Genomic DNA, 72,089 nt, shown 5'->3' with positions numbered 1-72,089 from the left:
TGCACCTCACTGGAGTTTAGAACTGGGTTCTTAGCGGCGGGCTTTTAATTTGAAAGTAGCGACCGTTAGTAGCTTCCCGCTACAACAACAAGCGGACAGTGAAGACAGCTACAGAGACCGAGGAGACGCTGCATCTCCTGGATCTCAGCAGCTGTCCAGTTAATCATCTTGACGTCAGCGGATGAAGTGATGGACTGACTGCTGTGATCAGCTGTTTCCTGGTTTTAAAACTCCCCGGCACATCGACGGTGGATAAAAGCGGAACCCTCCGAGGCGTCAAGTTGGCGGACCAAAACAGACCCCCAATCTGTCTAAATCTGGGGACCTAGCCACATAAACGACAGCCACGTTGGCGGGTTGCTGCTCAGTATAAAAACGACTAGAGATATTTGACCAATGTTCATCTTTACAACCTGCCGTCATCTCCATATTTAAATAGTTACCATCGTTTGTCCCTTCTCCCTCCCCGGTGCAGCACACTGCGAACACCTCTAAACTGGATCATTCATGCTTCTCCTGGGTCAGTGCTGGAAACAAACTGCTGAAATCAGCTGTTTCCTTCCCTTAAAAATATCCGTTTCCTAACCTCATTCACAACTCAAATGTCAAAATGTGCAAAGAAAGTTTAATATTCACAGCACAGATCTTCCTGTAACACTTCACAGTTCACCTCAACATCTTCTTATGAGACGCTGTTCTCTGATTAAAGACTCGGTTTAACAAGGTGAAAGTATTTAAGATGCTTTTTCAACCTTGATGTCTTCCCAGCTCTCGTCACTGTGAACCTCCTGCGTGTATTTAAAGTATTTAAAAAGCCTATTTGCCGTTCTGAAAATCACATTTTATATATTCCATACACAGCAGAGACTGTATGCCTCAACAACCAGCATAATACTCTGCTTTCATAACTCAACAATGGGGCTCTAAAGGACTAAATGCTATATCCATTCCATGATTTCACTCTCTAATTGAATTCTACACATATGCGGCAGCACAAAGCCCTTATGAGAAGCTGTAATCCAGGCTCCTTTCATTCACTTTGGAATAATTGTTTTCTATCTCGTAAATATCCATCAAGCTCAATCCTGTCAGGGGTAGGAAATGTTGCAACGGATGATTGAGCAACACTTTTTCTTCAAACCTCCGTTTTTGTTTTTTTTTGTTTTTTTTTCCCCCCCAGGAAAACGAAGAGCCGGAGTCTCGGGCCGATTGCTTTTTGAAAGTGTTTTTATTGTTTGTTTTTACAAGGTCCACTGAGATGAGGGGCCTTCCTCTTTCTCAGAGCGGACGTGACCTAAAAAGCAACATCGAGATGATACAAAATGTTGCAGACAAACATGCACTGACATAATCACAATCACAACCTGTTAAATCAGAGGTTTGTGTATCAGCAGAGCAGGAGTGTCCAACTCCCAAATCCCACCAGATCCGTGTTCGGTCCGTCTCTGATCCACCACGGCAGCGTTGTGTATCTATTCTGTTGCATCAGATTTAGCACAGAGCAGATCGAGCGAGACAGGAAGTTAAACACCGAAACAACAACCTAACATTTGTCTGTTTGTTGTTGTGTCGCCACTCCAGCTGTGCTGCGCTGTGAAGACTTCAAACCGGAACCAGACAAGGGAAACCACAGTTCAGTGGAAATGCACAAGCTAGCTAGATGAAGATTTTCACCACAGGAAGTGATGATGCTCAAACACAATTTGTCCACAGGGGTCGCCAGAATCAGCAAGACAGGAAAGTAGCTACTTCAAGAGAAATCTGAATCGAGGACACTGTCGCAACAGTGACTCCTGCTGTGCCTCGAGGACGAGCACAGGCTGCCGCAAGATTTGTTTTTTCATTTTTCATCAGCCTCAATTTCAGGATTCTTGTCACAGGGTCTCCAGCAACCTGAACTCAGATGACTTCTTCAGAATCATGGCTTTTGTTAGTATAATCAAGAGGGGTACCATAAATAACAATTAGGGCCATATTATAATAAAATTCATGATGTAAATGGGTACAGCTGCTCGCCGTGAATGAGCTGTCGCTAACGATATGATGGATTAGACATGAGGATGTCTGGAAAGCATTCAGGACCTCAGACAAAGAGGCAACAAACACTGCAGAAATGCAATCACGCGCTCCGCCTCTGACACTGAGTGAAAGCTATCAGCTCGACAAACAGGTCAGCGGTGGAATTTAAAAAAAAAAAAAACAGACATTCTGGAAAGACATCAGACAACACGAGAAAAAGAAAATTGGCTTCAAAGAGAAGATCTGCTCTCCAAACAGGTGGTGGTTTTGTGAATGAATTTCCCCCGAGTCAAACCGAGGAGCAAGTCCAACTTTGCATAAATGTCGAGCAGGTGGAGGAGTTTCAGGGAATCGACCACCTTGAGAAGGAGATCAAAAACAAACGGGAGTTCTCTCAAGGTAATGTGTGGCGGCGAAAAAAAAAAAAAAGACCCACTTCAGAACTACGTTAATATGCATGACTGTGTTCATCCTGAGGATACTTGTGCTGTAGTGGCAGACGATGGCGATGCGACAAGAGGAGCTCAAACCACCTCAGGATGAAACTATCAACCCAGACCTGATGACCGTGACGATGCATCCCATCTGCATCACAAGTGCAAACTGCTGAGGATCCAAACTAGACTGTGACAACGATGAAAGCGAAACAATACTTTTATGGCGGACTGCAAAGACGCCGTCCAGTCCGTTCTACGTCTACGTCTTCCTCATGAGGAAGACAATATTGATGTGAGCTGAAGTCTTCCTGCTGAACTTAAGCTTTAAGTTCATGGAAAAAAAAAAAGTCGTCTTGTACGAGGACGACATGTCGGTAACGAGCAGTGGTGGAAGTCCAAATTCAATTAACATGAGAGTGTGCTTAGCACGTGTGATCCACAGCCAATCTGATGAGATTTTAATTAGATGAATCGCGTTCTTGTTGTTCTGACATTCGAACAGTTGGCGTGAAATCCAAACGATCCTAATACAGCTGGCGAAATATCAGGTGGTATTAAAGAGTGATGAAACACTCAAACACGCCTCTGAAGTTCCATCGTTCACGTTTAACTCTCGTCCTGACGCTCGCTGACAGGAACTCGAAGGCTGATGTGCAAATCGTCTTTGCGATTTCCTTCACAACACACTGCATCCATTGAATAAGTGTTATCAGACGGAACATCTCGGCCTGTGGACAGCTCTCGGGGTTTCAAGTCGTGAGATGTTTTTTTCTCTCAGCAGGACTCGGTTGTTACTCTGCTGTTCTCTTTGTGGAGATAATAAAAGTTTGCCTCTGAAGCGTGTCTGAAAAGTAAAATCCAAAACGTCGAAGTCCCCGCAGAGAAGCTCGGAGCGATACCTTTCTCCAGAAAACACGCTTGTCAGTCGAACCATCTTTGATGCATATTGTTTTTTTTGTGGTGAAGAAGCTGTTTGAATTCCCTCATTGACTGATTATTGTCAGAAAATGTAGCACAGAATCTAGGCCAGATCTGCTCTTGTCAAACAAATCACTACAGGCATTTTCCCTGCTGCACATCAGCTGCCAAATCAAGAGATTCTCGGTTATAAACGCTGAAAGTTTCAGACCAAAGATTAACGGCTTTCGATTTGCCCGTCCGACCTCCTGCGCTCTCATTCTGCTGAACGCTTTCACCTCCAAACCTCATGTGGACGCGCTTCATTCACTCCCATCGCCGCGTCAAACGCACTTCAGACCCTCGTTCAGGGAAATAAAACGCGTATCATCCATCAAACCTTTTCATAAATCCCACTCCTGGTACATCATGTCTGACAGCCCCTCATAAAGTCAGATTGTTCCTGAGTAAGGTAGGCAATCACTCCATTTTACAAAACATTAAAACTCCAGTTAGTGCTTCTTCTTCTTCTTCTTCTTCTTCTTCTTCTTCTTCTTCTTCTTCTTCTTCTTTTTATTCTGCTGTAAAGTATTTAATGTAAATTTTAGGGGAAAAAACACATTAATTCAAATAATTATTACATTATTTCACTCTTATCAATGCCTTTACTGTAATTTATATCCATCTGGCATCTTAACTCAGAGCTCACACGTGTCCTTAGCGACCCTGTAACTCCCACACAGAGTTTAAAACCCTGCACCTCCCCTCCACTCAGTTAGAACTGAAGAAGCCTCTCGGATGAAACGTCGTCAAGAAAGTAAAACACGTCCAGTTGTCGACGATACAGCACGTTTATTTACAATAACCCGGAGAACGTTCATCATCTTTGGCGAATCCAAACTTTGGAGCAGAAGTGTTTACACGTTCCCAGATGGACGTTGCTCGTGTGGATTTCTACGTCCGTCTACATATTTTTGTGTATTTTTTTTTTGTTGTTCCAGGGCTGTTTGTCATCGTGCAGGTTTGTTAGTTCATGTAGGAGAAAATTCCTGCTGCCAGATTCTTGAAATCCTTCTCAGAACAGTGTCCATATCATAACAGTTACCTGTGTGAGTGATGTGGAGTGTCTACATACTTATGACCATACAGCAGCATTTAAAAATAGGTCTTTGAAAGTTCACTGCTCTCCTTCATCTTTTCAAACTTCATGATTGTTCATTTAATGACATTGAACATTTGCCAGGAAAAAAAAAGAAACTTTGCAGCACAGAGAAACTAATTTTCCACTTCAGTACTTTTTCTCAGGATTTTCACGTCTGCAGGAACCGACTGCAACCAAATGTTTACCGTCTGTAATGACTTGAATTGTGCACACGTACGTACTCGTGCCATTTATTAATATCCCGTGTTGATTGTTGACATAAAACTGAACTGTGATAGGATATCCTCGAGGGCGAACGTGTCCTTACTGTCTTTGGTTGGAGCTGGCAGAGGTGTTTGTGTTTGTGTCCTGCCAACAGTAAAGGAACAGTTATCCTATTATCCACACACACACACACACACACACACACTCTTTAAAGTGTCCGCCACTCGCACTTTACGGCACAGTCAAAAGCTCTGAGTTAAAGGAAACGACACCCTCGAGACTGAGCGGTAAATCTCCAAACAGAATGAAAGCGGTTTTGGTTTCTTTGTCTTTAAGTGTCCGTGATGGGATACAGAGACATACAGAACGAGCAGTAGAACAGTTAAAAGATATTTATTTACAACAAAAAGCTGGGACGCTGAGAGAGAGGAGGGCAGGTCGAGTCGTCTGGAGGCGAGAAGGTGAAACACAGGTGAGCTGGTGGAGCGACAGGTCGAGGGTTCTTCACACGAGGAGGAGGAAAAAAAAACTGAAGCCGAAGCAACACTAGAAATACTCGGAGGGCAAAAACTCAAGAGTTGAACACAGGTGTAGTCATCACGGGATGGAACAAGTTGGTCAGATGATGACATGCAGGTGATACACAGACACACATTAGGACGGAGCAGGTGAGGAGAAAACAACCAACACTCAGACTGATACAACTGACCTGTGTGCACCATCCTGCCTGAACAAACTGCCTTTCACTCTGCTGCACGGAGGTGAAGCCGACTGTTGAGGATTCACTTGTTGTGTCTCAATTCAGGGTCTGCATCCTCTGAAGGACTCGGCCTTTGTGGTCTTCGAGGGTGAGTCCTTCAGAGACCTTGTTAACCTCGTCAGACGTCAGCCTGTGGAGCATTTCCTCATTGCATCACCAGATGTTTCACCCTTACGTCACGATTTCTGATGCACAGGCCTGCGAAAGTGACGATCTACGCTACGCAATGTCGTCATTTTCTCTCTTTCTTTCTTTCTTTCTTCTTCTTCAGGTGTGCAAATAATCTTGGGATATGTGAGGCCATGAAGGATCGTAGTGGTGCATCCTCCAAAAGCAGGGTAAAGAAGGAGCATTTGGAGGAGCCCTAACTACTCTTAATCAAAAATGTGGTGGAACCAGCGCTGGTCACTTTATCATTGGGGATCCTCGATGGGTGCCAGTGCAGAAATGCATTTCAGACCTCAGAAATTTGGCATGACTGTAAACACGTTTTCTGTTCAATGTCGTCTGACAACATGTATGAAATTCATCTTGTTAAAGCATCACCCAGTGTGTTTAGGCTTAATTTATAATCCCGCATGTGTTGTAGTCAGTCTTCAGTGCGAGTGTGAAAAGGAAAATTAAAATCCAGCAAAAGTATTTTCTTATTAACTTCCTTAAACCTCCGTGTCAGTCAGACGTCTCTCTACCATCTTAATCTTGAACCCTTTCCTGCGGCTTTATCCGAAGAAATTCTGAGCGCCACAATCTTTCCCCAGAGACCGGCCAAACACTCTTCGCTCACTCTGAAGTTTTTGTTGATAAGATTGTTTGTGAGATGGAACTACTTGGGAAGTCGTCCTTGGAAGAGGACTTTCAGAACAAAAGACCTGACAGGTGACAGGACGAGCCATCTGCCTATCACAGGTGATCAGTAGCAGGAGAGCTGCCACCAGCGAGGCCAGTTAGCCAGACAAACGTCAGCGCTGCTTCTTTGCTTTGCTTTCAACTAAATATTAATATCAAGTTCAAGTTTTTTCAGGACCTCAATTTGAATCAACTCCTCCAGCGAGCTTACATAAAACTTCTTAAAAAGCTTCCTCTCGACAAGCTACACACAATCTTTTTCAAGGACCACCTGACAACCTTCTGAGAAAAAAATAAATAAAAACTGAAGAACCTCTCGCAAACATTAGGAGAACCACTCGACAGTCTCCCCTCAGAAGTTTTCAGGGCCGGCAGGAAACCTTGAATTCTCACCTGAACCTTCCAAGCACCTCTCCACACACACACACACACACACACAGCTTTTCCCATGGAGTGATTAGTAGCTGAAAGTCCCCCAGAGCCCGCCTTTGCTCGTTAACACCTCGTTTTCTCCTCGTTAAGACTGAGATCAAAGACAAGGGGTAATTAACGAGTTTCACACCACTATAGGCTACTGCACAGCCTCAGTCTCTGCTCTGCTGCTGCACACACACACACACACACACACACACACACACACACACACACACACACACAGAGGCAGTGAATCCAGGATGTATTGCAGACGTGCAGGAGTTCTGCAGCGTTGCTTTGTACGGACGTCTTTACGTTTTACGAATTCACATCATGCAGGTTTTTCTTATCTTCACTGCATTTATCTGCAAATATAAGGATTAAATTATATATAAGTGGTTGCTAACCGAGAGTCCAAAGGCTTCCAAAAATAAATCTCAGGGGTCCGAAGATAGAAAAAGCAAGAAATTATAAAGAAAAATGTTCCTTTTTTTCAAACTTCTTTAACTCCTTTGGACTTGAAACATCCACCGAAGCAGCCTCTGATTTTTATTTTACTTTTATTATTTTTGTATGCAGGTTTGAAAGCCTACTTATGATTTTATCCACTCGCTCGCTCTCCATACTTTCAAACCTCCCACACACACACACACACACACACACACACACACACACACACACACGCACACACACACATGCACACACACCCCTCTGTCATTAACTAGGCACTAGGCTGTCATGCATGTTAATTTCCCGTTGCACATTATTTTATTTCAACATGACCAAACAGCGTAGCAGCACGCAACAAGCTGTGTGTGTGTGTGTGTGTGTGTGTCAGTCGGTGAAAGAGAAGTTGATTTTAATGGACGGGCTCCAGACACACGACAGGATGGCAGGAGGAGATCGGTGATTTAATATGCATCACCTGCCAGGTTAAAGAGTGGATGTCCTCTGAACTCTGCTGATGAAAGCAAAGCTGAAGAACGTCTTATCAAACCGCTGCTGTCTGTCTTTAACCTGCAATCACATTTTTGAGTCTCTCGAAAACCTTACAGCCTTTTTCGAAAGGGTTATATCAACGTGCTCCCTATAATCCTCGCTGTCACGATGCTATACTCGACCTGCCACCTGTACAAATTGAAGGTTGAATTGCGGCAGTAAAGGATGCATGCAGCGCTGCGTGACGGTACACGTCATGATGATAATGTTGGTGTGTTTTCAAGGTGTTTTCCAGGTGTCCTCCTGTCAATCTAAACCCGCGGGCAGTTAATGATCATATGGATGCTGTTTTAATGTGTAGTGACTGAGATTCTGAGCCATCAAACATCCTGGAAAGTGACAAAGTTACGTTTTTTTAAACTGGAAGCTGTCTGACTCCCTCACTCGCAGGGACGGAGGCTGTTTTCCAGGGGAGAGTTCACTGAAGTCTTGGTCCAGAGGGCTGACAGTCACCGTAATTTATTTTCATCACAAACACTCGGTGAGTTAACGTTTTTTGCTGGTTACAGTCGCTGTTTTTCGGGCAGAAATGTGACGAAAAGTCGAGAGGACAGACAGGAGGACAGACAGGAGGATAGACAGGAGGATAGACAGGAGGACAGACACTTCTCCATGTATATCTGCAGTATTTTTTTCCTCATATGAGTTGCCAAAGACAGTAACAGTTACTAAGTTACTGTTGTTTGGTCATGTAACATTGCTTTGTGGGAAATTTCTCTTCATTAAGTTGAATAAGGGGCCTGTGTAGTTATCAGACTGTCCGATCGACACGCCCTCAATACGCACAGCCGGCTTATCCATTCACACTGGTTCGGTTTGCCAATAACGTGGCCCTGATACCTCCAGAGGCGGATCAGCGCCAGAGCAAATATTCACCCCTCGCCGCATCTGAAACTTCCACACAGAGGAAGCGCAGGATCCCTGAATGCAAACCGGCGTGTGAATGGAGCTACTGTCGTTTTCAAAGTCCTCTTACAAGCTGGACTTGAGATGGTTTGAGACCGGCATCGTTTCTGCTAAATCAGCAGGTAACAAACATGCTTTACTGGTGTTTTTATATTTTTAATTTTTTTGGCTTCGGACGGTAACAAGGCTGCTAGCGGTAGCCATGTTGCTAAAGCTTTTATTAACACCACAGGGAAACACAGTTGTCTATTTCCGCTTCAAGTTAAAGTGAAACTAATCATTACTTGGCAGAAGCCAGAACAGGTGAACAAATTAAAGGGTTGAGGCAGGAACACCAGGCACTAACAGGCAGGTAGGCTTGTTAATAGAAATGGCTTGACACAATGGCATGAAGCAACGCTGACAAATCTGGCAACCAAACCGGGGGAAATGAGGACGATGTACGCACTGAGGGCCTGAATGACCGGCTGAGAACAGGTGTGCAGGCAGGTTGCTGAACAGGTGCAAATGAAAACAATCAGAGGGAAGAGTGAGGACGTGAACCAAGACGAGGAAAGTACCGATATAATACCTGGAGAGTACGAGCAGCATGAAGCGGCCTGAGGTTTCATTAGTAACAGGACGGTGGTGGTAGAAATTCAGAGAGAGAGAAAGAACAAAGATTAGACCAAGATTATATTTAATGATGTGTTTATTGTTGATTAACACCTTTTGTTTACCTCACCCCTTCACTGATTTCAACAAGTTTGCTTTCTGTGTACTTCCATGATGAATTTAAACTGACAAATGCGGAGGATAAATTAACTTTAACAGGTTTTATGTAAAAAAACAAAACAAAAACAAAACCACCACATCTCCACCTCTCCCAACAACAAGCCGATGTCTTTAACAAGCTGTTCTCAGTTAATTAAAACACCAACTGTTGTTGATTTACTTGTTTTTTTTAATCCTCTTAATGTAAGCACTGGGCTGCCGGAGCATTATCTGGACTCTGTTCAGCGTTTAATTTACAAACACACACACACACACTTGCGCACACAGACACACACATAGACACACACTCGCTCTCTCTGTTGTGTTTGGTTTTCTATGGATGTTTGTTTCTCTTTTATATTTCAGTCGCTGAGCTTCTGAAGGCACGTTGGCAGTGTGCAACAGCTGAGCATGAATTTTATATGAATTTCTCAGTTTGCAAATATTTTAATTGAGAGGAAACAAACTGAAACTGTATTTAATTAATGGAAACATCTGAGAGGAAGGAGACAACTATCTGAATTAAAATAAATGTGTCCACTTTGTCAATAAGACAGAGTATGAGCTCAGGGTTTGGCTGTTGATAACCTCACCGCAGATACTGGTGGTTTAAGGACTACCAGACAAAGGTGTCTTTCAGGTGACTGTATTATCATGTTGTAATGTAGAATGATAATAAACTTATTTACCACTAAACCAAGTTTCCAACAATGATTCTTCAAGAGTGGTTTTCTAGAAAGAGAAAAGAGTTTAATAGTGAGACTGACTTCTACAACAAATACTAACCTCAACAAAACCCCATTAAATCCTACCAATGAAATCAGACTTGTACCACTGTAACTAAGTCTGTTGTAGTATTCTAGCAAATCATTTTTGAGTCACAATGATGTGTTGAAAAGACACTTTTCCCTCCAAACACCTCTGGAGGAATCCTTTTTGTGTTTTTGCACAGATACATGATTAAAGCGTTCCCTCCTCGCTGCTCAGTGGCACGTATACATCTATGAAAGGACACTGTGATGCAAATCTCACATGCATATGCAATGTAACATGCTAAATACCCCCCGCTGAATGCACACGCATCATTCCCTGCACGACACCAACGTGCCGCGCACCCCTGTGGAGCTGTGGGTAGGAAACACGAGAGGTGTTCATTAAGTGTGTGAGCGAGCCAAATCCTCGGCAGCGTGCCGTTAGGTAACTGCCCTGAAGCTACAGCGAGCTCAGTGAGACTTCAGCTGTGCACAGATCAGCATGTTGGGGGTTTAATATAGCAGCAGAGCTGGTGCCATGTACACACACATGTGTTGAGGGATCCTCAAAGATGCTCCAGGGGTTCGTGAGGAAGCTTTAGTAGTCACCGAAGAGGTGCCGCGCTCCTGAGGGGCTCCTGAAGAGGTTCTGAAGGTGTTTCGTCAAAAGAGATTATAAGGTCAGAACTGCTGACGTGTGGTTTTTTTTTAATGACTTCTACAGGTCATTGGCAAGGTGACAGGTGAAGAGTTTCCCTGATGAGTTTCTTGGATTTCAGAGGTTTTGATCACTGAAGAGGGACGGGACTTCTTAAGGAATTCGAGGTTTCTTGGAGATTTTCTTGGCGATCCAAATTTAAGCACCACCCAATTACAATCCGCCACAGTACGACAGTAGGTGCTACATCGTGTTCTTCTGACGCCTGTCAAGAGAGTAACTGAGTAACCCCAACCATGAATCGAGTTTTAATGTAAAAGTAGTCGTATCATGTCAGAAGACGTTCAGTGGGTTCATGGTGGACGGTAAAACAGACTAGGTTCTCCTCTGGGAGGCTTGTTGAGAAGTATCCGATATCCCTCAAGACAAGTAATCTTTAAAATGGTTTATAGTCGTCCCTTATGAAGGTTCCTTTAGTGTCTGAGAACGTCCGATACTTTCTTAATGAAACTGTAAGTATTGATTGTCCCAGAGGTTCTCCAGAGGGCTACAGGGGGCTAAATTCATGTTCCAGTCGTCTTTTAAAGGGTTTGTGTTACACAGATGCTCCAATAATTCTAGTCGTCCTTGTTCTCGTGGTGCTCTTGGGTCTGAAAGATGTTTCAGTGGTAAGCGAGTGTGTCTCAGGGGACTTTGAAAATAAGTGTGTGGGCTCTTGAGAAGACGCCAGTTCCTCTGCCAAGAGTTTGTGAAGGTTCTCTGATAAAAGAGTCTTTGGGGGAGATTGTATTTGGATTTGAAGGATCTCGGAGCGAGGGCTCCACTGAAGTGGATGAAACATGACTGGAGTGGTGAGAGAAAACCTGCAACACAAACACTGGAACTAAAAAACTAGGAAAACGTGGCCCCCCTTTTGTTTTCTTTGGGTCGGGTGATATTAGCTTCATTATTGACCCCTGGAAAATTCAATTTTTCAAGAAAAACAAACTGCTTTGAAATCATTTTTCGACATGAAATGATCATTTCCTATTTACCGTATTTTGTACTGATCTATATTAGACATAATGTATAGACTCAGGTACATATGTGCTACATAATGCAGGACATCTGTACTATATCTTCTCTTTCCCGGTTCACCTGTGTATTCCTGTTCCTGGATGCTGAGTCTGTATTTCACACTGTACCACTTTACTGTGTACCATTTCTCTTCCTCAGCACATATAACACGCTGAATGAAGAATGTGTTTTGGTGTTGGAGCTCATATGCATTATGAATGGAGCTCGCTGCTTCGATCTTCTCCTGGGAGGGACCAAACAAGCTGGAGCCTGTGATATGAACAGTGGTGGAACAGAAAGGAAGAGAAGGAGGAGGAGGGGAGGGAGGGATGGAGATGGAGAAAGTGTGAGAAGAAGAAGAGAAAATGAAGTTGGGCTTGGACATGGTGTTAAATGTTTAGCAGCAACCATCAAAAAGTCATCAAAACATTGAGGAAATATCAAGAAATCTCCTGATATAACAAATCTTTTCCCCACCACCAAGTCAAAATATGTTTTGACTTGTTTTACCAAATCCTAGTGGTAGTGTTGGATATTCCTGTCTGATATACAACTCCCCCCATCATAACCCACAAACCAGTTTCATTTTGAAAGAAACAAGACATCGAACCCAAAGATGAGACGAGTAAAGGACAGCGGGGTATGAAAGGTGGGAGGAATTCATTGATATTCAATGGAGGACAGATGCCGGCGAGAGAAAACGATGGAGGGAGGAGATTGGCGGAAAGGAGAGAGGGACAGAAAAATATGACCTGTGGTGAGAAAATTAAAAAGAGGGGTGTCAGAAGTGAAGACGGGAACATGGGAGAGCGTGTTACATGTTCATGACCTGATTTTCATATCGGGAGGTGGAGTGGGTGGTGGTGGAGTTAGGTGTTCATGCATGAATCTGTAAGAGCTGCAATCACACAGATGACTGAGGATAATGGTACTGTAGCACACACACACACACACACACACACACACACACACACTTGCTGCTGTAACGACACAAAGGATCGATAGCGAAGTCTGTTTCCTGTTCGCTGTTAAGTGCATTTCTGAGAGAAACTGACTGCGAGCAACAAGTTTCACAGCTGCACTCAGACGCTGTACGTGGTAAACACACTTGACAGAATGAACAAGGGAATAAAAGAGTTTTCAGAAAAACCAATAAAAGATGAAGAAAAATAAAAAAAGTAAAATGCATACCAACTGTGACGGATAAAAAAAAACTAAAAAAAGGGTACAGTGCAACTGCACATTCGACCGGGAACCTGGATTCCTGTCAGGAAGCCTAACAGACGGTTGTTTGTCAGTCGATTCCAAAAACAACTCAACGCAGTTTTCCGATCTTAAAGGTCCAGTGTGCATGATTTGGGGAGTTTAAGCTGCAGAAATTGAAAACCATGTTCACACTGATGTTTTATGGTTCATCTAGCGGTGCCAGTGTCGTACAGCTTGATCTGTAGTTTTCCCAGTAAACACTCCGCCTTCTTCGACTGTTGCAAATTCCCTCCAATTCTTTCTCCTTATTCTAAATCTTCAGGTTCTTCTCACTCTGTAGATTCACCTTGTGCACCATGTGGGACACACACTGGACCTGGTGACAAATTTAGTTGTCTTCCACCATTTGTGTTGTCATATTTAAAGTGAAACATCTATTTTCGTTCAATCATCGGTGTGACACACTGAACAAAGTAAAGACAAGACTTGTGTGTTTCTTTTAAGGACAGACACAAGAATCCCAACAAACACACACACACACACACACACACACACACACACACACACACACACACACTCCCTCTGTCTGTACTTGCTGATGTTTGCTGGGACTGAGCTGCTTCCTAATTATTCAATTAGAGCAAGAATTTCATCTCAGCGTCTGCAGCAGAGGAAAAACCTGCAGGAGCCTTTATTAGCCTTCAGAAAGTACAGAGGTGTGTGTGTGTGTGTGTGTGTGTGTGTGTGTGTGTGTGTGTGTGTGTGTGTGTGAGAGAGAGAGAGAGAGAGAGAGAGAGAGGATAGGGCCGATAGTGAAGTGATAAATTGTGTGTTAAAGAGAGCATGGTGAATGTATGTGTTTTCGTGTGATACTCTCTGTCTTCAGCGGTGTGTGTGGTAACTTAGGGTCATATGATCAACATGAATGTGTGGCTGAATGTGTGTGTGTGTGTGTGTGTGTGTGTGTCTCTGTGTGTGTGTGAGTCCACCTTCCCTCCGCTTCCTCTGGGTTGTTGCCCAGGTTGACTGATCGTAGCGAGTCTCATTTGACGTCTCATGATTCATTTCGGGAGGCGAAGAAGGGAAAGTGTGTATGTGCAAGATATACCTTATGAGTGAGAGAAAAGCTGTGTGTGTGTGTGTGTGTGTGCGTGTGTGTGTGTGCAGCCCTCGGGGGGGAAAGAAGGATGTAGGAAAGGGTTGATTATTTTTCTCTCTTTAACACCATATTACATGATTGATAACCACATCCACTGGGACACATGATGGATAGATCTCACACACACACTTACACCAACACACACATACACAAAAACAGATTATCCTTATACACACACATACACACACACGTTGTGTTTTCACATGGCGGTTGTTGCGACGTCGGGACTTAAAAACAACAGCAGCGTCTGTCGCCCATCAGAACATCAGCACCCAGTGTTTTTGTACGAGGAGACACCTTGACATGCTTCATTTAAGACTGATGCACGACTGATACCGCAGCTGAAGTGCGGATGTGGTGCGCTCACGTCAACGCGCGTTACAAAACAAAAGTTCGGTGATTGATGTGTTTGTGTTCGGCACAATCCGCCTGCTTTTTTCTGACTTGTGGTAGGTATTTATCAATTTTTAATGTCATGATTAATGTGTTTCTCAGAGGGAACGTTTCCAAGACAGCAACAATTAAACCTGACAAGTGACTTCTTGGTAAGTTATTAATAACGTAAAAAAGGTTCAGTGCATGTAGTCATACGAAGGATACGTCTGACCTTCACACTCTCATCAGAAGCTTTAACTATTCTGACCGCGACTCCATCCAGTAAGTGGAGGAAATGCACCTGGAAGATTTTCCAACCTGCATGAAACAAAAAAAGACAGGTAGTAAAAACTGACACTGCTGTCTGTTGACCGAGGTGAGGATGGAACCGTGACTTCTCAGGTTCAACTGTGGCGTCACTTTCAGTTTGATGAACAGTAGTAGTTGGACTAAATCACTTTGCTAGAAACTCAACTTTCCATGACTAACCCTTTAAATTCATCTGGGCTCGTCTCCACTGTGTTACTGCAGAGATACGGACTCGGTGCGTGCTCTCGACAGAGTTGATCGTGGCTGTTCTAGACGATGCTTTTCTTTCAGCAGCGTCCCAGAAGCGGCTCTCTGCTCCGTTCCGTCATGAATACGCTCCAAGTCTGTTTTGTTTCTTAACCTCAGCTGCATCAAACAGCGCAGAGCGGATCGAGCCAGACAGGAAGTCGGCCAGCAGAACGGCATAATGCATCCGGTATATTCAAAATAAAACTTCAGTAGAGGCACAAAAATCAAAGAAACGACAGGATAAAGACAATCTGAGTCAACAATTTCAGGCAGGCAGGACACTGAATTACCAGTCAACCTCCTTGAATCATCTGCAGACTTTAACTAAAGAAAAAAATTCTAATTCTGACTGCTGAATTATTTTGCTTGACAGTTGACGAATTCCAGGTTGAAACATTTTTTTTCCTGAAACAGATTAACTGTGTTACTTACAGCCCCGCCGTGTTTTACCCCAACTAGAACTTCCTGTCTGCTGTTGACAATTTGAGACAAAATTTGAAATTGAAAAGAATCGGCAGCTGCCAAATATTCAAACAAATCAGTGGCACTTCTGCTTAGTTAATCTTGAAATATGAACATTTGGTACCAACTCTCTCCGGGACAATTAGACCAGAATATCATTTGTTTATTTGAAGTGCAGGATGAAGACTTTGTGCCTAACTTTACCAAAGGACAGTGTTGCAGCACTGTGACCCAGTCAGACAAAGTATTTCAGTGTCTTGGTCGTCATATTCTATCACCAGAATGCCCATTTAAAAATATTTCTCAAATCTTTGTGTGGTCTGTCCTCTTCATGTGGCTCAGGTCTCTTTGGAGATCCGTTCTTCATATACGTTTGTCCATATATGTGCCTAGATTCATTACCCAGCATGCTTTGCAGATTGTGCAGCATCCTTATAGAGGCAAATTTGTGATTTGTGTTACTGGAACACAAATTCTATTTTACTTTCTTTAGCCGCTGCTCCTTTGCGTCGAGAGGAGCCAGTAGTTAGGGCCTCTTGTTAGGATGACTCCTGGGTGTACTGGGCCCGACTAACTGGGACCTGAGACCCCCGGGGCAGACCCAGAACTCCCTAGAGGGACTCTATATCTCCCATCATGCCTGGGAACGCCTCGGGACCCCCCAGGAGGAGCTGCAAAAGCGTTGCTGAGAAAATGGAGGTCTTTAATACGCTTCTTAGCCTGCTGCCTCTGTGACCCAACCTTAAGTGTAAGATAACAGATGGATGGATTCTTCACATAAATATTTTTTTAGCAAACTTTCTGAAAGTCTTTCACAGATTTTACGTTCCATCTCAACACGTCCATCAGTTGCCATCTTATCCTGGATGTAACATCAGCAAGGAGAAAATAAGATGTTGCCTCATGTTAGAATTCATTCTCGTATCTGTCGCTTTTCATTCACAGAAGACTTTGTGAGGACGTGGCTGCTCAGTGTCGTAAAAGTTACCATGTTTTTTTTTTCTTATTCATTGCTGCTATTTGGATGGGATTTCCATCGGCGCCTCTTCATTCTGTCTTCTTCTTGTGTGCAGGCAGCAGGTGCAACCTTGACCACCGACTTTCTCACTGATTGTTTCTCAGTTCAGCTCTTCTCTGCACAGGCGAGTGAGAGAAGATATAATTGCCCATTGATGTGCACAGTGTAGTTTAGCCGTGTAGCAGCGACCTTCCAATTACTAGACGACCCGCTCTACCTCCTGAGCTACAGCCACCCAAAGCTTTGTGTGTATGTGGCGGACCCTGCCACCTTTTTAGATTAAAATAGTGTTCTGGGACCTTTTTTGTTCCTCTGAGAACAGCTCCATTATTCACTCATGAAAAAAAAATCTGACTTTGTCACCTCGTTGATATTGTAATTTTAAAATCTTGAGTTTGGATTTTAAAACTACACAACACCTCTTTATTATCATTATCCTGACTTTATCATCTAAAAGGACAGCCGTGAACTAAAACAGCAAACTTAACTTAAAATTGAGTCATTATAAAACTCTCTGAGCGTCTTTTTCAACACCATTTCCATTAAAACCAATTAATGTTGTGTATATATTGGATGATATCGTCAACATATATACAGATATTTATATATCTGTGATCCTTTCTGAAGCTCTGAACATGGTCATAACTATGAATGCTTGAAGCTGATAAAAAGTCTTGTCCTGTTACCCTTCCAAATTATTAAAGGAACAGTTCACGTACAGTTCAAATGAAAATTCAGTTATTTTTAACTCACCCATATGTCCATGAAAGGTATAGATGGTCCAGTAAAACAGTGCTGCAGCGTTCGTCTGATCAGCTGGATAAAAGATGTTATTTACAGTCGGGGAAAGGCAAATACTTCAAGCCCAGCAGCTACAGTGAAGATCTGGGCATAAATTAGGTTGTAAATAACTTATTTTCACACAATTTTACATTTCAAGCTTCTCGAGACTTTTACATTTTCTGTCATTTGCTTGAAGCAAAATTCTCACCAAAATGCAACCTAGGGTCTTTTTGTTAATGTACCCGATGCAAACTTTAGATTAAAAGCAGAATTACAACGCAAGAGGCACTTTTTAGATTGACCATATTTTCATTTTCAGGTCAAACTCATTTTCAATGGGAGTGCTACGGGCACTTTTATAAACGCATCAAAATCTCTATATTTAAAACAGTAAGAAGTCTGGACACAACATGAAACTTTGCTGGTAGCATCACCAGGGTCTCTACACATGAACACCAGCACTGAGAACATTGTTTGTGTGCACAGAGTTTAATAAAAAGAAAGTTTTTGAACAACTCACGTTAGCAATAGCTTTTTATTTTAGTATTGTTTCTTATATGAGGCTCTTTTTTCAACTTCAAGGTCAATATTGTTTTTCGCTGACTACAAAACAACTAATTATCCACAATTATATGAAACTAAACTAAATTTTGACTCAGGTACATTCTCAGAAAGACCCTAGGCTGCTTTTTTGCGACGTTTTGCTTTAAGTCCCCGTCTACTTTGGTTGTTTCGGAGAATGCTGCCGCGTCATCTCAGCAGACGTCCACCTCTAACATGATAATGAGAACAACAGCCGTTTACAACACACAGTGTCATTAAAGCTCCATGCATGTGACTGTATTGATTTACTGTAAACCCTGTTAATCTGTCCTTTCACATTCGAGTCAAAGAAAGCAACGTCTTTCTTGGTTTGTTCATGACTCTGGTCTCTGGTCGCCAATGACGACAAACCAAAACACACCTCCTCCGCAGACAAAAGGAAGCCTATTGAGCAGCCGGCAGCGAGGCAGACTCCTTCAGTCAGCCTTGAAGAGGTGAAGAATCAACCAGAGCACAATACACAAATACTCATTGTCAGTCCAGTCACCTCCAGCCCTGTGACTCACACTCTCTGTCCATCTGCCACACACAGGTTAGACGCATGTATGTTTTATGTGTTAGCTGCAGCCTTTTTTTGTCTTCGGTTGAGGTAACTTTGCTGTGTGTTTGTGTATTTAATTTCACCCTTAACACCTTAATTAATGAATTAGCTAAAACGTTGTCATTGGCTCCGTACCGTATGTTTCTATAAAACGTCTCACATCGCGTACGCATCGCACGTTTACAACCTGACTTTCACATCAAGAGGTGGAGGGAATGGGTTTGGAGTTAAATCAGAAGGCTGTTTCAGCTTTTGTTTCAACTCTTCAGGAAACTTTTCTGACAAGTTCTGTGTTAATATGAATGTTGCAAGTTCTGGTGATTAGGTTTATTATCTAGAAACAACTTCTGGCTCTCCAAGCGACTCCATTTTTCTCCCTCTACCAATAACCCCCTTGAATTTCTGTCAGTACCTTCTAAGCAATAACTCTTATGTTCACAGCAAAGAAATCATTAAATTCTGCAACTCTGCTGAATGTTTAACTCTGCGTTGTTGTTGACCAGCACCATCAATGTGTAGCTGAAGAAAGTGGGACATCCAGCACCAAAAGAGCCGGATGTATTTCTGGTTGGTGAGGAGAAAACAAGCAACAAAGGAGGCTGAATGTTGTTGCTCTGTGTCTGCTGTGTGTGTAAATAGTCAAGTGTTTGTTCAAGCAAAGCATGAAAACTTTATAAAACCACCATTGTTGTTTTTCTTTAAGCTTCTTTTCTCACGACGAGTTTCTCATTTTGTTTTTATGTTCTTCTTGTTTGATTCACTTTTCCTTTTCAGCCTTCTTTTATCTAAGTCTTACAAAATCTAAACAGCTGATGTCCTGGTGAAACGAATCGTCTCTGTGTACTAAACCCAGCTTTGTAACTTCGGTTTAAACTAAAGTGGATTACTTTTTATTGACGCTAACAGAAGCTCGACCTCTCGACTCGACTCGAAATCAACTAGTTTACTGAATGTTCCTGAAGCTTTCTGTTGAGACGAGTTATTTTTACAACACGGTCTGACAAAGAAAAAAAAAATGATGGACTCCAGAAAGGTTAAAAGTCAAAGTGGCATTCTGTTTTCTCTTTGTGTTGTCACCATGTTGCTGCTGCTGTGATCAATATGAGACCAGGGTTCGATCGCTTGCTGTATCGGCTGCTTGGTAACTCAGAGTTCGCCGATCAATGAAGGTCACAGGTTCCCTCGGCCACGTGTGTGAGACTGTCGATGTCTTCTTCTTATTGTTATCATCCAGTCTCATCAACAATGCATATTCTTGCCATTCTGCTCTTCTATAATTTCTAGAAAATTCAGTTTATCTAATTATAGTTGAAGCTTGTTGTTGTGCTGCTTTGGGCATTCAACTCTAATCTAATTACTACAGATTTGGCTCAGTTCTGATGGTTCTGTTGGCGCTTGTTTGTGCTCTTCCCAGGTAATGCCGTCTCAGCGGCGGGAGCGACAGTCTCTCGCCAAATTGTTTTCAGGTGTTTCGCTGCAGCAGTAAGTAGGTTATCGAGTTTGACGGCTCATTTGGAAGTCGTTCAGGATGCAAGTTTTTTGGCAGGACCGCGCGTGAAAACAACCTTTTCTCTGCAGCATCTAATGTTATTTATAAGCTCTACACCACTTTTTTTTAATTAAGCGATAAAACCGAGCCTTGCTGCTCTGATACAAACTGGATCTGGACCGTGAACAAAACCACTAATCACAGTGATATAGTCTTGTAAAACCAGCTGCTGTCTCTACGTGCCGCCGTGATTCAGAGTCTCAGGACCGCATACATCGTTAAGAGTTCTACTGGGCCTGTCCTGGTTCTGAGGCTCATACAACTACTGTCAGGGACCAGGGACTCAAATGTAGACAGGGGTGATGTTAAGGACAAGAGAATTTATTGAAAATTAGCACAGTTCAGGTTGAGGTTAGCATGGCAGGTGTTTTCATGGCGTCAGAGAGTGGAGGATGCGTTCAGGCTCCAGGCTCAAAGTCGACTGTGCTGGCAGGCAGACTGGGTCAGGCTCTGGACTGCTGGTCTGAGGCGAGACAGGAGAAAAACAGGATTAGCAAGCAATAAGGCACGAGGGTTAGTCTTGAGTTGGCTGGCGTTTCTCACAGGAACTGATTCAACGATCCGGCCGGGTCTTGGAGGCTGGTCAGGATCTATGTAGGTGAGTTGATTGCAGGATGATGATCTGCAGGTGTGTTGGCAGGATCCTCCGTGACCACGCCCACCACAGGCTCCCAGAGGAGAAAGAGGGAGAGAGCAGAACACAGACACCAAAACAAGGAACAAAAGAAAGCAAAAACTACATTCACACACACCCACGACTGTAGACTTTGACCACCCAGACTGGGAGAACACAAGAGCCACCAACAGTTAAAATTGAAAACACTGTTTATAATATTTGCCTCGAGTTGTGAATGCATAACCGTAACAAACGATCGGTGTCCATACTTCACAACGTTTCTAATCCAGCTGGCATGACATTTCCTCCAAAACACATCAGCTGTTGTTAATTAGTATTACATAAATGTAGACCAACACATTCTCACGTGACTGCTCAAACATGGCAGCTTAGTCCGGACATGTTTGCACAAGAAGCGCTCCAACGCACAAACACTACTTTTAACATCCAGTTAGACTTTGAAAGTAGAGCTTGCTGACCAACATTTCACATATTATTTCGACAAATGATGTCTTTTGGACTGTTATTAACGTTGTCAAACAATCATCAGGTCAATCAAGTTCATGCAACAAAACTACTGAGTTAATTTAAAAAATAAAATCCTGCTTTGAGTGAAAATAACACTCATGTTATTTCTATTATGGTATTTATGTCGGTTAGCTACTTAATATAACTTAAAAACAATTCAATGCGTGTCAGTTGGTGTCATAATATCCTGACATTCATGATCACCGTGATATTGAAATGAAATATTGACACTGTGTGAACAACACACACATATAATAGCATGACTAATCCAGCAGAGATGTTCTTTCATCTGGTTGCTTTTCACCAGTAATTGAGTGCTTGATGGTAATGTTTCATTCAGTGTACTTTGTTTTCTCTCCTCCCTATGGTCTTTTTTTTTTTTTAGAATAATTAATTTGCCGAAAAAGAGACAAAACACGCCGTAAGTAAAGCTAAAGTTTTATTAGCTTGCTCACAGTTTCTTTCACATTTCTACAGCTATCGCTATTATATTGTTATCGTGAATTTGTCTGACCGCGATAATGGTGTAGTGAAAATTTAACATACAAACCTCGATCTCCTGGCAGAAAGTGTTGTGTACGACCTTCAACCAACCCCCAAAATCTGACCTACCTTCCAGAAATGATGCTGCAGGTGTAACTACAGCGTCACACTTGAAGGCATAGGTCCACTGACCTGGCTTTGTCTGAAGCGGCTGGACTAAAAGCTGGTAGTAACATTTTTACTGCCGAAGAATTTGGCAACATTTTTGTATAGTCATGTTGCGTATTGGAGCATATTGCCAGAGAATGAAGGCCGATGGATCGATGACGAAAGTTTTATTCAAAATAATCATCAGGGACCGACAAACGCCAACGGACAGTTTAATAAAGGCTGAACTTAACGTGAAACTCTTGCCAAAATGCAACCAAGGCTTTTTTTTTTTTATGAATGCATATGAGTCAAACTTTTAAAATTTACCATATTTTTGTTTTTGGGTCAAATGGGCCAATGGGAGTGCTACGGGCACTTTTACGACAGCATCAAAATCTCTAATTTTAAAACAGTAAGAAGACTCGACACAACATGAAACTTTGCTGGTAGCATCACCAGGGTCTCTACACATGAACACCAGCACTGACAACAGTGTTTGTGTACACAGAGTTACTAAAAAGAAAGTTTTTGAACAACTCATGTTAGCAGTAGCTTGTTCTGCTCGCCGCCGTCCTGCCAGTGGAGAAGAGTCGATCTCAGAATGAGACGTAACCTGGAGGACAGTTAAGGTGGAACGCTCCTGAAGCTTAGTTCCATATAAATGCACAAATAATTTGTTGTTTTGTCGTTAGCGACCTTGAAGTTGAAAAAGGGGTCACGTGAGATATTGTGTTGCATTGTTGCCAGAAGACGGCAGCGTTCCACCTTAAGTACAAACTAAACTAACGAGTGGATGAGTTGCAGGTGGAGCTAGGTGGAGAAACACTGAGCTTAATGGTTTTCTTAACTAAAACTGACACCTAAACCAGTAAATTTTAAGATTATTTTGCCTGCAGAAAGAACTGAATACCTCCATGCGAATATCAGTGTTAATTATTAGTATACGTTTGAGTTTGAAGTAAAACTGACATCTGAGGTTATAAACTGAGGATAAATCTGCTGATCTGATCCGCATCAGCCTCTGATCCTTTCATGACACATGGAGTTTTTAAGGGGAAATCAATGTTTTCGCTCTGTGAATGAGAGAACTCAGACTGCGATTGGTCCAGCAGCGTCTCTGTACTCGTTTCCTCTGTGGGGGGAAAAAAAAAAAAAAAACTGACTCTGTGTGATAAATAAAGCAGAGCAGAAACTCTCCTCCGTCTCCACGCATCATTAATAAACTGGCCTTAATTGCATGTGAACGTCCTCAGAGTAACAGGATATTTTTGTGTCTCATTTAAAAAGACAAATTACTGAACCCGTCATCAGTAATCCTGTCTGAGCAGGGAGAACTGATGCTGCGTGTGTGTAACTGTGTGTGTGTGTTCTTCTAGTTCTATAGAATGAAAAAGTGGATCTGGATCGAGTGTTTGTTTCACGTGTGGGTGATTTTACACAAACTGTCGCTCTGTGAGGACCAATTACAGCAACTACAGCGACAAGACTGTGACAGTGAAGACATTTCTTTGCTTTTTTTTAAGGGGGCTCACTGTTTGAGTTTCAGAGAAGAAGATCAAACTCAGAGTTTTGAATATTTACAATATAAATGAGGTAATGTTACAAACTCATGAATATGTATTATATGTTATGTAAACAAGCTGTTTGTCTCAGAGGACAATGAGGTCCCAGAACTCTGAGTAAGAAAAGAGTATAAACTGTGTTGTCCTTTAGTTTGTTTATTCAGCCATGAAGACAAAGAGATTATTATTCTACAGAGTGCTCCTTGAAAATGATAATATTTTTTTGGATTCAGAATTTCAATTTACTAAAACTGAAAAAGGATAAAATAAATAAATAAATAAAAAAAACTGAACCCAGCATCGTGGGTTGGTTTGAGGTTAGGTCGCGGTAAAAGCAGAGCAGTACAAACGTGTGTGTGTGTGTGTGTGTGTGTGTGTGTGTGTGTGTGTGTGTGTGTGTGCAGACATATTTCATGAGATCGACAGAGCCTCTATTAATGAGAAGCAGCAGAGATCAGCAATTATTCACCAGCAGACCAGTGAAGAGAGTCGTGCAAACACTCTTCACACATGATAGCACTCAGTAGCCTCATACTCTCACTGCCACTGCTAACACTAATGTTACTAACACCACCACTACACCAGCTGTAGCAGTGCGTTTACTGCTAATGCTACAGCCACGTATCTGAGTTTTGAGGCTCCAAGGGTTATGTTCATGCTGAAAGAGTGAAAAAGTGCTTGAAAAAAAGATGCAAATATCCCCGACAGATATATAACTTCAGGTAAGGAAGATCAGATTGGTTTCCAGTTGAAGACAATCTTGATGCCCATTTTGTAACACTGACAACACACAAACAAACATAATTGAACATGATGAAAGTAATTACCAGGATACAAGAGCGAATAAACAATAGTTTAAAAAACACTCACTTCAGTTTTTTCCACCTCCTCTGAAGATCAATCCCTTGATTCTGCATTTTGATTGCTGACGGGAACCGCCAGCAGTTCAAATGACAAACAAAATTAAAACGTGAACTCGATCTTGAAAGTGAAGCGTCAGTGAAATGTGACGATTAACTGCAGCTTGATTACTGATGCAGTGCTTATTGGTACTGCTGTTGCAACATGATGGCCAATACATTAGTATATTTTCTATAGTTGTTGTTATTAATGTTGCTACAATATCAATATCAATAACTTAGCGATTGTCACTCTGTTACACACACAGACACACAAACATGTAAATATGCAAACAGAGGACTATGCCTCTACACTCACTAAGAGAGGACCTCTGTTTCTGGTCATTTTGAAAAATCAGTATGAAAATAATAATCACATTTAAGTCCCCCTCCCCTAAACCAACAGAGTGTTTTTAACAGGAAGTGACAACTTTGGACAATGTCCGTCCCTGATTTGCTGGACATTGTCCACATGAAAACCACTCCAGCGTGTTTTTCACTTTATGCTCTCTCTCTGACTCCAGCTCGCTTCTCACCTTCTCTTTATGCCACACAAGAGAACGCACACACACCCCTGAACGTCGCTTCTTTGCCGCTTCTGTCATTACATGTGTGTGAGAGCGAGAGAGGGACCCAGGAATTAAGGTTTTGATACCTTCCAAGGCCTTCATCAGTGATTGCACTCACTCAGAAACATACAAACACTTCGCTTTGCAATTTTTTTGGCATTCATACACCACGCAAAGTGTTGTGTTCAGAAAAAGAACCTTGAGCTGTTTTCTTCCCTGTAAAACTAAATGTCACTGCGTCCATGTGTTCACTCAGAACTTATTTAACTCCTTCCTCTGCGACTCGAGACTGAATGTAGAGCGCTCATATTAATAGACACAGTAAAACCAAAGAATTTCTCACCAGGTGCCGACGTGATCGCCGCTGTGGGCTCAAGGGTTCAAACCACCAACTTGGGACAAGTGGACAAGAGGACACTTAACATCAGAACACTGACTTCTCATACTTAAGTAGAGTAAACGTCAGATACTTTAAGACTTTTACTCAAGTAATATTCCGAAAGATGACATACTTTTCCTAAAGTCATCGGTCTTTATCGGACTGTTACTACCTCAACTTCCGTAGCGCTCTACCTACCTGTCGTCACTGGGTTGCTCGAAATCTCCTCCTCCTGCTCCTAAATTTGACCTCTACTTACTCTGCTGCCATCACAATTTGAATTTAGCTCGTAATAAAATCATGGATGACTTTTGCAGATGCGACATGTTTGAACAAGACTTTGTTAGTCAAACAAAAATACAACAGGAAAGATAAAAGTTCATTTAAATTACGTTTTAGTTTAAGTATTTTAAATAAGTTGACATTCAGCTGCATTATATTACTAAATATGCATGTTTGTCTTATTAAATTAACTTCATTATCACAAAAAACATTTTTTTTTTTTGCAGCTGCAATGAGAAAAACAACCAGCGTTAAACATGAATATTTGAAAGCAGTGTTTTTGCCCGTTGCATGTGCGGTGATGATTCCCCTGCAGCAGGTAAAGTATCATTCTCACCTCAGGCTTATCAGCTGAGCAACAAATACAGATATTCTTACTGATGACGCTTTTGCACTTGACTCTCTCAATTTCTACATGCTTGCGCCTATTTTCAGGGTTAAACTGGTTCCTAAAAACAGATCGTTAGCGACGTCTGAACCGAACACCCAGTTGTGAGATCAATGAAAACACATCAGAATATCAAGTCAAAAGCCAAACATACAAACTGAAAATTAGTAAGTAATTAGGTACCATTTTTGACTCGTCTCCCTTTTTCTCCTGATACGTGACTCCTATGTAACGCTGTCATCTGCTTCCATTTCTGCATCTTTGTTCATTCACCCGACGTGCTCATCCAGAGTTAATTAAGATGAATCATTTCCTCAGGGCTACATTCTCACGAACAAACACGGCACAAAAGAGCAAAGGCCAATGCGGATGTCTTCGTAAGCCGAGCCTGCAATGAGCAGTTGAATAAAAAAAAAATATATTCAGTAATATGAAGACGCCTCTGAATTCAAACAGCACTTACAGCAACGGGGAGTCGAGGCGAGTGTCAGAAACCTGAGGAGAGAATGTGTGGGTGAACTCACAGAAATCTGTAAACTCTGAGGTATGTGTAGACCTGGAGGCCACGTAGCAGCAAACGTAATGTAAAAAGTAAAGAAAAAGAAGAGGACGGAAAGCAAAGTGTGTGTGCAGAATGGAGATAGAGGTGAAGGTGAAGGAGATGTGTACCGTTTCCAATATGTCATCTGCAGCCGTGGGAATCCAGGTTTTATCATAGTGCCATTTATCTGATAGAGATACTAGAAAAGCATGGCTGCTCCCAATTTGTTTCAAAGGCTAACGTTAGCAATCAGAGTTCCTATCCTGCGTGTCTGCTCTGGTATAGACCACGAGTGAAGGCTGAATGCTGGGAGAACGAGAAATTCCAGGATGCCGGGTCGTTTACATAGAAAATCTGACAACTTGTTTTGATAACTTGTCAAAGATGCATGCTGACAATTCCTTTTTTTTTTTTTTACCTTTCAAGTAGTCTCCCATTGTACTGTGTAGTGAAGTGGTTGAAAGGTTATCAATTATGTTGTTTTACTTTGAAATATATCACAGATTGTCACTATCCAATGTCTTTTAAGCTGCCGATCAATCACGAGGAGTTGAAATGATGACGATTTGTCAGATTCCCTGTGACTGCACAACTTTCAAGACTGGAAAACACAGCGGTACAACATTTGAACTACTCACCCCGAGTGTGAAGTCAGAGGAAAAGGGAATTGATCCACCTGGTTACGCCTACAATCCAGAGTTAATCCTGTCACATTGGACAACTCTCTCTGGGGGGAACCACCTTCCAGACTGAGACACCAAACAGCTGGAGAAGGTGAAATTGACTGCGGGGTGTAACATGCAGGGATCTCACCTCATCTGTGTTCAGTCCAGATAAACTTATTTTGTTTTAAGCATAATGTTAAGCGGAGCAAACTGCTGGACTTTAAATTTCAGGTGTCATATGGCATCAAAGCTGGGCGCTAAACTGGAGGTTGGCCGGCTCGTTCGGCAGAAGTCTTTACGCTCTTTGGGCGAAACGATGCAGACAACAGTCGAGTCAGTTCGGCTTTGTGCACCACTGAGCAGCTTTCATGGAGATAAATGGGACTTCGCCTCCATGACTGTGTCCAGATACAAATGTAACATCCTCAGTTAGCAGGGAGGTGCAGTCGTTAGCACTGTTGCCTCGTGGGAAGATGTTTCTGGGTTTGAATCCCGCTGTGGCCGCGCCTCTCCACGTGGAGTCTGCATGTTCTGTGTTTTATGGTGTGTGACCAAAACATTCAAATGGCCGAGAGTTCGCAAAACCTTCAATTTCATTCCTCCTTTCACATATTTACCTTTATTTCCCGTTCGTTTCATCCTCGTCTCGTTTACCGGTAGACTGGTGCACACATGCAACAGATAAACCTGCCCCCACACACACACACACACACACACACACACACACACACACACTCCTCTCACAGCCATCAGAGGCTCCATTACAGCGGTACAGGAACCATCTGTTGGTCGGAATTGAATCCTGCTCAATTAGCATCTCATTTGCATACGATTAGCATGTCATTAATGGAGAATTATGCAGAGTAATGTGATTGCTAAACGAGTTTTGCTTCCCCCGCAGAGTAAAAACCTCTGTTCTGCTAATCGCTGCTGGCTCGCTCTCTCCCGACTGTCGAGGAGCCGCGTGCGTGAACAAATGGATGGATGTGGGCGTGATGTTTGCATGCGTGAGGCCATTGTTACCATGCCAACATCCACACTGGGCTGTAGGTGTGCTGGTCATTAAGCAACCACTCAACATAAGGGGAGCTGAAGGGACAAAATAATCATATTTCTTCAAATATAAGATGATATTTTTGCTCTAGAACATTTTACAATCCAAACTTAAAAGACCTATAGGTCAGTTTAAGACTTTGATTTGCTCACCTACAGTTTTTTATCATTTTCAAGCACGTAATTCAGTCTTTTGTGTCTTTTTTTTATATTGCTTCTCATCTGTTATCATTTTTATGTACCCATTCTGTTTATTCACTCTGTGATTATATTGTTGTGACTGTTTGGTGTCACATTTTTGCACCTACTCTGTTTTTTAATTTATTTGTGCTCTCGACATCTCTCACTTGAAATGAAGGCTGAATGAATGAACACTGTCGAGGGCAGTAACACATCATGCAGAAGCGTAATTGGTTGATCGGGTGTTTAAAAAAATCATGAAGCATATATTAATTGTATGTGGACAAGAGGCAGTTGACGTCTATGCATGAGATTCTTTTCTGACATACCACAACAGGGTTAGGGTGTGATTAGTTTGAAATGTAGTCATTACCAAACACACAATCTACAACTGGGTTACAAAACAAACAACAACAACTAAAAGAAACGTGAATACTTATCCATTACTTCAAAATCTAACACTAAAATACTGCACCATATATTCAAAGACAGAGGAAATTTGAAGCCTCGAATATCCTTTTCTCTCGAAACATCTCAAACCATTTCCACTGCAAATCAAACGTGCACGTTCAGCACTTAGTTGTTCTCACCAACTGTGATTATTCTAAAACATGAAAGATTGGAAGATAGTTTCTTCAGGTCTTTGCCGATGTCAGCAGGTTTAATTCTGGCTAACATGTTTTGGACCTCTTCCATGTTTTTTTAAGTCAAAGCCATGACAGTGTTGCCAGGAGTGGACGGCTCTTCAGATGGACTGCTGCTGCTTGAACCTGAATCTTGAATCGACACCGATGTTATATCTCCTGCCAGGTCGGCAGCAAAGCGGACAACTTGTCCAAGGAGCACTTCCATGAGTTACGAGTTAAAAGAACTCAACTGTAGTTTAAAAAATGTGTGTGTGCGTCTACAATTCACCTTAAATGGGGAAAGTCAAAAGACTGAAGAGGGGAAAGAGAACACAGCAACTTTTGGAGCAGCATTTTGCAGATGAAAACATGGTTTAGGTGTTTTGGGTCACCTGCTTAGAACAGTGTGCTTTTGTGAATAAAAAAGAAGAAGAAAAATCATTTGAGAGTGAGATGAGATTTTTGTGCAAACCATTACTGTTTTTCATCGCCTTGTTGTTTACTTATTTATTGCCTGTGATATTGTGTAATTCTGAACTGTTAGTGACTGAAGGTTAAAGGAGATTGTGACTGCATCTTCAGCAAATATATACAGTAGAGTCTGTTGTGGATGGTTAGGAGAGAGTTGTGGGTCAGATGATGCCTACAGTCGGGCGATAAAGTCATATCTGGTGGTGACGGATCCTAAACGATCACATGATACTCTGCTGACTTTTGCCCTGATGTAGATTATTCTACATCTCGTATGTGTTTACATGTTCTCCAAATAGAGCCGCGACTTCTAACTTCCTGCAGTAGCAGGAGAAAAAAAAGGTCAGAAATCTGTGAGCAAAGGGTAAAATAGTAGTTCACACAGTTTATGTTTTGTGTGTCGTTTTTTTTTTTTTTTATCAGTTTATCTTCCTCTCACAACAGAGACTGAAGTAACGTGTCTTTTTAAATGAGTTGTGTTGCCAAAACACAAGGACTCTCAAGGTTTCTGGGCTTTTTTTCTCCATTTGTTTCAGCTCATTAAAGTCACAAACTCACAGACGACTCAAGATATTTACAGATATTTTCTTTCCTCTGTGTATTTTACACTTTATTTGCATGTTTTTGTTGTTTTTTTCCTTTAATTAAAAACCTCCAACATTGACCCACGTTGACTCTGGTCCAGTTTGGAAATGTCTGCACCTTTAAAAACCTTTAATCATCCTGGGGGGAAACTTGAGCAGCTTTAAACACGTCTTCAAACATCCCAGCTGGCACCTAACCAGTAGAACCCATAGAGTTTAATGTCAGGCCCACTGGGTCAGCTGTGTCACCTGGCTGCCTCTTAATTGGGCCGAGCTAATCATTGGTGATTGATTATTCTCTCTTCGCTCCTCCAAGCAAACTTTGGTTCCCTATTGAAGACACAAATCATTAAGATGCGGCTCACCGATATATATAGTTTTATTCTTTGAAAAAGGAGCCAGTTGTTCTTAAAAAGCTGGGTGCTGTAGTTTTTGCAAGAAGTTACTCGAACATGAGTGAAAAGTGCATTTGTCGGGGGACTATTTTAAGCGGTGGAGTAATCCACATTTGGGGAAACAGAATAGTACGTAAGTGTTTTTGGATGAATGCTTTGAATCCAAGGCGAATGAAGAAGCTGCATTCATACAGTATATTATTAATGAAATGTCCTGTAGCGTACTTAGATCATGTGAGAGTTTCTAAAAGCACACATAAATAATGTAGTAGAGTGTGCCATAACAGCCTTCATATGTTTTTTCATTAATTATTTAATTCCCCATATGTCATGGACACTACAGGCGGAGTGACAGAAACCTTCTGAGTAAATATTTTGGTGAGAGTTCCTGCTGGATTCTGGCTCTGGTTGTCTTAACTTTGTGCTTTAAAAACAAAAGAAGTTCACCTGGACTGAGCTCAGCACAGATGTGGAGAGTTTTCCTGCATCTGACACTCTACAGTCAGTGTCACCTTCTCCAGCTGTTTGGCGTCTCAGTCTGGAAGGTGAAACCCTTCAGAGAGAGTTTCCTGTGTGACAGAATTACTCTCCGGATTGTAGGCGTAACCAGGCTGACCTTCTAGTGGGCGCACGATGTGAGATTTCCATAGAGCGAAAAAGAGAAATTGTACAAAATACATCTGCAGCTTGATTCTTTAACGGTGTGAGTCAGTGTCTTACTCACTCTCTCGTTCTTACCTTTCTCGCTCTACACGACGGCAGTTACTCATCAACACGTCAACTGATAAAACACGGTGACTCATGCGGACTGCAAAGGGTGCAGCTTCCGTTTTTCACTTCTGTTTTCAGGTGCGTAGACCAATTTGTTGGCAGTGGTGCACATACACATACTGGTTTCTCACAGATAACATCTGGCTTTTGTCTTTAATGTGAGGCCTCGCCGCTCAGCCGCCATCTTGGCAACACCCCCCAGTCAGTTATTGTGGCCAAACAAGACCAGATCCCTTCCTAATGACTGGGGAGAGACAACTACCTTCCCTTTAAATGGTCTTTGAGACCACTGACATAAAAATATATGGACTCGCCAGTCAAACCCAATAGAAAAAACATACACCCAAGCTTTGGTGACTGGACCCCAAAATCCAGTTTAAAATGCCCTTTTCCCCACATGTTGTACCCACATTTACATTTTAGGGCATTTATCAGATGCTTTTGTCCAAAGCAACTTACAGTAATTCATACATACTGTACACTGGTGCCGACAAGCACATCAGGAGCAGTTTGGTGTTTAATATCTTGACTAAGGACACTTCGACATGCAGACCAAGGGAATCAAACCAGCGACTTTCCGATAAAAAGCAATGACTCTACCCCTGAGCAACAGCCACTCCCACTTCTACCGTTCATGTGCATTTAAATCTCCCATATTTCACGTCCTCCCCACCAGCTACGTGTTGCCGGACAGCTGGAGTTGTGAGAGGAGTTCCCGTGATAACTCCAGAAATCACGTGTGGCTGCAATTTTACAAAACAACAACATAACATCCAGGAAAACATCAAACATCACTCATCTACTCTTTCCATCAGCTCCTCTGACCTCCATCATCTATTCTGTTTGCTTCCTGTCCATCCTTCACTTCCATTTAGTTCAGTTTCATTTATCAGGTTGTCGCTCACAAATCATCTAACCTTTGTTTTTTTGTTTTTTTCTCGATTTCGGTCTGCTCTTTGTGTCACCTGTCTGTCTCTTCGACTCGGTTCTATCCTCCATCTGTGGCTTATTTTATCATCTGCTCCCTTATTCCACATCCACCATCCATCTGCTGTCTCACCCTCTTGGTTCTAATCATCCATCCTGTTCTCATCGGTTATCAGTCCATCTTACCTGTCGCTCTTCCACAAAGCTCTCATTCCTCTCTCTGTAAAGCTCTCCGTCCCGTTTCCCTCACATTGTTGTTAATTCCTCCACGGACTCTTTCATGTGTCTGTAATTTTTTCTCCACCTGCCCCGTCTTGAGCTGCGGGTATTTTATGATGTTTTTTTGTTGCCATTTTACTCTCTTCAGCTCTTAGAACAACTTATTTTGCTGTATGGCTTTTTCGTTTATATTTGTTTAAATGTAGACTATGTTTTGAACATTTGCCGGCCACTGAAAGTCCAACCACAGACCGCTTATCTGCAGTGTAATACTTCTGCAGGAGAATGCGGACTTATTACTATAGAAAACATAATCTCTGTCTGATGGCAATGTAAAGTACCCAAAATGTTTGTAAAATAGCATAAACTTAAATGAACAGATATTGATTTAATGCTAAAATAACAGTTATTTATTTTGTTTATATGTGGCAGACCCTGCCACCGTGTTTTCCTCTGAGAACAGCCTGTTGATTCACTCATGGAAAAGATAAATATTTCTGGGTTTGAATTGTTGAAGTAGCCACATTGATGTGATGCACTTTGTGAATGAATCACGTTTCTGTTTTACAAATAACTTTAATGGAAACTGATATTTGTACTTTTTTAACAGAGCAGGAAGTGTGATTGTTTAGTAGTCCAGCTGCCATCTCTTGCTGGGATGATTCAGATTCTGCAAGATGTTTTTTTGTTGCTTTTCTGTTTTTAACATAAACTGATGCCGTTGACCTCAGTTACCAGCACTCAGCAAAGACCATCTGCCTTTCAGAAACATATTCATACAGCACTGATGATTTTACTGCACACTTTTCTTCCAGCTGGCGGCAGATTGATGTCAGACTCCCATAAACGCACCGCAGTGTGGAAATAAAATAAGTTAAACAATGTGAGAGTAAATACCTCCTTTCCATTGGGTTGCTGTCTCTGCATAGGAGCTCAGTCTTCACCTCTGCTTCACCTCCCCCCTCTGAGGCCGGTGTGTTACCTCTCTTCTTCACTCTATCAGCTCCTCATGCAGCTTCAGCGTCAGTCCATTTCCACTCTGTCTCTCCCCGGAGCAGACGTCTCATTCATCTCAACACTTCGTCTTCACATCCATCCGTCCCCCCGTGCTGCCGGGGCTGATGGAGAGAGAAGGAAGAGGAGGAAGGAGGTGAGTGGGGAGCATAGTAAAGAGAGATTACTCTCTACCCTCCTCTCCCCAGGCTCTCCAAACGCACTGCTGCAATGCAGTTACAGTAAGAGGATGGGTGGTTTTGGCATTTACAATGAATTATCAGTGGATTGTCTGAGCGCTAATGTGTCATCTGCTAATGGGAAGCCGACTCTGCATTTCGGATACAATATTTTCAAGTGTGTGGCCCAGTTGGGACTGTTTGATGATGCAGTGTGACGCGTGGGCAGACTAGTATAAATGTAAATGTGTGTGTGTGTGTGTGTGTGTGTGTGTGTGTGAGGAATATATATGAAGAATTTATAGGGGTTTCTCCACATGCTTTTTCGTCACTGCATTCATTTTTCCCATATGGAATAACAGATGAGCGCACCCTCACCCTGACCTTTTCGCTGTGTACCTTTACATTATTTATCCGTCTCCGACTCAAGTTATACTGAATTTGAATTCATATAGGCCTGTTTGAATGAAGCTTCTGTAAGTCTCCTGTTCACGTTTCTTCAAACTTTTTTGTCTTGATTAATTAAGCTAAATGAGTAAAATGTTATCATAATCAATTTTAATAATACCTGATATGCCTGTTATATTTTATTTTATCTTTTTCTAAAAAGAAGATTTTACAGAATTCACAATCTTTGTGAAAAAAGTTTGGTTTAATACCCACTCCACTCGACAGACATCGGACAACGTATTTTTAGGCTGTCCGTACCTTGACCAACCATGTTTGAACAGTTTCTCTGGACCAAAGCTGAAAATGTCCCCATAAGAATGAATGGGAAAACACCTCCCAAACTCCTGAGTTTTGAAAAAGGTGTAATGCTTATGGCCAAAATATTTGTACAGTGAGTAACAGGAGACATTGCTGAACTCATTTCTGTAGAGTGAAAAACGAGGGCAGCAGAGCGAGAGACAAAACAGGTACCGTCTACTCTCCTCCAGAAATGTAGGCTCAAAATTAACATTGCGGCTTATGGGGGAGTTGCTGGAGTGCTTGTCGCTCTAGGGCGCCTACAGCTAAAACTGTAAGTCTTACATCTGATATAAGACCATCAGCTGAAAGCCAACAATATTTCCAACATTTATATGTAATTGTTGTCCATGTGAAATAAAAAATGTGGGATCCAAATCAAGCTTAAGGTAATTTTTTCTCCAGTTTTTCCAGCTGCTCTCCACTCTAGTGAGGATGTCATGCACTCTAGCTGATGCAATACACACCCATAACAAAATCAGAAGACGAGCTAAAAATCCTTACGACTTAAACCGTAAAAGACTGTAAAAAGCTGAATACATGCCCAGTAGTTCAAAGATCTTCTGCCTCTTTAAAACTTAGAATGGTGTCTCTAGCTCAAAGTATGAGGGACAAGAAGAGGTTGAAAGTCGGGTGGTTTTGAATAGGAATATTTGAAAAAGCTGAACATTTTGATAATTGAATTGTTTCTCTAGCTGAACGTATGCTGATGTAGTAGCTGAATGACATTTGGAAAATTCCCTATTAGGATGAATGGGAAAACATTTGCGGAAAAAGCTGAGTATTTCCAAGTATGTCAACTATGAAAGATAGAAAAAATACAAGCCATCATGTCCTTAATATATATAATATATGTAATATATAGAATATACAGTCATGGAAAAAATTATTAGACCACCCTTGTTTTCTTCAATTTCTTGTTCATTTTAATGCCTGGTTCAACTAAAGGTACATTTGTTTGGACAAATATAATGATAACAACAAAAATAGCTCGTAAGAGTTTAATTTAAGAGCTGATATCTAGCCATTTTCCATGGTTTTCTTGATAGTAACCAAAATCACTTAAGTTCTTACATCAATAGCTATGGCACTGTACTGCCAAAAACACTGCTTTTAAGCATTCCATGTTTTCTTTTCTGTTTGCTTTAAACACATGATACACACAGGAGTTAGTACTTGATTGCGTAACCATTGTTTTTGATGACTGAAGCCATGCGTCTTGGCATGCTCTCCACCAGCTTCTGACATTGTTCTGCTGTCACAGCAGCCCATTCCTGTTGCACAAATTCAAACAAATTTGCTTTGTTTTTGGGCTTGTGGTTCTCCATTTTGAGTTTGATGATTTTCCATAGGTTTTCAACTGGATTCAGATCTGGTGATTGAGCAGGCCAAGGCATGGTGCGAATGTTGTGGTTCTCCATCCAGGCTTTAACTGACCTTGCCGTGTGGCAAGGGGCATTGTCTTGTTGGAAAATCCAGTCATTCGAGGCAGGAAAGAGTTTTCCAGCTGATGGAAGAAGACTGTTTTCAAGAGTAGCCCTGTACATGACCTGGTTCATTCGCCCTTCACACAATTGCATTTGCCCTGTTCCACTCATACTGAAACAACCCCAGATCATCACTGATCCACCCCCATGTTTTACTGTAGGGGCAAGACAGTCTGGTTTGTAGGCTTCTCCAGGCCTCCTCCTAACCAGTAAGTTAGCTGGAGTGGGCATCAACTCAAAATTGGATTCATCACTGAAGAGAACCTTAGCCCAATCATCAACAGTCCAATCCTTGTGATCCCTAGCAAAGAGTAACCGGGCCTTCCTGTGCCTTTCGTTGATGAAGGGCTTCTTCCGTGCTCTGTGTGACTTCAGACCAGCTTCAACAAGTCGGTTTCGAACTGTCCTTGCCGAACAAGTCACATTTCTCGACAGTGCCCACTCATTTTGAAGGTCCCTGGAGGTCTGACGACGATTCCTGACACAGGAACGGACGAGTGCACGGTCATCTCGTGGGGTAGAGAGACGTTTCCTGCCGCGGCCAGGTAGCAATTTGGTAGTGCCGTGTTCGGCTTGTTTTTTTTTTGTTGTAATGAACAGCTGTCTTGGAGATCTTTTGTTTTTTTGCTACCTGTCTCTCACTCATGCCAATTTCCAGCAGTGCCAAGATGGCTGCCTTTGTGGCTTCACATAATTCTTTTGTTTTAGGCATTATGTGAGAGCTGACAACTTCTGAGTTGTGCTATGGCTTGAATGTAAGCAGGAAACCACTCTAAGCCTTTGCATGTGCAGTGCTGCTTATGACATGAAATGGCCTCTTATATACCCTGGGAATACAATTAAGCTTAAGAATGTCAAATAGGACATAAAGTATTATGTGATCAGCTGCATTTTTTGTCGTGTTCATTGTATTATACCTTTAGTGGTACCAGGTATTAAAATGAACAAGAAATTGAAGAAAACAAGGGTGGTCTAATAATTTTTTCCATGACTGTATATATTTAGCTGACTTGCATTTTAGTCATACATTTTGAAAATAGCATGTAACATTAGTGTATGATTACACCAAAAAGGGACACAAATGCAAGACACACACAGGCTGGTTTTGGAACAAACACCAAGCTTTATTGAATATGTTATTGAACTGTACAGTTATTTTTTCATTTTGAAATACTGCATTAACACAATGGACCTAAAATCACACAAAAAAACACAAAATCTGAGTAGTAAAAAGTTAGATTATTTACCCCGAAAACCACAAACATGTTTATTGAGCCATTTGTATAACTTAAATTGCAAATATAAAATGGTGTAAAAAAAAAAAAAAAAAAAATTAAAATGCAGGCAATGCTCCTTCCAGCTCAAAGAAGAGCTCCACATTCAGTGGTCGCCTCATTGTTTTGACAAACAAACAAAAAAACCATTACACTACACGTTAAACACACACTAACCCTAACTAACCCTAACCCTAACAAATCTCTAAACCCTCAAAACCCACTATCGCTATTGCTGTCACCCTCCCACTGCTGTCCTCCCACAACTTTCCCCTGTTAGTGGTTTTTTTTTTTTTTTTTTTTTTTGGTTGCACAGGAAAAGTCAAGAGTCAAAACCCTCAAAAAGCTGTTTTGGGGGGTTAAGACTGTATGATCTGACCTCATATACATTTTTCTTTTAATTGAAGAATATCTTCTTCAATTAAAATTGGTTAACTGGAGCATCCCAGAGAAAACCACTGGTTGTGCAGGAAAAGCTGAGTCATGACCCTCAAAAGGCTGTTTTGGAGGGTAAAGGTTGTATCATCTGATCTCATATATTTTTTTTCTTTTAATCAAAGAATTTCTTCTTCAATTAAAATTGGTTAACCGGAGCATCCCGGAGAAAACCACTGGTTGTGCAGGAAAAGTTGAGTCATGACCCTCAAAAAGCTGCTTTGGGGTCGGGGCTAAGATTGTATCATCTGATCTCATATATTTTTTTCTTTTAATCGAAGAATTTCTTCTTCAATTAAAATTGGCTAACCGGAGCATCCCGGAGAAAACCACTGCTTGCAAAGGGAAAAGTTGAGTCATGACCCTCAAAAGGCCGTTTTGGGTGTTAAGGTGGTATCATCTGATCTCACATATTTTTTTTCTTTTAATCGAAGAATTTCTTCTTCAATTAACCTTTGTTAACCGGAGCATCCAAAAACCACTGGTTGCACAGGGAAAACAACTGCATGGGTTTGAGTCTCCTGTCAGTTTCTGAATGTGGATCAGGCCACTGGGAGAGCTTTCTATACCATTTCATCTTGTTCATCTTCTTCCTCATTAGATATTCCAGCTGGGACATCATGGAAATTTCTTGTCCCTCCCACTCCAGCTCCTTTTCCTGCGGTGTACTCTTGAAAAACCTTGTGGCCTGACTGAGGGACATCTTTTACTTTTGTCATGTCAGCCATCCATCCAGGTGTGATCTTCCTGGTCTCTGCGTTGTGTTCCCTAATTTGGAGTTGATGGGAGGTGTGGGATCTTTCCACAGTCTTCTTAAAGTCCTCTGCAGCCTGAATGAGGGATAACCTTTCCTCCTGCCACTCCACTTGATGACTTTCCAGCTTCTGCTCAACATTTCTCAGAGCAGTCACAAGGGTGTTGTTCTTGTGTTTCTGCTTGTCCAGCTGAGCCACATAGAGAGCGCTGGATTTCTCCATCTCCTCCAGAAGGGAGGATTTCTCCTGCTGCCAGTGGAGGTGCTCAGTCTCCAGCAGATGTTTTACGTTTTTTAGGGCAGATGCTAACTTCCTGGTCTCTGCTTTGTGTTCCTTAATCCGAAGTTGATAGGAAGCCTGGGATCTTTCTTCAGTCTTCTTAGCCTTTTCCTCACTCTTGGCCAGTTCTTGCACAGTCTCTTTTAAGTCTTCTGTGGCCTGAATGAGGGATAACCTTTCCTCCTGCCACTCCACTTGATGACTCTCCAGCTTCTGCTCAACATTCCTCAGTTCAGCCACAAGGGTGTTGTTCTTGTGTTTCTGCTTGTCCAGTTGAGCCACATAGAGAGCCTTGGATTTCCCCATCTCCTCCAGCAAGGAGGATTTCTCCTGCTGCCAGTGGAGTTGCTTAGTCTCCAGCAGATCCTCTGCCTCTTTAAGGGCAGATGCAATCTTCCTGGTCTCTGCTTTCTGTTCCTTAATCTGGAGTTGATGGGAAGCCTTGGATGTTTCTACAGTCTTCTTAGCCTCTTCCTCACTCTTGGCCAGTTCCTGCACAGTCTCCTTGAAGCTTTCTGCAGCCTGAATGAGGTATGTCCTTTCATTCTGCCACTCCACCTGATGACTCTCCAGCTTCTGCTCAACATTCCTCAGTTCAGCCACAAGGGTGTTGTTCTTGTGTTTCTGCTTGTCCAGTTGAGCCACATAGAGAGCCTTGGATTTCCCCATCTCCTCCAGCAAGGAGGATTTCTCCTGCTGCCAGTGGAGTTGCTTAGTCTCCAGCAGATCCTCTGCCTCTTTAAGGGCAGATGCAATCTTCCTGGTCTCTGCTTTCTGTTCCTTAATCTGGAGTTGATGGGAAGCCTTGGATGTTTCTACAGTCTTCTTAGCCTCTTCCTCACTCTTGGCCAGTTCCTGCACAGTCTCCTTGAAGCTTTCTGCAGCCTGAATGAGGTATGTCCTTTCATTCTGCCATTCCACCTGATGACTCTCCAGCTTCTGCTCAGCTTTCCTCAGTTCAGCCACAAGGGTGTTGTTCTTGTGTTTCTGCTTGTCCAGTTGAGCCACATAGAGAGCCTTGGATTTCCCCATCTCCTCCAGCAAGGAGGATTTCTCCTGCTGCCAGTGGAGTTGCTTAATCTCCAGCAGATCCTCTGCCTCTGTAAGGGCAGATGCAATCTTCCTGGTCTCTGCTTTCTGTTCCCTAATCTGGAGTTGATGTGATCTTTCTACAGTCTTCTTAGCCTCTTCCTCACACTTGACCAGTTCCTGCACATTCTTCTTGAAGTCTTCTGCAGCCTGAATGAGGGATGTCTTTTCCTCCTGCCAGTCCATCTGCTGACTCTCCAGCTTCTGCTCAGCTTTCCTCAGAGCAGCCACGAGGGTGTTGTTCTCGTGTTTCTGCTCATCCAGTTGAGTCAAACAAAGAGCCCTGGATGTCTCCATCTCTTCCAGCAGGGAGGATTTTTCCTGCTGCCAGTGGAGGTGGTCAGTCTCCAGCAGAGACTCTGCCTCTTTAAGGGCAGATGTAATCTTCATGGTCTCTGCTTCGTGTTCACTAATGATGGATGTCTTTTCCTCCTGCCACTCCATCTGCTGACTCTCCAGCTTCTGCTCAGCTTTCCTCAGAGCAGCCACAAGGGTGTTGTTCTCGTGTTTCTGCTCATCCAGTTGAGTCAAACAAAGAGCCCTGGATTTCTCCATCTCTTCCAGCAGGGAGGATTTTTCCTGCTGCCAGTGGAGGTGGTCAGTCTCCAGCAGAGACTCTGCCTCTTTAAGGGCAGATGTGATCTTCATGGTCTCTGCTTCGTGTTCACTAATGATGGATGTCTTTTCCACCTGCCACTCCATCTGCTGACTCTCCAGCTTCTGCTCAGCTTTCCTCAGAGCAGCCACAAGGGTGTTGTTCTCGTGTTTCTGCTCATCCAGTTGAGTCAAACAAAGAGCCCTGGATTTCTCCATCTCTTCCAGCAGGGAGGATTTCTCCTGCTGCCACTGGAGGTGGTCAGTCTCCAGCAGAGACTCTGCCTCTTTAAGGGCAGATGTGATCTTCATGGTCTCTGCTTCGTGTTCACTAATGATGGATGTCTTTTCCTCCTGCCACTCCATCTGCTGACTCTCCAGCTTCTGCTCAGCTTTCCTCAGAGCAGCCACAAGGGTGTTGTTCTCGTGTTTCTGCTCATCCAGTTGAGTCAAACAAAGAGCCCTGGATTTCTCCATCTCTTCCAGCAGGGAGGATTTCTCCTGCTGCCAGTGGAGGTGGTCAGTCTCCAGCAGAGACTCTGCCTCTTTAAGGGCAGATGTGATCTTCATGGTCTCTGCTTTGTGTTCACTAATGATGGATGTCTTTTCCTCCTGCCACTCCATCTGCTGACTCTCCAGCTTCTGCTCAGCTTTCCTCAGAGCAGCCACGAGGGTGTTGTTCTCATTTTGCTGCTCTTCCAGCTGAGCCACATAGAGCGCCTTGGATTTCTCCATCTCTTCCAGCAGGGAGGATTTCTCCTGCTGCCAGTGGAGGTGGTCAGTCTCCAGCAGAGACTCTGCCTCTTTAAGGGCAGATGTGATCTTCATGGTCTCTGCTTCATGTTCACTAATGATGGATGTCTTTTCCTCCTGCCACTCCATCTGCTGACTCTCCAGCTTCTGCTCAGCTTTCCTCAGAGCAGCCACAAGGGTGTTGTCCTCGTGTTTCTGCTCATCCAGTTGAGTCAAACAAAGAGCCTTGGATTTCTCCATCTCTTCCAGCAGGGAGGATTTCTCCTGCTGCCACTGGAGGTGGTCAGTCTCCAGCAGAGACTCTGCCTCTTTAAGGGCAGATGTGATCTTCATGGTCTCTGCTTTGTGTTCACTAATGATGGATGTCTTTTCCACCTGCCACTCCATCTGCTGACTCTCCAGCTTCTGCTCAGCTTTCCTCAGAGCAGCCACAAGGGTGTTGTTCTCGTGTTTCTGCTCATCCAGTTGAGTCACATAGAGCGCCTTGGATTTCTCCATCTCTTCCAGCAGGGAGGATTTCTCCTGCTGCCAGTGGAGGTGGTCAGTCTCCAGCAGAGACTCTGCCTCTTTAAGGGCAGATGCAATCTTCCTGGTCCCTTCTTTGTGTTCACTAATCTGAAGTTGATAGGAGGCATGGGATCTTTCCACAGTCTTCTTAGCCTCTTCCTCACTCTTGGCCAATTCCTGCACAGTCTCCTTGAATCTTTCTGTGGCCTGAATGAGGTCTTTCCTTTCCTCCTGCCACTTCACCTGACAACTCTCCAGCTCCTGCTCAACATTTCTCAGAGCAGCTACAAGGGTGTTGTTCTCTTCTCTCTGCCCGTCCAGCTGAGCTACATAGAGAGCCTTGGATTTCTCCATCTCCTCCAGCAGGGAAGATTTCTCCTGCTGCCAGTGGAGTTGCTTAGTCTCCAGCAGATCCTCTGCTTCTTTAAGGGCAGATGTGATCTTCATGGTCTCTGCTTTGTGTTCACTAATCTGGAGCTGATGGGAACTACAGAGATCCTCAGTCTCTATCTGTGATGAGTGGACATCAGCCTGACTCTTATCTAGCTGGGCTTTCAGGTCCGACATCTCCCTCTCCCTCAGCTGACTCTCTCTGCCCCAAATGTTCTTTTCCTGGAGGAGCTCAAGTATTAAAATCAGCGAATCCTCTTGAATTTCCAGCTTGACTCTGCCGTCAGATGTATATCTGGTGAGCATTGCATGCCTGTCTTTCAGCTCGTCCCTTAGGTACTCTTGATGAGCAAGCAAAGCAACTGAGGGTTCAGCCTTCTTGGAGTTGTCTTCAGGTATTGTCCTCTGCTGGCCCTGTGTATTTTGTCTGCCTTCGCTTCTTCCTCCTGTTCTGTCCTCTGAACTATCACTTCTCTCATTTCTTCCTCCTGTCTCATCCTCTGAGATATCTAGCTTCTTGCCTTTCCTACGTTTCCTGCCTCGTCTACCTTTCCTACATTGTTGTTTCTTATTCAATGTGGGCTGTCCTGTCCTGTCCTCTGAACTATCCATCCCCTCACTGGTTCCTCCTGTCGTGTCCTCTGAACTATCCATCATCTCACTTTTTTCTTCAGTTCTGTCCTCTGAATTATCCATCATCTCACTTTTTTCTTCAGTCCTGTCCTGTGAACAATCCATCCTCTCACTGGTTCCTCCAGTCTTGTCCTCTGAACTATCCATCATCTCACTTTTTTCTTCAGTTCTGTCCTCTGAATTATCCATCATCTCACTTTTTTCTTCAGTCCTGTCCTGTGAACAATCCATCCTCTCACTGGTTCCTCCTGTCGTGTCCTGTGAACTATCCATCCTCTCACTGGTTCCTCCTGTCATGTCCTGTGAACAATCCATCCTCTCACTGGTTCCTCCTGTCGTGTCCTGTGAACTATCCATCCTCTCACTGGTTCCTCCTGTCGTGTCCTGTGAACAATCCATCCTCTCACTGGTTCCTCCTGTCGTGTCCTGTGAACTATCCATCCTCTCACTGGTTCCTCCTGTCGTGTCCTGTGAACAATCCATCCTCTCACTGGTTCCTCCTGTCGTGTCCTGTGAACTATCCATCCTCTCACTTGTCTCTCCTATCTCGTCCTCTGAGATATCTGGCTTCTTGCCTTTCTCTGTATGCTCCATTGCGACAGAAAAATGTGTGTATGAACTGTGGTCCATGCTTAAATAAAAAGCTATTAAGGAATAAAAAGTCAGGGCTCCTATAACATTCCAACATTCTAAAATGTCTTTGATGACATCAATTGGAACTTTGATAAATTCACCCTTTCATCTTCTTCGTGTTGTTGCTATGGCAACGACATAGAATGTTTGTGGCTTCACAAAAAAACATTTTAAAATTGTTATTGTTTGAATATATGAATGAAATGGTTCGAAACTAAATGAACTCAAGTATCAGAAGTCGTTTTCTGCTTGTTTTATGGGTTTTTTTTAGCTTGTCTTCAGATATTTTAATGGGTGTGTATTGTGTGAGGCTAGATCATCGCTACAGTGGAGAGCAGCTGGAAAAACTTGACAAAAAATTCCCATCAGCTTGATTTGGATCCCACATTTTTTATTTCATGTAGACAATATCTATATCTATATCATATTTTCATAGAAATGTAGGAAATCTTGTTGGCTATCAACTGATGGTCTTATTTCAGATGTAGGATTACAGTTTTGGCTGTAGGAGCCCCAGAGCAGTAAGCACTCCAGCAACTCCCCCATAAGCTGCGCTGTCAATTTTGAGCCTAAGTTCTGGAGAGCAGACGGTACCTGTCCTGTTTATCAATATGTAAATATTTGGGCCATAACCATTACACTGCTCGAGCAGTGTAATTTACATTACACCGGCAGTGGTCTTTTCCATGCACCACACAAGAGACGAGCAAGGTTGATAAAGTTGATATCTGCCTGTAAAGTTGTTAAAACTACAATTTTTGTTTTAGTTATCAGTTGGTAGGACTTCCATACAAGGAACAGGGTTTTTTTCTTGCCAAACCTGACTGTGTGGATATTGATTTTTTTCGAGTGAAATCTCCAGTATGTAAATGCTATGAATGATTAGCATAGCTAGAGATGCCAACCACAGCTAATTACTTGCTTATTTTATTGAATGTCTCCACTCTGTATAGTTATGCTTCTGTGATAGTGTTTAAATGCCAAACGGAGACAGTTAAACATGTGTGTTGAGGTTGAAAATGTATTTTCATCATGTAATTCTGTGAGAAAACAATGAATTTGTGCTAGCACATGCTATACAGCTAAGAAAGCTGGTTTAAAGGTCCCATATCATTAAAAAACAGTTTTTCTCTGGTCTCTACATTTATAAACTGGTCCTAACTGAGTCTGCCAACTCCCAGAATGAGGAAAACAAGCGATTCCTGCATTGTCTCTGCGGCCCACCCACTGGTAACACAGCGCTCCTACAGGCTGTTCAGAATCTGCTCCTGTCGTTATGTAACGAAAGGAGTCATTATCATAGACCGACCTCCTCTGCACGGTGATAGGAGATATCTGAGAGGGGGGCGTTCATCCCCGAGGTGAAGTTCGGTGTGTCCAGTAGTGAGACAGCAGTGTTTCACAATGTTGTCGCTTAAAGCTAGACACGCAAATTAATTTGTTGTTGGTTGTACAAATCAACATCAGTGTCTATATTCTGTCCCAGCTACAGAACAACAGAAGAGACAGTGGCTGCGTTTCATATCTTAAGACAACGTGCCCGCTGCGGTTCGTGTTAGCTTGTGTGTGTGTTTGCTAATCGCTTCACATCGGACTGCTTCAGTAACGAGGGTCAGCACCAAGCTGGCTTTGCCTCGACACTGACCCTCGTAAAAGGATCAGTACCAACCATACCGGACCCAGCAGCTGCACCCGAGCCACCAAAAAAGGGTCACCATGGTTTAATAGTATTTATAGTTGCCTACAAGTCTGGTGAAGTCAGCTGGAAATCGGCTAACTAGTTAGCTCCGCTTCGGTCCGCTATGCAATGGCATCTGAAGCTAGTTTAATGTTAATAATATTACGATGGAGCTTGGTTGTGACAGTAAAAAGTCTGGAAACATGTGCAGAGACAGAGTCGATGCGAACAGTGTCCAAGAGTTTGGAGACTGAGTTGGAGACAAACACAGCTTTTGCTAGCTGTTAGCCATTAGCTTCATGGTGGTAAATGTAACAACACATACGAACAAACTTACATTATACAGACACACACTAACCACTCTGAAACGTCCTGCTGCAGCCACAGAATCTGTCTTCCTCAGTAGCCTCTCCCTCTGGGTCCGATTCTGGGTCAAACCGGTTCGGTTGAACGAAAAAAATCTCCGTGAGCCACAGCGATACATATATACATCCACTGTAAAGATTAGCGCATGTTACTGCTAACACAAGGGGCTTCCCCTCCATGAGAGTGAAGTAGCAGGAAGGGCTCTCCAAGTGGGCGTTGACAGGCGGAGCTCATTAGCATTTAAAGGTGCAGGCACAGAAACAGACTGCTCTGAATAAAGCTCTGCTCTGTAGAGGGACATTTAGACACCTGAAATTCAGGACCAGAGATGGGTTTGGGGCAATACATATCGAATACAGAGTTGTTGGGCCTCTGACAGCATGAAAAACAGTATAATATGGGACCTTTAAACTGGTTTGAGCTGGTTGTTGAGCTGAAACTGGCAGCTGTGTGCAGTTGAGTTCACAAAAGATGATTAATTTCATTGTCTTTGGTACAAAAACATGATTGAAAGTCATTCATGTCCTAATTTGTGTACATTAAGCTGTGGTGAGTTTAAAAAGATAAAAAACATTTAAAATTCATATACATAATTGTATGTTGGCTGTTAAAAAGTTATTGCGCAGCTGTATATGATACTTTGTCATTGAATAATTCATGTTCATTGATTTAAGATTAAAAGAGATGCATTCATGCATTTTATTTCCTGTGTTAATAAGTTAATTTCATTTGTTTTCTTGAGTTAATATCTCAAAATAACAACTGGCGTTTTCCTGAGATAACAGGTTAATTTTCTCGAAATCTCGAGATAACTAAACTTTGTTTTCCCAAGATAACAATATAATTAATTTGAGCCCTCGAGATAAATGCTGTGATATGATAGGCCTGAGATTTCCATCACACACAAGTGGCATGGCATGCTGACCGATGGGTTTAAAGATAATATATACATTAGTGTGTGTAATCTAAAGACACGGTTTTCAAAGCTTCAGCTACGTCAGCGGCGCAATCTAAGTGAGTCTGACATTGTCGTTGGCTACATAACCAGCATCCGGTATCCATGGAGACGCCCGGGACCTCGTAGCTGGTCAGCTTTTTGCCTAAACAAACTAAATACACCATCTGACCCTAAATGACAACACAACTGTGTTCATACTGTTTAATCTCGTCTATATTTACCACACGTTATTCTTATTTTATGCACTAAATTGGCAAAGCTGTTGGAATTTGTAAAATAAGAAGGTCCGTGTTCACTTAAAAACAGGGTGAGGGCATGAGGCAAGTTGACCACAGTCCTAATTCGCTGTTAAGGATATAAAACTACGACCAGTTGAATCTACAGGGTTTGAGTGTTACAGCTCTGTGTGATCCGGTCCATCTTCAGGACCTTCGTGTGATCAGGATCTGGAGCTGGATAATTTTTCTCTGCTCATATTGACTCTCCCTCTATTGTTTTTTTCACCATCTGCATCGAGGCTACTTCATTTCCTGACTCCTTATTTATTATTTATCTGTGTACCAGTCTCAATCTGTGCTGGCGTTTGATGTCCCGTGTTGTTCTTTTTCCAGATTCTCTTTTGTGTCTGTCCTCTTATTTTTCTCCCTCCATTCTCTTTTGTGGAGAGATCTTTTCGCCCTTGGACATTATTTCCCTTTTTCTTTCACTGACTTAACACTTTTCATTATTTCTCTGTTTGTTTCATCATGCGGAAAACTAAATATACTAACAGTTTTCTGACTCATGTTGATGACTCTTCTTTGTCTCTCTACCCTCTGCTGACTGTAAACTCGTAGCACCGAGCGAGGTTGTCCAGACAGCATGTAGTACATTAGTCCTGCAGCATGCATACGGTTAGTATTTGATATACTGGAGGTTATTTTTCTGCCCTGATGAACCTTTTTGATGGAAGATTTTATCTGCATGTGTTAGCTAACTGCAGTGTGATCTGTAGATGTCTGTGTGAAGTAGGTCTTCAGGGAACTTTTACTTTTCCTGCAGGTTTTGTGGGTTTCAGCAACACACATTGTTTCCCTCTGTGTGAGCTGTGACTTTGCACCACCTGAGACAAAAAGTTCACAGCCGGATCGGGAAGCAGCTCTCGTCACAGGGTTTGCAATTGTCAGCTGGTGACTTTTGTAGATTGTCGTACCTCCGTCTGCTTCTGTAAAGGTGCAAATATATTCTGAAAAGTTGTCAGTCTTTGGTTGTTTATCCAAAATTGCAAAGTTAAAACATGTTCACCTACAGTCGACGTTCAACGCAAAGTTTCCACGTTGAGATCGGCCTCTGTGATTGGTTTTAAAGTAACCAATTTTAAAATGAGATGATGGCGATTGAAGTGTCAAGTGTGATGTTGTCAGCAGTGTTTTAATGTTGACAATAAAATGTCACAGCATTATTGTTAGAGTGCTTTTTGTTTTTGTGCAGTTTTACTTTATATACGTGATGCAGATGGAAGATTTAAGTTGAGGTGTCAAAATGTAATTTAAAAGAAGGAGTCTTTGTATTATTTTACGTTAAATATAGGTCAAACGCATTGTTTATATTTATATAAGCAGCGTTCCAGCCTCTCTGGAACCTGGATTTTTGTCTTGTCGGCACATAAATATCACTTTCTCCCTGGAGGATCTGGCTGGAGGACCCTCAGAGGGATCCGGCTGTAACCTGAAGGAGCTCACATCAAAGAGAAACCTGATTGGCAAAATGCAGCTTTGATCACATGCTTCCTGCTCTCCCAGATGACACCAGATGCTACCTGTGTGTGTGTGTGTGTGTGTGTGTGTGTGTGTGTGTGCGTGTGTGTGTGTGTGTATTCACATGCCAGATGTGTGTATAAAGTGTGTGTGTGTGTGTTCCAGAGCTTTATCTAACCAAAGAACACAGATTATATTGTATGCAGATGCGAAACAGCTGATCGTCTGAGAAACACGGCTGATCCAGTGGCCAGATTTGAAAATGACCACACAGAGACGTAGGACACGAGACGAGACTCGCGTACTCAACAGCAAACACGTTCACGGTCAAGAAACCATCTGCCTTTGTGTGACACGCCGAGAGTTAACGTGCAGACGAGCAGCAGAAGAAGAAGAAGAAGAAGAGAAACTATGACTCAGAGTGAATAAACGTTAAAGTTCAGTCCTGCCCCTGAGCAAGGCACTGACAGATAACACTTTATCTTGCCCTGCAGTGTGTGCAGGTGTGTGTCCCTAACACTGATGCACTTGTGCCAGCGGTGCACACGGCTATCCAAGTGTGTATTTTGATTGTGTGTGTGTGCTTCTATGTCTTTGTCCCTGTGTGACCTGTATTTTTTCAATTGTGTGTGTGTGTGTGTGTGTGTGTGTGTGTCCAGGCTTTAATAAGCCTCCCTGTGATAAGTGCGGCTCTCTGCAGCCTGGAGGAACACTGTTGAACTCTAAGTCCGACAACCTTTTGGTGTCTGACTGAAATGAAATGCCAGCTGCAGCCCGACACTCCGCTCAGACCTCCCAGCCTGCAGACACAAACCTGTAACCGCCTCGCCGGGCTGACGCCACAGCTCCTTAATCTCTTAAGATTGTCAAATGTCAGCTCAGATGATCGGCTCCTAATGCACCCGGGTGACCAGACACACAACATGTCTGACACTGAGGACTGTAGACGGAGCGAGGCTGCAGGACAGGAGGGATTTGTGGAGGAATTTAATTTGTTTTCAAGCTCATGTTGTTGTTTTTAACCACCTACTTTGGTGTTTTATTCGACACGTAATTAATCACGTGTCATGTTTCAGGGACATCAGCAATCAGCAGCGGTCGGCTCTTTCTCTGCAGAGTGTTTGTTTTTATCTCGACCTCCACGAGTCGATGGGTTAGTCCTCGTTAAACCTGCTGGATGCTTTTCACTAGAGCCTGTTTCAGTTGTTTTTGTTTATTGTTGCCAGAAGATTAATTTGCTCACACTCATGCACAGATTCTCTTTTCAGTTTTTGGTGCATTGTCACTAGTCCTAATTGCATCACGCATCTCTTCTAGACTTTTCAAATGTTATCGGACCGAATGGCTTAAATTCTCACAGTGAGTCTGTTGTTGTTTTCTCTTCTGTTACAACTGTTTCCTGCAGATTCATGACATCAAAAACGTAACACTTCAGATAAAAATCACAGACTGTGGGAAGTGGGAATGAAGTCAATATTTTTATTTTTTAGTAAATACTGCAGCTGCCTTTACAGAGTACATACAGCTGCGTACCGTATAAACGTATACTCCGTCCTCACGGTGTGCTTTGCTCCAATATCCTGTTGGATTCTGTTGTATTTTGTTTGTTCTGGTTTGTAATTGGTTACAAATTCAAACCACAAATTTGTGGTGTGAAGATTGGAGAGGTTTATTATGCTGCAGTTTTTCTGAGAAGTTTCTGAAACCATCCCCATGACCTGCTGTGAATCATCTGTGAATAAATTATATGACAGTCAACTCTCAATAATCAGAAGAGGCAGCTAGATACCTAAAATAAAACAAGACTTGCATCCCACCCTCAGTACAGCAGTAGATTTTCAGTGGTTTATACCTTTAATCACAGAACATTTTCATTATTTACACACCTTTTCTACAGTTAGATAGATTTCTCCTCTGTCTTCACACTCACACTTTAATCAGTTATCTTCTGCCAAAATCCTCTGAATTCATATTCAAATCAGATTTACTGGCATGAATGTTTTCAGCTGCATTATCACTGAAACTAAGCTAAATATTATTTAATGACAAACAAACAACAACACACACTTTTAATCTCTCACACATTTTACTGTATATACACTGACTGTTCTCGTCACACAGATGAGGTCGCTTCAGAGGGTCGGGGAGATGAAGAGATAAACCCAGGATATATATTATTCACATCTCTCAGATCTTTGTATTTCTCACAGTACAATAAAGAAAATTCTGTCTCAACCTCGTTAATGACGAAGTGAAACCAGTCCGCCGCCCTGCTCCTTCTGTCACGGCCACACTGCGTCAACTCTCCGTATGTTTCGAGTGTTTTCCTGAGTTTGATATCAGTCGCAGTGGTCCGGTAATCCTCCCTTTTTCCTCCCTCCTTTACAAGCTCCGGTCCACCTCCCTCTGCCTGTCAGCTCTGCCTGATAAGCGCTCGTGTCGCTCCCTCGTCGCTCTTTCATTTGCAGCGGCGTCTTTGATCTGAGTGAAGGAGGTTGTAACTCTGCCGCCGTGCAGGTCGCTCTGAGCCTCTGACCACACAAACTCTCACAGACTGAACATAAAGAAGCGCTGATTTCTACTCCAGGATATTTCCAACCTTCACTGCAACAGCTCTCACTGCGCCCGATGCTTTGAAGTTGAACAACAGCCCAGTCACAAGTTTCTGCAAACCGTTGGTGTGGTGAAACGTATCTTTTGACAGTGCTGTGTAGGTCCAGCCATAAAAAAAAAAACACTGTGTTTTTTGGTTAATTATCAACATTTATTCCGGTAGCTGGGTATGTAGCAGCTAAGTAGGATGTAATGTCAGCAGTACAACTAGAGGTAATGAAAAAAATAAACCATAAGTCTGAGCAGAGATCATGAAGTGTAGGCTGCAGGTCCGAGAAGTGAGGCCAGCAGGGGACAAGCAACTCCACTGGTTTCAGAAAGAAGTCTGATTGTGTGTAAGCTTATGAGAAAATGACCCTTCTTCTTAAACGATTCATCACCGTTGTAAACAGTTTCCCAGTCACTAGTTTCAAGTCTTCTTCAATACAGCTTGGTGGTCATTTTTGTAAATTATGGTCCCATTTAATATAGACGATAAAATAGACTTCAGAGGCTTTAGAGCGTGGATACGTCTTGGATCGTCCCTACCATGAAGAGCACTCGGGTTCTCAGTCAGGTCCAGTCAATATCACCACCCTCTTGTCCATATCTCGTCAGTTCTTGCAACAACAACAAAAAAACAAGATGGCTGTGACATAAACGCAAACTCAACATGCCTACCGTTCACTTGGGACAAAAGAACATTTGCATCCAATGATGGAGCAAGTCACATTTTGACTTTGCGTGGAGGTCCACTTGGTAAACTTTGGTGGGTCGAGGTGCCGTCACACCCAAAAACAAATATGTATGTGTGTGTTGGACCCCTCAAACGGACTACAATACCCAAGAAAACAAGGTCACCAAAAGCAAGACCCCACAGAGCTTTCCCTTCTTCTGCTATCAGCAACACAATCACTCCAGAGCCATTAAGAACTGTGTACAGGTAACAGTGACACTTATAAGTAATTCAACATCCCATGTTCAAACACAAATAACGTCTTTTTCAAATCATTGCCACATCTTTCAGATTGAACCTTTACTTTAATCAGCTGAGACGACCTGAACATCATTATCGACTGTTTACTAAAACCTGACAAGCATCTTCTGACATTATACGCTGAGTTAAACTCTTCACGACAAAATAAACTGATCTGAATGTGTCCTCATTGTGTGACATTGTGTCCAAAAGCTCAGTTTTTAATAAGAATCTTTTTTTTAAAAAAAAAAGAGGTTATTGAAGTTTGAGAACTTGCTTCTCTTAAATTCTTTGAGAATTTTAAATATATTTAGTTTTGTCTTATCCAGAATAAAAAGCCGAAGTTCAGGAGCTCAAGAAGGTTAGAAGTTATCTCTCTGCAGGAGGTGATTAGTGCAAAGTCAAACAGAGGCTGTGAAGAAGTGAAACAAGAAACATAGAGAGAAATAAAAGAAGTTGAATCTTAAAGTTCATTCAGTTCACACAGTGCTCGATACAGTGATGAAGGGTAGCGTCGTTAAGGGCGACCCACGGAGGCTGACATGCTATAAACATGACAAACCGGGCCGGGCTTTGAAGAACTTCCTCCTTTTTTTTCCAGTTATCAGAGAGCTGGTAAAGAGCGGGTCCTGGTGGATCTTCAGGGCAGATATAGCGTCGGAGGCTGATGGCTGCCGAGCTCCTGCAGAGGTGTGCATGCTGAGATGTAAAAAAGAAGAAGTCGGGGAAGTACGACTTCAAGGGAGGAGGGTCAAGTGAGTTGATGGAGCAAGCAGACTTTCTGAGTTTCAGATGAAAAGAGAGCTGAAAATCTACGTTTCACGCTTTGTACTCGACAGCGGGGCTCCACTTGAGGGAGTAATTAGCACCGAGGCTTTTCTTTTGAAGTGAGCTCGAAGAAACGTTGGAGAAAGCTGCTGCCGCCGCCGCCGCCGCCGCCGCTTCTGCTGCTTGTGAGGGCCACACAGTGTTGGAGATACGAGGAGCAGGATGTAATAATGTGGCACAATGCAGCGTGTTTTAAAAGGACGACTGATCTGGAGTCTGTTCAGTCGATGGAAGGAAACAAACCTCACGCGATCTCAACTCAGATTTCAGTGCGAGGATCTTTTTTAGTTGCCATGTTCAGTTCACAGCTTGGGTTCAGTTTTACAAGCAAATCTTATTATCGTCTTGGAATGGATTTCACATTAGAATTTGTGAGCTGACGTGTCTGTGTGAGCTTCCCACACTCACTCTGGCGATGGTGGAAGCCACATTTCTGGGGGCTAAATTGGACCGAGACTGGGGCGACGTCCAGGTCTGGAGGTTGGTCTCTGGTGAGGGAATAGACGGGATGAGGCTAATTTGCATGTAATGTTCCCAAATACAATTTGTTGGTCTCATCTGTTCATGTTTGTGGAAAAAGCAGGCAACACAGATGACAACGGTGGCTCGGCTGATGCCAGATAATCAGGACATGTGAGTTTTTAAGTCCTCTAAAATCTTTTGCCTCCTGCAGGTTATTGCTCCGGTGTGTTGTGCAATCTGTTTCTTCCGTCTTCAGTCTGGGGTGCAAACTTTTTTTTTTTTTTACCAAACTCAGAAAATAGTGGAAACTGGTTTGAATACTTCATTTTTTCTTATTGTCATCAAATCCAACAACAATGGAATTTATCGATTAAAACATTTGGTCAGTGTATCGAGAGCCTGACCTTCCACATGACTGGATGTTTGACAGAGACTCGCCAACATTTCCAGACGTTTTTGTCATCATCGAAACACGTATTTAAAAGCCAAACACCAATTCTTTGTGTTTTTTAATGCGTAAACCAAGGCTTTGTGACAAGAAATTAATACAAAAGTCAACCTAATTGAACACTAAGTCACAACATGAAGAAAAGTTCAGTTTGAACTTGTCAGTGAACATTTATTCTGATGATTTGGGTTGTGAGAGAGTCAGTGTCAGTCAGGTACCGTGGAGGTCACGTGATTGTTACAGAGATCACAGAGACTTCGATCAGTTTCACACTGAATTAAATTTAATCAGTTTAACCAGAATTAAAGTCAACTAATCTTTGTTTGAGAAACTTCTTGTCTGATTTTCTCCTCCAGGATGTTATAACTTGTCCCGCCGCGGCTTCAAACGGGTCACATTCAGACTCGAGATGAAAGCAAATTGAAATAAATGACGGCGACACTTTCAGTCTGATCTTTTTATGGATCTCCAGCCAAACTGATCTCCAGGCAGCTGTGTGTGTGTGTGTGTGTGTGTGTGTGTGTGTGTGTGTGTGTGTGTGTGACACTGGTATTCGTCATGGTCTGGTTGGAGCGGCCAGTATCCGACTGGGGACAGGTGTGTCTGCTTAGCGCTCACACACTCACACTAATTACAACCCTGGCTCGCTGTCTGTTCGGCTTAATCTGCCCGCTGGAAGGTTGCCGTGGCAGCAGGAGGCTCCCAAGGTTGTGTGTGTGTGTGTGTGTGTGTAGTGATCATCGATGTGTAGAGGTGTGTATGTGAATACTTACGGAGTGTGTGAGTGTGTCTGTCTGTCTGCTGTCCTCAGGTTGACTTTGGTCATTAATTCCGACTTTTCTTTCGGTGTCTCCAAGAATATTACAACACATGAGTTATTTAAAAGAAGCACATGATTTTATGCTGCATGCTTATTTATTTATTTATTTTTTAAAACCCATTAAAGATTATTTAAAAAATAAAAAATGTGAAGGAAAAAGCTGCAGAGAAAAGTGAATAATAATAATGCAGCAGTTCATGTCAGGCTGCCTCCTCAAATCCAATTTCCACCCAGATGTGTCCGGAATAATCAGACCAAACAAAACGACACTAAAACATTTATCTTGCCATCAAATGTAATTCACTGTCAGGGAATCAAAGACATAAACAGGAGTAAGACATTGATGTTTATAGACAGGGAAGAGGAGAGAAGTGAGCTGGGTGAAGACGATAATAAAGAGAAGTGGAAGGAGAAAGAAGGAAGAGGAGATGAGAAGAAATGAAATGAGTTCAGCAGGAGGAGCGAAGAAGAGAAGTTTTCCGATCCCCTCGTACGACATTAGTCTCCCCTGGAAAATAAGAGAGGAGAGGAAATAGAGACAGCGTGAGATTTATGAGTTAGAGGAAAGCGCCTGATAACACAAACATGAGCCAATTTGCCACAGTGATAGCAGAGAGGGGATTAAATAAAAGCTTCACTTAAATGTTGACGGATGGAGACGAACCGAGAGGAGGCGAGGAGGGAAAAGATCGAGCAATCTGCGAGAGAAGAAAGGAAGAAAAGTTCAAGAAGGACACAGAAGCAACTAAAGAAAGCAAATATTGAGTCACTCTGTGTGCACTCAAATAACCTGATAACCAGCGAGTGACATTCTGCTTTGTAAAATGTCAACTCCTTTTCTCTTTTTCAGCACTTTGTTGAACTTCTCCGAGTTGTTTTTATTGGTCCGAGTCGACGCTCTGCGGTCAGGCCCAATATTTCCTGCAACTTCAGTCTGCAATCAGCGATGCTGGGAGGCAGTAACTGAATGATAGCGGCAGGAAAACTTCTTCACAGGAGATGAAAGACAGGATTAAGTTTGAACATCAGGATTTTGAGCACTGGGGCTTTTTTTTTTACTAGCCTCTTTCACACAGAGACGCTGCAGTAACGCCGCAGAGGAGGTTCACCAATTCTCCACCGATGGTCGTTCAAACAGAAAGAAGAACCGCCGTGTAATTCACACAGAGACCTCACACTGCAGCTCCTAAAGAGGCGTGACGGTACAGACACACACACACGATGACGTCAGTGTGTTTTCAAGGTGTTTCCAGGTGTCCTCCTGTCAATCTAAACCCACTGACGGTTTATAATCATATGGATGCTGTTATAATGTGTCGTGATTGAGATCCTGACCCACCAAACATCCTGGAAAGTGACAAAGTTACATTTTTCGCTCTAAATTACGTGATTGAATAGTAAACAGGAAGCTGTGTGACTCCCTCACTCGCGGGGACGGAGGCTGAACTGAAGTCTCGGTCTGGAGGGTTGACCGTCACCGTGACAACAGTAACTACAGCAACACAAACACTTGGTTAGTTAAAGTTTTTTGTTGGTGACAGATGCTGTTTTTCGGGCAGAAATGTGACGAAGAGTCAGGAGGACAGACAGGAGGACAGACAGGATGACTGATGCTTCTCCATGTATATCTGCTGTATTTTCTTCCTCATATAAGTTGCCAAAGACAGTTACAGTTTCTACGTTACCTTTGTTTGGTCAGGTAATGATGCTTTGTGGGAAATTTTCCCTGTATTTAGTTGAGTTAAGGACCTGTGCAGTTAGCAGACCGTCGGATCGACATGCGCTCGAAACGTGCAGCCAGTTTATCTGTTCGGTTCGCCAATACTACCTCCAGAGGCGGATCACCGCCGGAGCAAAATTTTCAACCTTGTCGATTTGCGCAGGATCCCTGCATCTACACACCATAATGACGTCTTTACAATACCTGCCATATCATGTTGACATTTCTTTTACATGATGGGACTTTCATCTCAGGAATATCTGGTGGCGCCAGAGACCACTGTTCATTATGCTCCATGCTGCTATGTTGTTAGCATGATGTAATGTCGTTTGATGTCCCTTCTAATTGTCAGAATTGGCTTTTTTGATTTTAAACTGTGAACTAGAAGGGCGCTCAGTAGAGTGTATATAAGGCCAACCTGTCTCCTTTACACACATCAGATGATGCTCGTTTAGAGATACCATTTTTTTGGTTGTTTTTACATCAAGATCTGTGCGTTATTCCCTGCTAAATTAATTTTTAAAAAGTTAAGAGGTCTGTTCCAGGCCGAGCACCATCCTCCATCTGGGTTTTGTGGAAATCTGTTCAGTGGATTTTGTGTAACAAACCAACAAACAAACAAACAGGCAAACAGACTGACATGTGTGATGAAATATATCCGCCTCGTTGGAGGCGTCAGAAACAAACGTCTGGCTCGGGCTGACGGCATTATAAACCTGAGCGATGGTGAAGGTGCTGCAGGGTTTCAGGTTTGATCCGGGTTGTGTGTGATTTCCTTTTATTTATTCTCCACGAGGATGAATAAAAGAACTTGAGGGTGTCAGCAGAATCGCCGGGCCGAGGGGGCCAAGTGGGAGAAAGAAGAGTTAATGAAGGAGGCAGAGGAGGAGGAGGTGGAGGTGGAGGAGGTGGAGGAGGAGGAGGTGGAGGAGGTGGAGGAGGAGGAGGAGGAGGAGGAGGTGGAGGAAGTGGAGGTGGGTGTTACACAGAGTCAGGGGAGGAGGACGAGGGACGTTCTGCAGGTGGAGAGCAGCAGGACGGATTACGGAGAGGATTTGATGTGTGCGTGACCTTCGAAGAGGCCGTATGCTCTTATTTTGTCCAAATGTTTGAGCTGCATCTGAAATCATCTGTCCGTCAGACATTGTGGACGATACGAGTTACGGATGCTGGAGGTTGAGTCGAGTGAAGATCACGTCTTCCTGACTGAACTTCTTATCTCATTGTGAACAAACACACCTTTAGTCATCTGGACCGGAATAAGAGAAGAGAGGGAGGTCGGCCCGTCAGCCTCCGACTCCTGCAGATCGCTGATCGGCTGTGTTGTTCTTTTTTATTTTTCATAAGCAGTAATAAGTAAAACAGCCCGTTTACAGCTGGGTTACATTTTCCAGACAGACAAAGTGTTAACCTACAGGAAGCAGAATCAGAACCGACAGGCTGAATACTGATGCTGAGGGTTGAACCCGGTGTGTGTTTCTACTCGGCTCCAGACTGTTTGGCACTGTGGCTTCGTCGTGCAGCCGCCACTTCTTAATTATGTTTTCCAGTGTGTGTGTGTGTGTGTGTGTGTGTGTGTGTGAGAGAGAGAGAGAATCGAAGTGTGTAGGTGTGCATTGCATTGGCTGGCCTTATTGTGGATACTCTACAGAGACCTTGGATGAAAGGTGTGTGTGTGTGTGTGTGTGTGTGTGTGTGTGTGTGTGTGTGTGTGTGTGAAGAGGTAAACAGACGTCTCTATTAGCAGCTGACTGACACAGTGAGGATTCATTCTACGCTCACATGGAGACGGAGACGCCGCTGAACAGTTTGAATACACGTTAAACCTTTCATTTAGGTTTTCACTGGGGGACTCTGTCATTCTTGTACTTTCGTTACTTCCTCCTTTGCTCCCGTTGATTTTTGGTGATGGTTTTATTTTACTGTTGAACCCCTGCCTCAAAAAAAAAAAAAAAAAACATTTATAAATGTTTCAATTGAGAATAAAACACCTGGATTCCAAATACGTCAGCTTGAGTCTGGCTTTATTCCTGCGATAAGGGAGACGCCTGAGAATAAGGATAAACAAAAGAGCAGCGCTGTGTGTGTGTGTGTGTGTGTGTGTGTGTGTGTGTGTGTGTGTGTCAGCAGCTTGCGTCCAGCCTCATCGGCCCGCCGGACTCTCCGGAGCAGAATATAAATGTGGAGCAGAGGAGCCTCTCAGAATTTCCCCCGAGGCCTCGGACTAAACGCTCTCTCTGCCTCGGCCCATTTTCAGGCTCATGTAAAATACATTCGGGGGTTTTCATGACACGCTGGACTGGATCAACAGAACGAGGCTGGATGCATATAACAAGACGACAGCAGCCTCCAGAGGCTTTGTGGTCTGTGCGGATCGTAAATCTCCCTCAGCAATCGCGGCTCGTTCAGCTCACGGAGGTCCAGCTGCACGATAACAAGGCCCGAGGACGAGGCGGAGTTCGCTGACGCTGCTGGTCGCGGTGCAGCTGGACCGCCGTTTCAGTTAACACTCTCCAAGTCTGACTGTTTTTAGAAGCAGGTCACTGATGCAGATGACACTGATTTAGTTGTGATGAAGACAGTGGACCTTGTATTGTGTGGATGAATTAAGAAGAAGGCTGTCGGAGCTGCTCTCTGTTTGTATCCGACAGGAACAACACCGAGCTGCAACTGAGGGAAACGAGCGTCTTTGAGCTGCGTGTCGACAAAATGTTCACGTCAGAAACATCAGATCCGTGTGGAGTCGTGAGAGGACCGAACACGACTCGACAGAGAAGTGATTTCTGCTTCATTCCCAGCAGAGACTGTAAACTGTCATGTTTGGTCCACAAGAACAGCAGAAGTGGGAAGAAACACAGTACAAATACTAAAGTACAAAGCCCCTTAACTTTCTCTTCCTCACATATTCAAAACAGGCTCATTACTTTAGTTTAAATGCATTTGATGGGAACTTTGGATTATTCACACACACGGCAGACGCAGCGAGACAAAACGAAGACGTAAGAAGCCGTAAACAGACAGAGAGGGAGGCTGGAACGAGGAGAAAAGTCGTGTTAGTGTCTCGTATCTGCAGAGAGTTTCTGATCTTCTCTCTTTGTTGCTGCTCGGGACGCTTTACCAACCCAACATGTGTCTGTTTGACGTCCTGGGAATGAGACTCAACAATCAACTGTCTCTGTGGTGCGTTCAGGAACAGCTGGGACAAACTCCTACTCATTCTACCATTAACTTTAACAGTCTTTGAGTTATATTAATGTGACGGGAGCTTCGGTTAGTTCGCTTGTGGACTTTTGCTGCCTCTGGCCTTCATGTACAACAACATCCATCTGAGACTTTCACAGTGTGTGTCTCGTCGATGTGTTTGTAGTTTTCAGCTCTGCGCCACATGGAAGAAGATAAACCAGGCTCTGGATACACCTGACAGGACGAGTCTCCCCGTTCAAGCCGTCTGCGAAGCTCTTCGGTGACCAAACTGACCGCGATTCGATCAACATGACAGTCAGGAGACAGAAGAAATGAATCCGAGGCGTCTCTCAGACCTTTCGCTCCGTCTCAGCGTCTCTCGTACGATCATTTAAATTCTCGAGCAGCGTGTTTGAGTCCCAGAGCGCCGAGTCACAATAATCTTAATTAACCTTGAGATTGGGGAGGCTGTGTTTAACAAGTAGCTGCAGATGATCTAAATGAACATTGTAATTAGATTTAATTACGTCCCTCCTGCAGCGGTGTCATCGCTGAACATCTTGCTCAGTTTCTCCCTTTATTCTCTCGCTCTGTTTCTTCATCCGATTCTGCTCCTTCTTTTATTTATACACGTTGTTCCGTCGAGCCTGGAAACCTTAACGATCTCTAACTAATCTGATCGGACGCCCTTAAAGAACAACCGGCCTTGTGAAAATAGCTTTTTAAATAGTTTGATTCTGATTCTTTTTGGAGATTTTATCCGTGTTTCTGTCGATTAAACCTCGCGGGGGAAATCGACGATCCTCGTTGCAACTTTGGAGGCTTCACTGTTCAATTATTTCTGCCGATCGCTGAGACCAGAGAGAGAGAAGAGCTGATTAAAGTCGGAGTATTCAGGAAACGTATCCTGATGAATCTGTGAGTCCGATCCTGATTTACATTTCAACAGTGGGTGACGCTGACGCAGCTCATAAAGCTCCAGAACAAAGAGGTTCTGAAGCCTCAGACATCTGAGATAATATCACATTCTGACACGAAGAATCAAACAATCAACCTCAGCTTTTTATTTTTGTGTGTATAAGATTTAAAAACCAGCTCGAGCTCCTGAGCCTCCAGGTGTTCGGACCAGCATCAGCACGTCAGAGCTGACGATTAATGAAGCTGCAGATAATTATACAGGAAGAGAAAATGGTCACATTTAATGTTAATCGTCTGCTTTACTCTGTGAGGATTTTATTCATATTTGCATTCACTGTGCAGCTCATTTACACTGATACACATCTGAATAAAGACACAATCCTGACGCTGAAGAATTTTCCGATTTTCTTTGTCAATTATGACATAAATAAAGATTTGGGGGTTTTTTTGGACTGTTTGCTGAACACAAGAAGAAACAGAGGAAGCTTTTGTTTTGGGCTTTGTGGCAACTTTCACACTTAATCGTGAAAATAATCAGCAGATTAATCAATAATAAAAATATTTGTTGTCTCAGCCCTGGTGGTTTCCATTTTCCTATAAAATACATCTATTGTTTGGGATTATGCTCCAGAAGAATGTCGGTATCGTCAGTTTCTTGCAGGCAGAAAGGCGCTGATGAGAAAGCTGCATGTCGGGTTTTGATTGACATCTGATTGATATCTGATTGACACGTCACCATGGTAACAGAGGGCTGACCATACAGCTAATAACATGCTAGCAGCACGGCGGTGATGACAGCACGTCACTCACCAGCAGCTGCGTTCAGTGTCCAGACGATCGGCTGCTGCAAATGGACTTTTCTGAAAAGGCTTCTGAGTCCCGTCGATCAAATACGTGAATGGACGCTTGACAACCACCAGCGGCTTTTTGAAAAGCCGCACAAAAAAGGTGGAGCACTCCGATAAAGACGCTGGGAGACGCACTGTTCCCCCGTCGGCCTCATGCGGTCGCGTTCACTCGTATATCATCTCTAACAACTGAAAGAAAACGCTGCTGCTCATGAGGAAAAAAAGGGCAGCGGAGGAAAAAGTACCGTCGCCTCGATTGATTGGTTTGTTTAGGTTTCGTAAGAGACGCCGCACAACATCTCTCAACACACGGTTTCTCATTAAAAACAGAGGGCGAACAAATCGATGAGAGTGAACGTATCATGTCGATATCTGCATACGATGATGGCTGAGATGGCGTCTTGTTGACAGCGGTGTCAGTCCGACGGTCTCTGCGGTGCCCTCGGTTCTTATCTGAAGCTTTGCAGCTGTCAGTCGAGGCCTGATGGGCCCCCGAGGACGAGCCAGCCAAGTTCAGAAGCCTCACACACCAAATGAAATCCTGCAACCGGCCTGTGATTTAGATTCAACAGGCTCTCTCTCTCTCTCTCTCTCTCTCTCTCTCTCTGTGTGGTCATTGGTCTAAGAAAAAATCATGCTAGCCTTTGTTGCATTATTGGAAAGTGTCTCCGTTTCATTTTCCGGTTCATTGGCTTTGTTTGCCGAGTTAATGACTTGTTGTCGACTCTGTTCAAATAAACAGTGTGGAGGTGCGGATTCCTGAGCCTGTTTTCCGAGGGCGTCTGCACCCTGATGACCAATCAGACGGCTCCTGAATCCTCGGATGTCCTCGGGCTCCTTTTGTTGCTCTTTCACTGAAGCTTTCCCTCCTCGTGGAGTTTTTTTTTTTCCGTCCCTGCTGTTGTCAGTTTCCCTCAGGTTACGCTCAGCAGCAGGCTCCTGTTGCCTTCGGCCTGTTTACAGCCGGTTATCTGCGGCGTTTATCACTGTCTCCAGATCTGCTGCACAGCTTTTATTTGCTCGGAGTCCAATTTGGAGTTTTCTTGATGGAAACAGAAAGCATCCAAACTTTTCTGGTGAGAGTTATCGCGCAGCATCAAACACGACATTTTTCAGTAATTTTGATAAGTTTGAGGTTATCAGTAGCTGCATACTGTCTGTCTGAAGGATCTCTGTGATCAATACATCCATTCATCCACTCTTCTCCATCTCCTTTCTCATTTTTTTCTTTTTTTTTTTTTAATCTTGTCGCCTCTCTAAACCTACCATCTGCCATCCACTCATTCATCCATCACACTGTCTCTGTCTCTGGAGGAACAGTGTATTTATCCTCACCTTTTCCACACCATCTAATTATCCACACAGTCCAGGGCCCAGAGCAACAGAGCTGTTTGTTAGCGGAAGGCAGCCGCAGAATTTGACTGAGTGGGAAGAAAGTTGCTTCCCTGGTACGATATTAAAGAGTTTGAACGGGTCGGGAAGCTCGAGCAGTCAGACAACGAGAAGGAGCAAGTAAACGCACAAAGTCTTTAGGGAGAGCGAACAAATTCTGACAGAGTGACACGTGAAATAAAGACGGTGAGATGCAGGTGAGAGCTCCAAAAGTTATTAAGACATATATTACTTTCATAGAATTAACTTTTCCTAAGCTTGATGTTCACGTGAGGTCGTGTAAATCAGCCATTCACATCCACGGGGGCCTCAGAGCGCCATCTGGTGGTGGTGTGACTGCAGAACTGGCTGTTTTGTGAATCTAAATGTGCTCAAGAGTTCACGTAAATTTATTATAAATACAAATATCAATGAGGGCCGAGGCATGATGAGGTAGCCACTGTTAGCTGGCCTGCGTTCCTTCAGGAGCACAATCTGATATCATCGTGTTGTTGTTAGATAATTAACGTCACATCTTTGCAGCTCAACGATAAAAGACCAGAAAAACATGTAAATGAGAGAAGCTGTCCTTTGAAACACGTGTGAAATGTTGTATTTGAACTCAAACCGTGTTGTCCTGAACCTGACCTGGTCCGTCTGCCTGACACGTCACGTGGCTTCAAGCACTTTACGTGGTCGGAAATAGAAAACGCAGCTGATTTGTTTTGATTGACAGGCGCTGCGGTAACGACTCTGGTGACTCACTCGGCTCCCACAGAAGAGTTTCTCCGGCCAAAACGAGCTTCTCTCCATGTTTGTTGCTCACCCGGTTGATGGATGACGAGTCGCAGCCGGTCTGATGATCGTTTTCGGCTGCCTGGCGAAGACACACGATGACGACCTCAGCAGCTTTCTGAAAAAGTTCACAGATTTCCAACAAGAAGAAGCACTCAGAGCGGCCGCAACAAAGTGCTCCAGGTGCGACTCTCTTTCCCCAGAAATGCTGCCGTTTGCACTCTGTGTTTATTGGGAACAACTGAATAAAGACAGTGGCGCTCAGACAAACACTAAACAGCACACGACCAGCTCGCTCATGTGTTCCAATCTCGTGAGTTTGAACCTGCTGGCGGCCGACTGCTGAGGTCACCGGATCAATAGAGTTCATCTTCGTGGGAACATGAAGATCAATATTAAAAACAAAATGTCAACGGAGCCGTTAAACTGATGGAGCAGAAATCTGCACACTGACGATCCTCTTCGGGCGTTTTTATCAGGCAAACAGTGAATGACGGCGCAAATCACTCTGCACACGCGTGACCTCAATCTGCATCAAGCTCGTATCAATACTGAACCGATCGGCAGGGAGATGATTAACATCCAGGCTGCACCTGTGGGTGACTGTCAGAGGACCAACATGTTCTTCATCAGGGAAAACACAGAGCAGCAAACATGTTGTAGAAGAATAAGAGCCTGTGTTGTTTATGAAGTCGGTGTATAATAACTGCAGCAGATCGAAGATGTTTTAGAGCGAGGAAGTCTTTATTTAATTCCTTTTGTGCAAGATTTATTCGATCCTGGCTGGTAGTTTATTGTTCAAGGATCTTCAGACTCCCAAGAAGGTTGAGATCTCTGCTGTGTCTCAATCCAGCGTCTGCATCCTTCGGAGAAGTATTTGAAGGCCAATTACGTCACAACGCCGCACGAAGGATGCATCACTATGATCCTTCATTGCCTCACATAGCCAAAGATTCTCCCGTGCCCCAAAGAGAAGAAAGAAAGAGGGAAAATGGCGACATCACATGGCGTAGATCGTCACTTTTGCGGGCCTGAGCGGCAGAAATCGTGATGTAAGGGTGAAACATCTGGTGACGGATCCAGGAAATGCACCAGAGACTAGACCGTCGCATTTAACAACAGCTGACGAGGTTAACAAAGTCTCTGAAGGACTCGCCTTCGAAGACCACAAAGGCCGAGTCCTTCAGAGGATGCAGACCCTGAACTGAGACACAACAAGTATGAACACTTCTGCTTCTACAACCTGCAGATTCCAGTCAGACACACGGCGATCAATCACAACTGATCGGAATTAAAGGAGCATTTTAAAATCAATAGAACAAGAAGTAAAAACTAGGTTGTTTCTCTGGGAGGAGGGATGAAGAGAAAGGGCAGCGTTAATGAGAAATGTGGCGTCAACACATCTTTTATAAGTGACAGGTGACCCGTCATCTGCTGCTGCAGCGCTTCATCTCAAGGACCAGATTTAATTACTCAACTGTACATTCATGGATTTAAAAAAAAATGATCCGCAGCGTCTTTAAATGTTTTTTTAAATCCTCTCATTTATCTTCCGTGACATCGCGGAGCGGGGGGGGGCTCCGTGAATCCTCTCCGAGCTTATCTTCACGTTTCCACCTGAAGTCATTTGGTGAGAAAAGATGAAATTATTGTTTAACACGAACAGTTCTCCATTCTCTCCTGAAGGATCAGCTCTGCCGCTGGGACTGCAGGGCTAATTTGACAGATAAAAAGGTGATGTTAACATGCAAATGTAACACAAAGGCTGTGTGTGTGTGTGTGTGTGTGTGTGTGTGTGTGTGTGTGAGTGACAGGCAGCCACTCACACCATAATTGCACAATAATTGATTGATGCACGTGCTAGCTTGTTAGCATTCTGAGTGGAGCCTAATTTGGCGTCCGTGCCATCAAGCTGCAGATGACTTATAACCAGGAGACGAGCGACTTCAGTGTCAGTTTATGTTTGTCAGCACGGATATTCACACAGGTGAAGAAGAGACAGTGACGACACGTGACCGTAAAGAGTCGAACACAATCATTTAAGCTAGCTTTAGTAACGGTGAGTTCTGTTAATACCTCCGAGCTGTAACGTAACTGTGACGGAGCTGCACCAACACACAGAAACTAACAGCGATGTGACGAATTTGTTTAGTCATCCAGTAAAAACAATGATATTTTACTTTATTATATGTTGACATTTACACACACAGTTCCTCTCTCCGTCCTCTGTCTTCACTTTACAGATTTGCAGTGAGATAAATTCTGTGAAAGAGTTTGAAATTGTGATGATTTCTGTTTTATTTTGAAACTCTGCCCCTGTGTGTGTGTGTGTGTGTGTGTGTGTGTGTGTGTGTCTCTCCTTCTCAGTTTCTCCTGTGTGTTTTTCCCCTCGTTAGCTCACCTGTCCTCTTCCCTCCTCACTCACCTCCACCTGTCCTCCGTGTTCATGGTTTCCCCGTCTTGGTCTGTCGTTCCTCACGCCTCCCTTTTGCTTTTGGACTCTTGTTCTGATTTGAACTTTATTTTTTCTCTGCTCTTTGTTTGAGCTCTTAGTTTCTACTTTGTTTTTGTCCTTGCGAATCACTTTGGGGTTTTTTTTTCTAACTCTCCTGGTTTTTGGACGTTTTCAGCATGTTAAAATAAAGCTGGCCTGTTAATTTCCCCCCATTTTACCACCTCCTGTCTGTAAATGTATTTTTTATTTTTATTTTTTTTCCCAATCTTTATTTAAATTCATCACCAATGACAAACAAACAGTACTGACCATGGGGTACATACATTCGACTCAATTAGAGGACCCAAAGGCTTTGTGGAGAAAATAACAAAAAAAAAAAAAAAATACAAGTGGATGAATAAAAATCACAATGAGGATCTCAAGGTTCTGTAGAGAGCTATAGGATGGCCTTCCTGTTCATTAGTCCCGTTAATGTATCAAATTATATCATCATTTCATTTTTAAATTGGTGTATATTGAGTTTTTTTTCAGTCCATTTGCATTGATGTACATAAAATTGTCCAAATAATATAAAAAGACATGACTTTGGTCCATAACTTTTTTCTCAAAGTGAAAAATAACATCCCTTTTTTGCAGGTTGATCTTAATCCCACATCGTGATTCAAACATATTTTCAACATCAATCCAGAAGAACTTTACCGTCCTGTCTGTAAATGTCGGCATTTGGGTCCTAAAGCATGACGTCACCATAACAGCAACCAGTATCTGATAAATCAGATGAAATCAATCACATCGGTACAGTGACCGACATCCTCGTTCCCTTAGACCCTCGATAAACTTCCCATATTGTGGAAAAAAAGATGGAGAAGGAAACACTTGAATTAGCTTCACGCACACACACACACACACACACACACACACACACACACACACACACACACAGCTGTCCATCACATCTGTCCACCCCAGCAGAGGGAAAAGGACTCAGAAACCCAAATCACAGAGGTAACTCTCGTGGTGCTACAGTCCTGTCCGACGTGTGGCGGATTATTAGCATAGCATGTAAACAGATCAATCAAAGTGTCAGCAGGAAGAAGGCCTCGAACGCCCCGGAGGCTCAGACACCCGGAGAGAGAGAGAGAGAGAGGGGGTGGGGCTTAAACTGAAGTATCCCTTTTGCATTTTAATAGATTTATTACACCATAAAAACATGTTAAAACTATAAATACTGTGTGTGTTTGTGTGTGTGTGCACAATATCCAATATGTCCTCCGGGTTGTGTTTCCCTCTGAGGCTCCAAACAAGCCACAGTAATCGTTTCCCTCATGGCTGGATAAAGACGTAAAGACATAAAATACAGCATCTGGTTTTATTAGTCACGCTGTTAATGTTCACATACAAACTCAGATTTTTTTTTAATAGCCCCTCTTGTACAAGCCAACGACACACACACACACACACACACACACACACACACAAACACATAAAAACACACCATCTGGACTCAGTGCACCTGTGGTCACTTTACACCTACACACACCTACACACACACACACACACACCGCTGGGAGGATCCCCCACGCGGTGAGTTAAATGTTAATGTGAAAGAAGAAAAAGTAATCAGACCTGAAAAGTCCTTTTTTTACATAATGATATCATCCTTTTGGGTACAATTACTCTAATTATAGGGAATTTATTTCTGTGTCGGTTCCAAATATGGTCATCAGTAAACATCATCCTCATCACAGTCTGATCCAGTTAAAGGAAAAGTTTCTTTTGTTCACGCTCTTGAAAGTTGTCGGAGTCAGCAGTCGGGTCTCTTCTCATGCGGACTGGAAAGTTCACCGATTAACACGTTACAACACGTTTGTACGTTCTCAGGGAGTCGTGTGTTGTGTTAACTCCCCATGAAACCGGTCGAGCGTGCAGGTTTGCAGGCGTACAGCTTCAGCGGCGCGATGCTTCACCGTGTAGGTTCCTCTCTGGTGTATTAACACGGTGCCTGCGAGCACATCGACACCCGCTGTGAGACATATAAGCTCCTTATACATAGTCTGTCTCCTGTGTAGCCTATTGAATGTGTAATATTCCCGGTGTTTCCCACACGTACACTATATGAGCATATTCAGGGGTTCATTTTAGCGTTTTACACTACTCCTGTCTACCATCAACCACAGGAAGACACTCTCTTATTAATGTACATCAGCTTCTAATATTGTTTTGTACAGACCTGTTGGTGCACCTGGTTGTTCAGAAACACAAGGTGTGTGTTTTGTCCCACTTTATAAAATTTATCCCGAGATTCCACCAGATATGTCGACAGCTGGTGTCACGAGACCGAGGAGTTCCCGCGATAATCACATTGTGTTATAAACACACCAACAGGAAGTGTTCCTGCCCGAAGGATTAGCAGAGGAACTTTAGTTTGTTCTTTGTGCTTTATTGTTTTATTTTGAAAAGCAACCAGATGTTATGTTGTTGTTTCGGTGCTTGACTTCCTGTCTGCTCGGTGCTAAATTCAGCTGAATTGCTGATAAAGACAGATAATGTTGCTGGTCGAGAGAATCACAGTCCTCTCCTGCGACACGTCTTTCCTCGAGGTAGCTGTCAGTCTCACAGAGGGTCAGTAAACCCTGGGAGAAAAAAACGAGACAAGTCCACATTGAGACGTAGTTTTGGGACGTTTGTTGGGTCCAAAAAACAGGACTTCAACTCAAAAGACGAGAGTTTGGGTCCTTTGTGTAACGTACGTTTTTTCAACTGTACCTGGACCAAAAGGTCATAATGTGTGAAACATTTAGCCTAAACCAGATGTTGCATATTGAAATCTTGACTCTTGAGCCCTGCAAGTGTAGAATTGTTGGTTGGGAGGCAGATAGAGTATCATAATATGAAGTTTAACGCGTTGACCAAGCTGCCATATTCAAGAATAAACTGTCAGTGACATCAACCACACTGGGACACTTCCTGATAGTATTTGAGGGAGTTTGTACAGCTGTAATGTTTCCATCTGGATTTCAATTATACACAAAAACAGAGCAGGAGGGTCATAATTTGATTGTGTTACTTGTTATCGCCAACATTAATCACTTCTGGTCTTTTTAATCAAATGTGTAATTTCTTTTTTTAAGCCAGAACCAAAAGAAGGCCGCACACAAAACAGGCTTTTATTGCGCTGTATTGTGGTTTGATTAACATGCATCCTTAATCTGATTGGTCTGATTGAAATAATCGAGTACCGTCCTTGAAGCGACTGTTTTACTATTCGAGTATTTGTGCGCCGACAGCTTCCAACGGAACAAATAAGTGAATGTTTTCTGTCCCCGTCGAGCCGCAGAGCTGCTTCTCATCCAGCTATTAGACTCTAAAGTAGTTTGTCTGATTAGTCGAGTGTTTACCAGCCCGGTCCTGATTCCTGACAGAGCCACAGGATCCGTCCACATATCCATTTTAATTAACACTTCATCACAATTAGCTTTGTGATCAGCACCGCAGTGGGCTGGAGGTGAACGCTCACACACACACACACACACACACACACACACACACACAGAAACAATCATGCACACACTTCTGTCAATGACTGAAGAGCCCACAGAGGCTGCGTTACAATATTTTCATGGAGCTGCCCAGAGCAGAAACATGAAAACATAATGGAGGTCGGCTGACCTCTCTGCACTCCACAAAAACTGATGCGTAGCCTCCGCGCCGCGCCGAGAAAGACTCGTTCTGCACTCAGTTTGAACCCGTCGAGCAATTTTGAAAAGATGTGAGACAAGCAGCGGACAGCAGAGGTGTGAAAGTACAGAAAGACTCACATTTAAAAAAAAAAAAAAAAACAAGATATAAACAACATCGCTGTGTTTGTGAAATGTGTGAGGAACATGTGAACGTGTGTTTGAGTCTGGAGATGTGACCGGAGTCTCAATGCTACTGAGCAACATCTCAGAGACGGAACAGAACAAACATGATCCAACTATAACTGGATTATTTGTAAAAATATGTGTGAGGTGGGAAACTGGAAGGTCATAAAGATAAAAGATTACCACGTTTGGGAGATTATATGATCTTTGAAAATCCATCTTGGCAGGATACAAATGTTAGTGGTTCGGGTCACAGCGGTGGATATTTTTAAGGACACATTTCCTTCTTTTGGCAGCAAATCCAAATCTTTGACCCATTGTAGTTGGACCGTCTCCACGATCGTCGTGAACACAGCAGGTATTTTAAGCCAACAGGGGACTCAAAAGCAGCCACAGACTCGGGGGGGGGGATTGAAAGAGTTTATTGTACAAAAACCGTTTCAGAGGGCGAGGGGGGATGGAGGGGAGTGAAGGCCAGGCTGGGGGAGGCAGGAGACGTCCAGGTGGAGACAAAAGGTGAAGATGGCGGTGTGGCACAAAAAAAGCACCAGTCAGTAGAGACAAAATCATGAAAAGGCAAATCAAAATCTGGAAAAACACAAGAAGCCGGTGTCACTAATAACACGGAGGGCGATCATCAACACAGACTGTGTCTCAATTCAGGATCTGGATCCTCTGAAGGACCCGGTCTTTGTGGTCCTCGAAGGCGTAAGCCGCCGTTGTTAAATGGGACAGTTTAGCCTTTGGAGCATTTCCTGGTTCCGTCACCAGATGTTTTACCCTTACGTCGCGATTTCTACCGCCCAGGCCCGTGAAAGTGACGATCTACGCCACGCGATGACGCCATTTTCTTTATTCTTTCTCAGCCATAATTATCATCTCATCTTCTCCCAGTCGATCAGCAACTGAAAAGACGATGGGCAGTTTAAAATCTGGAGGGATATCAGGCCATGTTCGCTATTCAACCGCTTCCCATCCTGAGCCTGATGTCAGAGGAAGATGGCCGTGGTGTGAATATCATCCACGGCGTGTCCTCAAGAAGCCAACATATAAGCTGCTCTGGCATCAGTTGTATCAGAGCTGCTGAGTTTATTTCATAGAAGAACAGCAGAGAACAGATTCAAGATATTTTCTCGCACTCCAGCCTCGTGAGATTTTAATTTGCTCTGCTAATATTAACGTAATTGTTTGAAGTTGGTGATCAACAGATGAAATCGTCCACCAATCTTCAGCTGTCAGCGTTTTTAGAGATTCTGTCTTTTCTTCTTCCCAGATGGTTCTGTGGACCAAATGCTGTTCAACGACCTCGTAGGTAGTTAAAGATCAGCAGGTAATTATTTTTCAGATGCTCGTCGCTGTGACTGGAATACTTCAGAGGACTGATTAAAGTCTTGATCCACACGTCAATCCGGCATCAGACCCGCGTTTGATTTCTTTTTTTCCCTCGATACAGCGAAGAGAAAATGTAAAAACATCACGCCGACTAGTTTCTATATAAACTCAAACATGCGATCGTTGATGAAGTTTCCTTGATGCTCTGCTGAATTTACATTCAGTGATTTTTATTTTCTATCACTGGCATTTTAAAGTAACATTAATGTGACTGTTCAGGACCTGCAGACGCTGAAGAACGTCTTGTTTACACATTTTCTCAGCTGTGTACATTTTTCTAATTGCTGGCTCGGCGCGTGTTTACCGACGCTTCAAACCGCAATCATTCATTGTTAATTCATGAAAGCCTCGCATCCGCCCGAACACAGTCTTAACCACAAGATTTACACAACAATAAACCAGATCTCTACAATCAGACCCCATTCAGACCCAAGTGTTCATTAGCGCCAGCCAATCAGAGCGCGGCGAGCTGACACTGATATAAGAGACGGCTCGGAGAGGAAAGAGGCTGATTGAACAGATGTGCTTCAGTTTCCGTTATGTAAGTAATAAACATGTGAAATTAGCAACGTGACAACCAAACAAAACGTTCAATAGAGGCCTGATGATTTGGTCCAATCACTGCTCACTCATTTCTCTGACGTTGAGGACTTTTTATATGATTTTAACATGTAATTAAAGAGAAGTTGACCAACATTTGAATGTAAACACTCTCCACTACTCAGCTCAATGTGCCTGAGTTTATATCACATTCATGCGTTCAGAATAATTGGAAAAATTAGAAACTGGGAGAGTCAGAACATCAACTCGGAGACGTAGCATACAACTCAGCAGCTCTGAAGTCATATCAATCATGAACGTAGGTATTGTATATTTCTTCGTTGCTCACTTCTAATTTGTAATTTGTTTTTAAGCTGTAACCATGTCTGTCCTTGTAACTCCAGAAGGTCTGGACGCAGGTTTCCTGTTCTTCAGCGACGACTGGAGGTAAGAAGTTTCCGTCAACTGTAGCATGCTAGCTAACGTTAGCTTCAACGTCAGATTTCAAATCGTACGTATCAAATGTGTTTGATATTACCAGAGCGACCCGTTCTGTCCAGACTGGATCTGTAACACCTACACAGCCCCATGTATGAGCTGCACCACAGAAAAAATAGAATACAAAGCTGCCAAAGTAAAAATAGTCCTACAAAATGTGCCAAAAAAACAAACATGTCAGGCTGAATCATGAGCGGGTCTTCACCCTTCACTCTGGGTGGGTTGCCAGCTACCACGACACTGAGAAATCAGGAGATTAACAGGAGAAATTACCAGTCAGGAGCACAGAAAGGGAAAAAATATATAAATTCGATTGTTGGCAGGTTTGTTATTTCTCTTTACTTTGGACAGATGCAGGCTAGCTGTTTCCCCCTGCTCCCAGTCTTTATGCTAAGCTAGCAGGCAAAGCTCTACGGTTGTTTTATAGTATATTATCTGCATTCAATGTACTTTTTCTTGACATATATCAACATAACAGTCTAAATTTAG

At 43.0% G+C, this 72,089-nt stretch overlaps 1 protein-coding gene and 1 long non-coding RNA gene across 3 annotated transcripts; both read right to left on the bottom strand.

The window, feature by feature from the left end:
• Positions 1 to 20,417: 20,417 nt before the first annotated feature.
• Positions 20,418 to 22,232, bottom strand: LOC119021396. The gene is made up of 2 exons (XR_005075552.1): positions 20,661 to 22,232; positions 20,418 to 20,580 (listed from the first exon to the last, which is right to left on the bottom strand). It is a non-coding gene; the product is annotated as an uncharacterized LOC119021396 (long non-coding RNA).
• Positions 22,233 to 36,910: 14,678 nt separating this feature from the next.
• On the bottom strand, positions 36,911 to 43,176 carry LOC119021535 (myosin heavy chain, cardiac muscle isoform-like). Of its 2 annotated transcripts, none has more exons than XM_037101879.1 (2): positions 40,065 to 43,176; positions 36,911 to 39,806 (listed from the first exon to the last, which is right to left on the bottom strand). In XM_037101879.1, exons 1-2 carry the CDS (start codon positions 43,148 to 43,150, stop codon positions 38,084 to 38,086), a joined length of 4,809 nt encoding a protein of 1,602 aa, XP_036957774.1. In that variant the 5' UTR covers positions 43,151 to 43,176; the 3' UTR covers positions 36,911 to 38,083. The 2 variants fall into 2 exon arrangements, with proteins under 2 accessions (XP_036957774.1, XP_036957775.1); XM_037101880.1 differs by having other exon boundaries at positions 40,839 to 43,176.
• Between the last annotated feature and the right edge of the window lie 28,913 nt (positions 43,177 to 72,089).

The sequence above is a fragment of the Acanthopagrus latus genome, chromosome 6, assembly GCF_904848185.1.
Source record: "Acanthopagrus latus isolate v.2019 chromosome 6, fAcaLat1.1, whole genome shotgun sequence".
NCBI classification, from domain to species: Eukaryota; Metazoa; Chordata; class Actinopteri; order Spariformes; family Sparidae; genus Acanthopagrus; species Acanthopagrus latus.
This window is presented reverse-complemented; position numbering and strand designations above follow the sequence as displayed.

Excerpts from the sequence above, each read along its gene's own strand:
- LOC119021535 (XM_037101879.1), bottom strand. The coding sequence starts at position 43,150 with ATGGACCACAGTTCATACACACATTTTTCTGTCGCAATGGAGCATACA. Across the intron at positions 39,807-40,064 it reads GAGTGGCAGGAGGAAAAGAC|ATCCCTCATTCAGGCTGCAG; the intron begins ATCCATCATTAG and ends GGAGGAAAAGAC.